This window comes from Salmo trutta, chromosome 9 (genome assembly GCF_901001165.1).
Source record: "Salmo trutta chromosome 9, fSalTru1.1, whole genome shotgun sequence".
NCBI classification, from domain to species: domain Eukaryota; kingdom Metazoa; phylum Chordata; class Actinopteri; order Salmoniformes; family Salmonidae; genus Salmo; species Salmo trutta.
The window spans coordinates 43647488-43719410 of NC_042965.1; the positions used below are offsets into that span (position 1 = coordinate 43647488).

At 41.6% G+C, this 71923-nt stretch overlaps 4 protein-coding genes and 1 long non-coding RNA gene across 13 annotated transcripts in view; 2 read left to right on the forward strand and 3 right to left on the reverse strand.

Annotated features, from left to right (window-relative positions):
• The first annotated feature begins 6384 nt into the window (after positions 1-6384).
• LOC115200622 (uncharacterized) lies at positions 6385-37282 on the forward strand. 7 transcript variants are annotated; one of them, XM_029763814.1, is made up of 20 exons: positions 6385-6554; positions 7852-7973; positions 10012-10128; positions 11300-11416; positions 13622-13723; positions 15930-16046; positions 26107-26668; positions 26786-26840; positions 27827-27919; positions 28190-29244; positions 29284-30481; positions 30654-30810; positions 33324-33755; positions 34324-34575; positions 34690-34944; positions 35254-35499; positions 35623-35919; positions 36091-36351; positions 36833-36913; positions 37090-37282. In XM_029763814.1, exons 2-20 carry the CDS (start codon positions 7924-7926, stop codon positions 37127-37129), a joined length of 5487 nt encoding a protein of 1828 aa, XP_029619674.1. In that variant the 5' UTR covers positions 6385-6554; positions 7852-7923; the 3' UTR covers positions 37130-37282. The 7 variants fall into 7 exon arrangements, with proteins under 7 accessions (XP_029619674.1, XP_029619679.1, XP_029619675.1 ...); XM_029763815.1 differs by having other exon boundaries at positions 6386-6554; positions 28190-29478; positions 29557-30481; XM_029763813.1 differs by having other exon boundaries at positions 6386-6554; positions 28190-30481.
• Positions 37283-44460: 7178 nt separating this feature from the next.
• Positions 44461-53123, reverse strand: LOC115199676 (interferon-induced GTP-binding protein Mx-like). The gene is given in 10 exon segments (XM_029761982.1): positions 44461-44849; positions 45302-45382; positions 45857-45893; positions 45895-45930; positions 46023-46221; positions 46338-46476; positions 46649-46803; positions 47193-47327; positions 52131-52327; positions 53116-53123. Coding segments are annotated over 10 exon segments (1224 nt in total). The 3' UTR covers positions 44461-44612.
• Positions 53124-55381: 2258 nt separating this feature from the next.
• On the forward strand, positions 55382-58654 carry LOC115200623 (interferon-induced GTP-binding protein MxB). 2 transcript variants are annotated; one of them, XM_029763820.1, is made up of 5 exons: positions 55382-55404; positions 55819-55977; positions 56416-56492; positions 57050-57247; positions 58065-58654. In XM_029763820.1, the coding sequence occupies exons 2-5, from the start codon at positions 55953-55955 to the stop codon at positions 58284-58286; spliced, it is 522 nt and encodes a 173-aa protein (XP_029619680.1). In that variant the 5' UTR covers positions 55382-55404; positions 55819-55952; the 3' UTR covers positions 58287-58654. The 2 variants fall into 2 exon arrangements, with proteins under 2 accessions (XP_029619680.1, XP_029619681.1); XM_029763821.1 differs by lacking the exons at positions 55382-55404; positions 55819-55977; positions 56416-56492 and adding exons at positions 56499-56863; positions 56897-56921.
• Positions 58655-58826: 172 nt separating this feature from the next.
• LOC115200624 (uncharacterized) lies at positions 58827-61827 on the reverse strand. Its single transcript, XR_003879548.1, has 2 exons — positions 60358-61827; positions 58827-58917 (listed from the first exon to the last, which is right to left on the reverse strand). It is a non-coding gene; the product is annotated as an uncharacterized LOC115200624 (long non-coding RNA).
• Positions 61828-62096: 269 nt separating this feature from the next.
• rasgef1ba (RasGEF domain family, member 1Ba) overlaps positions 62097-71923 on the reverse strand; it is a 61354-nt gene continuing 51527 nt past the window's right edge. For both annotated transcript variants that reach the window (XM_029763822.1, XM_029763823.1), the window contains exons 11-14: positions 66862-66957; positions 65679-65802; positions 65406-65478; positions 62097-62621 (exon numbers count right to left, since the gene is read on the reverse strand). In XM_029763822.1, coding sequence (XP_029619682.1) covers positions 62597-62621; positions 65406-65478; positions 65679-65802; positions 66862-66957 — 318 coding nt within the window. In that variant the 3' untranslated portion in view covers positions 62097-62596. The remainder of the gene's footprint in view (positions 62622-65405; positions 65479-65678; positions 65803-66861; positions 66958-71923) is intronic.

The window sequence follows — 71923 nt, forward strand, 5'->3', positions numbered from 1 at the left end:
TCCTGTAGGCTATATACAGTAGTATGGGCAGGAGTGATTCCTCAGGCTATATACAGTAGTATGGGCAGGAGTGATTCCTGTAGGCTATATACAGTAGTATGGGCAGGAGTGATTCCTGTAGGCTATATACAGTAGTATGGGCAGGAGTGATTCCTGTAGGCTATATACAGTAGTATGGGCAGCAGTGATTCCTGTAGGCTATATACAGTAGTATGGGCAGGAGTGATTCCTGTAGGCTATATACAGTAGTATGGGCAGGAGTGATTCCTGTAGGCTATATACAGTAGTATGGGCAGAAATGATTCCTGTAGGCTATATACAGTAGTATGGGCAGAAATGATTCCTGTAGGCTATATACAGTAGTATGGGCAGCAGTGATTCCTGTAGGCTATATACAGTAGTATGGGCAGGAGTGATTCCTCAGGATGTCTCTATCATTCAGAGCCAAGGGAACCCACATCCTTTGCGTCGTTGCAGTGATTGAGTCATCAGTATACCTTGAGTTGGGGCGTGTGCGTGTGCGTGTGTGTGTGTGTGTGTGTGCGTGCGTGCGTGCGTGCGTGCGTGCGTGCGTGCGTGTGTGCGTGTGTGTGTGTGTGTGTGTGTGTGTGTGTGTGTGTGTGTGTGTGTGTGTGAAAGCTGAGACAAAAGAACAGTGTGTCTCTAGGTTGGCCTTGGACTAGTTCTTCTGAACTCTTTTCAACTGTGTTACTCTGTTATCTAGCTGTCAGAGCCTTTTCATCTAGGACTACTGTCACTGGTGTACTATCTTCATCTGATCACTCTGTTGTCACAGAGAATTTTCCTGCACAGCAGGAAATGCAAACGTGTAGTGTATTCAAGGTTTCAAAATGCTTCTAAAGTTTGTAATTTCCACACTAAAATTTCAGACGATAAATGGTATCAACCCCTACATACATTTCCATTAATTATAATCCACATAATAATTCACATTTCCGGTTGCTGCAGGATTATTTTCCTGCTGTGAGAAACTGGTCAAATTATGATAGTACATCTGTATATACACAGTGCTGTTCACACAGTGAAATTGACAGACTGTTTTCTTCAAACATCTCTTGAAAAATGTGTCAGCACAACAAAAGAAACTGTAAAGTAAAGTTGACGTCAGCCCATCTTTTTGTTTCTTCTTTCTTAGGGAAGAAAAATAACTTTACGATTGAAAATAATGAAACATTTATCAATTTAATAACATGAGCCCTTTTGCCTGTCATAATATTGAGAAAAGGGAAACATACAGAAGTGACAACACGGACCATCCTTTCTGACCTCATGTTGAGAGAGTTAACCCAATGAGTCCTATTGTAATGTGCCCCCTCCTTTATTAAACTGACTGCTGGGTTGTATCATTGGATTTGTCCATTTCTTCTGCATCCGTAGATACCAAGCAGAAGTCTGTGTGATTAACAGTGGGCTGGGCTACACTAGCTACATAAGATTCGTTAGAAGGTAAAGGTATAATAAACTCACATAGTTGCTGTCACAAACTCCACATAATTGTCACTGACTAGTTGGATGTTAATTCCCCAGTGAGCAAACTATTTATGTACATACAGTATTCATATAAATACATTTTTTATCAGGTTTTTGCTTTGGCTGACCTTTTTTTTTAATTGACATTTGTCAATAAAACTCCTGGATGTTTTATGTCAAATAGTGTTGTGTTCTACTTGTAGCCCTGGTTGTGTTGAAAATAAAAATTGTAAAACACTTACTTAATTGTGAGACTAAATATAAGGGCTGGACGTGCAGATTAATGAAAGTCATATAAATGAAAAGCCAATTTTTTTGCTCAGGTCTCAAGACTGATATGGTTAAAGACGAAGAAAGTTTGTCATCTTGAAAGTGAGGTCACGTAAGGAAGATTAAAAGAACGGACAATGATAGTCTGTTTCTATAATGTGTGAACCGTGTGGATTTCAAACTTCTAAGAAACGTTTGTGTGTAGTGAAGTATGTGTATCGGGCCTTCCCTGTAGCTCAGTTGGTAGAGCATATGGGGATTGTGGGTTCAGGATTGTGGGTTCGATTCCCAGGGGGGACCAGTATTTAAAAAAAAAAATGCATGAAATGAAATGTATGCATTCACTACTGTAAGTTGCTCTGGATAAGAGTGTCTGGTAAATGTAATGTATCAAATCAAAAGCTAACTTTATTGGTCACATGGTTAGTCGATGTTTAATGCTTGTCAGTGTATATGGAGTTATGATTTCAAACCTCTAAGAGACGTTGGTGTCACAGCAGAGAGCGGTCTCATCCAGAACCAACCTGTAGGCATATGGTTTCCCTCACCGCGGCTGGGATGTGTAACGGTCTTAGTTACAGGAGATCTCAGGCATTTCTTCCCAGGAGCATAATGACAAAACAAAAAGTCTAGCAACACGTGTGTATTGCACGATTCTGAGAAATATTCACAGTGTCACTGTGTTGAAAATGTTCTTGTGTTTTTGTGATGTTTTTGTAACCTGTTTTTATGGATCTCTGCCTAGTTTAGACTAGCTGAAACCTGGATCTCTGCCTAGTTTAGACTAGCTGAAACCTGGATCTCTGCCTAGTTTAGACTAGCTGAAACCTGGATCTCTGCCTAGTTTAGACTAGCTGAAACCTGAACACAGACGTAGGCCTATTGCTTTTAGACTATTGTTGGTAGTAGGAGGTAGTTACATTCTGTAACATTTAGGGAGGTAGTTACATTCTGTAATATTTAGGGAGGTAGTTACATTCTGTAATATTTAGGGAGGTAGTTACATTCTGTAATATTTAGGGAGGTAGTTACATTCTTTAACGTTTAGGGAGATAGTTACATTCTGTAACATTTAGAGAGGTAGTTACATTCTGTAACATTTAGAGAGGTAGTTACATTCTGTAACGTTTAGGGAGGTAGTTACATTCTGTAACGTTTAGGGAGGTAGTTACATTCTGTAACGTTTAGAGAGGTAGTTACATTCTGTAATGTTTAGGGAGGTAGTTGTTAGTAGGAGGTAGTTACATTCTCCAGAAGCTGAGGGAGATTCTTGCCTGCTGAAGAATGCGTTGGCTGGAGAGAGGAGTGACGTACTGAAAGTGGACCTGGACTCTCTCCTTAAGAGCCCTGAAGAGCTGGGACTAAATAAAGACAACTCTGTTACTGTGACAGACACTCCTAAACACTCTGGACTACATATACACATACACACACACGTCAACAAGGAGCCTAGTTTACGTTTCCTGTTAATTATCATACCACTTTTTCAATAGAGCTTGCACAGTAGCATCACCCATCTCTGAAAGGCCTCTTTTAATAAAATCCCCCAGCCCCGGCCTACAGAAAATGGCCACTCTGTTTCCCAAAACATCAATCAGAAGGGCCCCTGAAACCAGCTTCACGCTCTCGCCGCCACCTCCATCTCTGTTGCTTTCAGCCTTCTGGTACGTGACATCGCCCTGCCGTTCTGGACTCCCGGATACCTAAAGGTGAACGCTGTGGTCGCTGCCTGTTTCCATGGCCCCTGTAACTACTGTAACTGCGGCTGAGATGGGTGCTGTGCAGCGCTGTGGCAGAGGCAAGGAGGGAAAACACACACACAGACACACACACACACACACACACACAGACAGACAGACATGCAGACAAACACACACGCTCAACCCCCTCACGCTAACAGAAATGTATTTATATGAAACTAAACTTACAGATGTAAACACATGTACACGTCATATCCGGACATATCAAAAGCAACTTACTGAAAAGCATGCCCAGACACACACGCACACAGACACAGACACACACACACACACACAAAGTCTTTGATATGCTAATGTTGGAGGAACTAAACCGTTGGATCCTGGTCATCACACACCACCAGTATTGACAGAACAACAGGATTTGTGCGCACCACCGTGCTCTAATGTCCCCTAGCCATAGTTTTTCACAACAACCTGTACAAGGTTTAAAAAAAATACTTTCTGTTGCCTGTAACTATAAGTCTAAAAAAAAAATCAATTGAATTATCTTAGAATCTTAGTCAGAAGTACAGTGATTGAAATTATTTCTTACCATGGACTTCATGAGGTGAAGCTTTCAGTTCCATTTGAACCTTTATTTATCTAGTCAAGCCAGTTAAGAACAAATTCTTATTTTGCAATGACAGCCTACTGGGGAACAGTGGGTTAACTGCCTTGTTCAGAATGATAGATTTTCACCTTGTCAGCTCAGGGATTTGAGCTAGCAACCTTTCAGTTACTGGCCCAACGCTCTAACCACTAGGCTACCTGCCTCCCCCCTCTAACCACCAGGCTACCTGCCTCCCCCCTCTAACCAATAGGCTACCTGCCTCCCCCCCTCTAACCACTAGGCTACCTGCCTCCCCCCCTCTAACCACTAGGCTACCTGCCTCCCCCCTCTAACCACTAGGCTACCTGCCTCCCCCCTCTAACCACTAGGCTGCCTGCCTCCCCCCTCTAACCACTAGGCTGCCTGCCTCCCCCCTCTAACCACTAGGCTGCCTGCCTCCCCCCTCTAACCACTAGGCTGCCTGCCTCCCCCCTCTAACCACTAGGCTGCCTGCCTCCCCCCTCTAACCACTAGGCTACCTGCCTCCCTGTTTGTACTGCTGAAATCTAACACAGCCATGTTGGTGATGATGATGATGGTGATGATGATGGTGGTGATGGTGGTGATGGTGATGATGATGATGATGATGGTGGTGATGATGGTGATGGTGGTGATGATGATGATGATGATGATATGATGATGATGATGGTTGGAAATTGAGCAATCATAAGTCATGAAATGGTGATCAATCATCATGGAAATATCCTGTACATTTGACGGGACAATGACATACACTGTCTGAACTCCCACGCTATAGGCAAGGTGCACTTTGACTGTAACTGTGGTCATGTGTTGTCTATTGTTGCATCCAGGACGTGACTGTTTGAATTTGATGGTTATACACTGACCTCTTCAGTACAGTAAGTACAGTTTGAGCTTATCTATATACAGATGAGTTCTTCTGGACAATAGTTAGAGAGGACTGCTTGTTTTTTTTTTATTGATTAAGGATCCCCATTAGCCGCTGCAAAAGCATCAGCTACTCTTCCTGGGGTCCACAGGAAACATGACATCATACATAGTACAGAACGTTATTAGTCAAGGACTGAAATACAACAGTTTAAAACATCACACATAGCCTACATATCAGTACATACACACAATATCTAGGTCTAATACATAGTACAATGCAAATTACAATACAAGATATATGAAATGGCTGTGTTTCTTCACCGTGTACAGTGGACTGGACATGACATAGACTAACGACCCCACATTTCCCCATCACAAGCACTTTTCAGAACTAAAGTACGATAGGTACCACATCAAGTACCAGAGAAACCCATTAAACTTTGGTTCTCCACGTCAGTTAATAAAATGGTTGACACTGGCCATGCTCCAGCTTGGTGCTCCAACCGCGAAGAGAAAACCCTGACGGTGCACTTGCTCCAGCCGAGGACTCTGAGAAGCGTTTACACTGCGGCTTCTGAGAAAACCACCTGGGACTCCCCACATCGCAACAGATGGGCGAGCAACCCAACCTTCCTCCCAGTTAGGGACGGAACAGTGCCCTGAGGAGCCAACCATAACAATAACCCCAGGTTCAGCATCTGCCAGCAGAATGTCTCCTCTCCACTTACACAGAGTTCATATAAGGTTTTTGGCTCCACTAGGAGACATAAGGAATAAGTGAAGTCACAGTGATTTCATAGACAGAAAGACATGTTAGTGAATATGGTTAGATATGGGAATATTAATATATATATATGAATATATTAACCTTGAGCTTAATCTGAGCTGCTATAATAGCTTTGGATCCCTGGTATTGACAACGTGACAGCTTCCTGTAACAGCTTCCTGTAACAGCTTCCTGTAACAGCTTCCTGTAACAGCTTCCTGTAACAGCTTCCTGTAACAGCTTCCTGTAACAGCTTCCTGTAACAGCTTCCTGTAACTGTAGGTGGCAAGAATCAGACTTCTCCTGGATACTGTCCTAACTTTACTCTCACAATTCAGTTTTTTAAAGCATTTGCACCCGAGCAATGGTTGTATCGTTTTTTCTCTTTATTCAGCCTCTATCATTTAACATTGTAAAATCCCTTGCCGTGGGTTCTAGCTCTTGTCCTGGTCTAGTCCTGAAGATAGACTCACTGCGATTTCAACATGTGCTCCATCCATTCTGTCACAGATTGGTAGCACTCTGTTTTTCCTGTCCTTACAGTAGTTTACAGACACAGGGACCTGCCAGCTCTGCGGCAATTCATTGACAGAAGTCTAACTCCCTCTGCTGGACACTTTTAGCACACGCAGATTGTGACAAGACATGGGTGGGTGGATCCTTTTTCAATGAGTTCACACGCGTAATAATAAGGAAATGAAAGGTGAAAGTAAAGTTTCATATCTGCCATTTTAGCACACAAAAGGGACATCGGATTCAAAACATAACTTTGATTAAGTACATTAAAACGAGATTTTTTTTTTCCTGCGTTAAACTAAATTCAGAGGTAAGTTAATGAGCGGAGGAAACAATGCGTTCACTCTAAGACTATATATGTATATGGATTTCCTCTGAATAGGTTCCATTGCCTCATGTTTGCGTATGAGACATCGAATTCTTCTCCTCTAGTTGTGTTCAAGTACGAAAAAAAAAACATATCACAGTAAGTCGTGGCTTACTTAAATAACTTAATAGATTTCTCCAAAACATTTCATTGTACTGTAGCCAGTGATGTAGTTGTAAATCGTGAGGTGCCGGAACAAAAAGTGAGGGTGAGATTAGGGTGGGGGAATTCTGAGGTACCAGAACACTAAGTGAGCGTGAGAGGGGGGTGACCTGGTGAGTTCTGAGATACCAGAACACAAAGTGACCTGGGGAGTTTTGAGGTCTCTGAATGCATGAAAAAAAAAACTTTTATAATAAACATTGCATGCATTTGCGTAGTGGCATAGAGCAGTAGAGGAGAGACACTTACTGAAGATGCATATATGGGGAACATTTATAGTAGCCTAGGATCTGGGAAAAATCTGGCCTTTTATAAACACATTTCTTGCAATTCTACATCATTTTACATGACTGGAGACTTTGGCAGAATCTTGTTTAATACCGCACAAGTGATCGAAATGGCAGGCTCCTTTGACACTGACAAAACTGAGAATCTGAGTTCAATAAAAATGACCTCGTCTTGAATCCATTAATATCCTAGGCCTAGGTGTGTGGGTAGACATATTGTAGGCTACAATATGAGGAGGAAATTATAGTCCTGAACATGCTTTCTGGTCAAACCCCACCTCAAATTAGATTCTGCCACCGAGTAGACTAGATGTATGTTGTTGCATAAAGTAATAATTAAGAGCTTTTTCACAGATCCTATTTTGCATACTACAGTGTCCTGCCAGACACTTTCAGCTGTCAATCAGAAAACAGTAGCCTAGATACAAACGATAATAATAACGGTACCTTATTTACAAGTACAACATACTTTTTCTAACCAGTTGCTATTGTGGATTATGTGATGTCTAGCTACATATAGATGTCTTAATTTGACCAGTTTCTCACAACAGGAAAATAATCCTGCAGCAACAGGAAATGTGAAACATTATGGTAATTTTTGTAGGAGCTGATACATTGTTTGTTAGCATAAATCAAGTCTGACATTTGAAAGTGGAAATTACAAACTTTAGAAGCCTTTTTAAAACTCGAATACACTGCAATTTGCATTTGCTGCTGCCCAGGAAATGTATCTTTGACAACAGAGTGATCAAATTAACACAGTACACCTGTATCTTGTATCCTCCCTCTAGAATAGATAGACTAGACAAAAATGTCTAGACCACAAAGACTACGCTGAGCGTCCCATATCACAGCCCTCAATCATGAGTTCCTCACAGGAAACAGAGGAAGATGAGGGTGGTGTGGAAAGCAGGTACGCCCCTACATGCTTTTTCAATTGTAATTTTATCAGCATACCCGCTGTAAATTAAGGCAAACTGAATTGATGATGGTTTACTGGCATGTCACAGCGTCATTCATATCTAGTAATATTTTAACAATAATATTAAATAAAACATGAATGTTATAATTTGTTCATTTAACATGATGAAAAATACACCAGTGCTTCTGCACATTGGCTAACTGGGCTATCTGCATTGTGTCCCGCCACCCACCACCCACCAACCCCTCTTTTACACTACTGCTACTCTCTGTTCATCATATATGCATAGTCACTTTAACCATACCTACATGTACATACTACCTCAATAAGCCTGACTAACCGGTGTCTGTATGTAGCCTCGCTACTTTTATAGCCTCGCTACTGTATATAGCCTCTCTACTGTATGTAGTCTGTCTTTTTACTGTTGTTTTTATGTCTTTACTTACCTATTGTTCACCTAATACCTTTTTTGCACTATTGGTTAGAGCCTGTAAGTAAGCATTTCACTGTAAGGTCTACACCTGTTGTACTCGGCGCACGTGACAAATAAACTTTGATTTGATTATGTTTCACAGCTGCAGTAAATAGTAATATTGCAATAATAAGTAATTGACAGTTTATAAACTAGGCATATATACAGTACCAGTCAAAAGTTTCACAACACCTACTCATTCAAGGGTTTTTCTTTATTTTTACTATTTTCTACATTGTACAATAATAGTGAAGACATCAAAACTTTGTAAATAACCCATATAGAATCATGTAGTAAACAAAAAAGGGTTAAACAAATCAAAATAGGTTTTTATTATATTATTTTATAATATATATTTTAAAATATGCTGCATCAGATGACATGGCATCCACAATCACCTGACCTCAACCCGGGGGCGGCAGGTAGCCTAGTGGTTAGACCGTTGGGCCAGTTTAATTTTTTATTTTACCTTTATTTTAACTAAGCAAGTCAGTTAAGAACACATTCTTATTTACAATGACAGCCTAGGAACAGTGGGTTAATTGCCTTGTTCAGGGGCAGAACGACAGATTTAAATGACAGTAACCGAAAGGTTGCTAGATCAAATCCCTGAGCTGACAAGGTAAAAATCTGTCGTTCTGCCCCTGAACAAGGCAATTAACCCACTGTTCTTCGGCCGTCATTGTAAATAACAATTTGTTCTTAACTGACTTGAATGGTTAAATAAATAACTAAAACCCAATTGAGATAGTTTGGGATGAGTTGGAGCAGCCAACAAGGGCTCAGCATATGTGGGCACTCCTTCAAGACTGTTGTAAAAGCATTCCAGGTGAAGCTGGTTGAGAGAAGGCAAAGGGTGGCTACTTTGAAGAATCTCAAATGTATTTTGATTTGTTTAACACTTTTTTTGGTTACTACATCATTCCATATGTGTTATTTCATAGTTTTGATTTCTTTGCTAGTATTCTACAATGTAGAAAATAGTAAAAAATAAAGAAAAACCCTTGAATGAGTAGGTGTGTCCAAACTTTTGACTGGTACTGTACATTATAAGCCTTTCGGAAATAATTGTAGGTAAACAAAGGAAAACTTCCTCTAAAACTATTTTTTGCTATTTGTTTCATTAGTCCATTGTTGATATACACCCAAAATAATTTGCATGTCAGCAATCAAGTTTTCAAGATATATAACTTTTCAAAATCCAGAAATATAGCCAGTATGATGCATTTTGCATTTTGCATCATATGATGCTGCGTTTTGCATCAGGATGCAAAATGCATTATACTGGCTGTACGTCTATATTTTGAAAGTTATATATCATAACTTGATTGCTGATATGCAAAACATTTTGGGACTATATCAACAATGGATTAATGAAACAAACAGCGAAAGATAGTTTTCCAGTCTCACTTTTCCTTTAATGTGAATGTTACCCAAACAACACATTATTTACTGTACCTGAGAAACATGAGGTTTGTTCTTCATTAATATTTATTTTTATTTACAATGACTGTGTTCAGCAGATTCATGTTTTCATTGATGCAATTTATATTACAGCCCCCAGTCTGTGCAGTCAGCAGCATCTCCAGCACCCAGCTATCTGTCCATGAAGAGTGACCATTCAATGGGTCCGCCCATTAATTTCAGAGATAGAGTTTTGGATGGAAAGTTTAGGTGAGTTTAACATTTTGCACAGGGAGGTGGTAATAGAAAGGTCTGAATACAGTTTAGTTTCAACTGAAAATGCAAAACAGGAAGATTTGTTCAATAGAATATTGCTTTACCTCTTAATACACAGGCTGTTAGGAGGAGCATCATTTGCTATGTTTCACAGTTGCAGTCAATAATAATATTGTTATCGTAACTAATGAACACTTTAATTAGGCTGTCATGTGCCTTTTACTGAGGAGTGGCTTCTGTCTGGCCACTCTACCATAAAGGCCTGATTGGTGGAGTGATGCAGAGACTGTTGTCCTTCTGGAAGGTTCTCCCATCTCCACAGAGGAACTCTGGAGCTCTGTCAGAGTGACCATCGGGTTCTTGGTCACCTCCCTGACCAAGGCCCTTCTCTCCCAATTGCTAAATTTGACCGGACGGCCAGCTCTAGGAAGAGTCCTGGTGGTTCCAAACTTCTTGCATTTAAGAATGATGGAGGCCACTTTGTTCTTGGTGACCTTCAATGCTGCAGAAATGTTTTGGTACCCTTCCCCAGATCTGTGCCTCGACGCAATTCTGTCTCGGAGCTCTACGGACAATTCCTTCAACCTCATGGCTTGGATTTTGCTCTGACATGCCCTGTCAACTGTGCGACCTTATAAAGACAAGTGTGTGCCTTTCCAAATCATGTCCAATCAATTGAATTTACCACAGGTGGACTCCAATCAAGTTGTAGAAACATCTCAAGGATGATCAATGGAAACAGGATGCACCTGAGCTCAATTTCGAGTCTCATAGCAAAGCGTCTGAATACTTATGTAAATGTGATATTTCAGTTTTTATTTTTAATACATTTGCAAAAAAATCTAAAATCCTGTTTTTGCTTTGTCATTACGGGGTATTTTTACGTGACAAAATGTGGAAAAAGGGAAGTGGTCTGAATACTTTCCGAATGCGCTGTATTTCGGCTCAATCAGAAATTACTTTTAAAAGACGCATTGAGTCCTAAGCCTAGTTACATTCTAAAACTTTTATAAATAATTGTAGGTAAACCTTAATGTGAATGTTACCCACATGAGATTTTATTGATTGTACCTGAGAAACATGAGGTTTGTTCTTCACTTCTTTTATTTTTACAAAGACTGTGTTCACCAGATTCATGTTTTCATTGATGCAATTTATATTACAGCCCCCAGTCTGTGCAGTCAGCAGCATCTCCTGCACCCAGCTGTCTGTCCATGAAGAGTGACCAGTCAATGGGTCAGCCCATTAATTTCAGAGATAGAGTTTTGGATGGAGAGTTTAGGTGAGTTTAACATTTTGCACAGGGAGTTGGTAATAGAAAGGTCTGAATAGAAGATGTGAATACGGTTTAGTTCAAAGTGATTTCATGACCGAGAATTATAAGGTTATATCTACAAAAAGATGACTCTGAAATAAATCGGCTTTAAAGTTCCTACCCCTCATTGGTTTGAATAGTGTGAGCACCACATTAGGTAGAGAACATTGTACAGAACAAAGCTATATCAACTATATTTGGACAAAAATGCAGATAGAACCTTATCATTTCAAGCTCTTGATTTGTTAAAGAACTGTTGCTTGTTTCCTGTCCATACAAAGGCTGCTAGGACTAGCATCGTCTGCCTCCTCAGACCTCACAGTGAAAAGTGAGAGTTCCATGGATCGTCCAATCACATTCCAAGAGGCTTTGCCCCATCTTTTTTTGTGTGATTTTGCATTCATGTTATATGACTGTAGTGTAAATTCACCACACAACAGGAATCTGATTTAAAAAAGTTCTGCTTTAAATGGCCACGATACATTTGTTTTAATTATGATGGCAAGCCATTAGGAAACAGCAGGACATATAGGAGTGTATATACACTGCTCAAAAAAATAAAGGGAACACTAAAATAACACATCCTAGATCTGAATGAATTAAATAATCTTATTAAAAACTTTTTTCTTTACATAGTTGAATGTGCTGGCAACAAAATCACACAAAAATAATCAATGGAAATCCAATTTATCAACCCATGGAGGTCTGGATTTGGAGTCACACTCAAAATTAAAGTGGAAAACCACACTACAGGCTGATCCAACTTTGATGTAATGTCCTTAAAACAAGTCAAAATGAGGCTCAGTAGTGTGTGTGGCCTCCACGTGCCTGTATGACCTCCCTACAACGCCTGGGCATGATCCTGATGAGGTGGCGGATGGTCTCCTGAGGGATCTCCTCCCAGACCTGGACTAAAGCATCCGCCAACTCCTGGACAGTCTGTGGTGCAACGTGGCGTTGGTGGATGGAGCGAGACATGATGTCCCAGATGTGCTCAATTGGATTCAGGTCTGGGGAACGGGCAGACCAGTCCATAGCATCAATGCCTTCCTCTTGCAGGAACTGCTGACACACTCCAGCCACATGAGGTCAAGCATTGTCTTGCATTAAGAGGAACCCAGGGCCAACCGCACCAGCATATGGTCTCACAAGGGGTCTGAGGATCTCATCTCGGTACCTAATGGCAGTCAGGCTACCTCTGGCGAGCACATGGAGGGCTGTGCGGCCCCCCCAAAGAAATGCCACCCCACACCATGACTGACCCACCGCCAAACCGGTCATGCTGGAGGATGTTGCAGGCAGCAGAACGTTCTCCACGGTGTCTCCAGACTCTGTCACGTGCTCAGTGTGAACCTGCTTTCATCTGTGAAGAGCACAGGGCACCAGTGGCGAATTTGCCAATCTTGGTGTTCTCTGGCAAATGCTAAACGTCCTGCACGGTGTTGGGCTGTAAGCACAACCCCCACCTGTGGACGTCGGGCCCTCATACCACCCTCATGGAGTCTGTTTCTGACCGTTTGAGCAGACACATGCACATTTGTGGCATGCTGGAGGTCATTTTGCAGGGCTCTGGCAGTGCTCCTCCTGCTCCTCCTTGCACAAAGGCAGAGGTAGCGGTCCTGCTGCTGGGTTGTTGCCCTCCTACGGCCTCCTCCACGTCTCCTGATGTACTGGCCTGTCTCCTGGTAGCGCCTCCATGCTCTGGACACTACGCTGACAGACACAGCAAACCTTCTTGCCACAGCGCGCATTGATGTGCCATCCTGGATGAGCTGCACTACCTGAGCCACTTGTGTGGGTTGTAGACTCCGTCTCATGCTACCACTAGAGTGAAAGCACCGCCAGCATTCAAAAGTGACCAAAACATCAGCCAGGAAGCATAGGAACTGAGAAGTGGTCTGTGGTCACCACCTGCAGAACCACTCCATTATTGGGGGTGTCTTGCTAATTGCCTATAATTTCCACCTGTTGTCTATTCCATTTGCACAACAGCATGTGAAATTTATTGTCAATCAGTGTTGCTTCCTAAGTGGACAGTTTGATTTCACAGAAGTGTGATTGACTTGGAGTTACATTGTGTTGTTTAAGTGTTCCCTTTATTTTTTTGAGCAGTGTATATATATTTCACCTACAGTAGATAACACATCCCTGTTTCCTCTTTTCGAATACAAGGGCTAAGCAGAGGAAAATGTCTGCCTCCACCTCATACTCTCACTCTTCATGGAGAGGTATAACGGATCACCCGTGTACCTTCAATGGAAGGCCATATCACTGGTAAGTCCTCCACATTGAAAGGCTGTGTCTATGGTTGAATATCAAACTGAACTCTTAGCCCCTCAGCCCTTTGTCGAGTGGCCACTTGCTCATATGTTTGATAGTGATCACTCCAATCTGCAAGTGTTTTTGACAAAATTACCATTGAGAAGATGCGCACACGACATCCCAACTACCAATATGAAAAAATTCAAAATGTATTTGCGAGCATTCTCTCAGGACCTGTCTTCTAGCATGACTCTCTATTTGGGATATGCCGACATGGCCATACTCATAAACGCAATCTTATCCGTAAATTGACAGTTGATAGTCAGATCGCATCGGATGATACTTGTGATCGGAAAAACAAAAGTCGTTTAATATGCCTAAATAAATTTAGGCAAAATCCCTCCCTGCACGTTCTCACTGCGAAACTGCCCCGATGGTCATGCAAAGGATGATTCGGGCCCAGTGGGAGTGACATTCAAGGGTTTTTCTTTATTTTTACTATTCTACTGTAACATTCTTTGTCGTCTGAAGAGGAGGAATCATCGGACCAAAACGCAGCGGGTAAAGTGCTCATCCTCTCATTTATTAAAGAAAACACTTAATCAATACAAAACAAATGACAAAAACAGTCCAGTAAGGTGCATAGACTATACTAGAAACAACCACCCACAAAACCCAGTGAAAACAAACACAACTAAATATGGCCTCCAATTAAAGACAACAACAACCAGCTGTCTCTAATTGGAGGTCATTGACAAAACTCACATAGAACTAGAAAAGCTAGATAAACATAGAAATAAGAAAACTAGAACCTAAACCCACAATACTCAACCACACAAAACAAACACCCTCTGCCATGCCCTGACCAACTACAATGACAAATAACCCCTTTTACTGGCCAGGACGTGACATCTACATTGTAGAATAATAGTGAAGACATCAAAACTATGTAAATAACCCATATAGAATCATGTCGTAACCAAAAAAGGGTTAAACAAATCAAAATAGTTTTTTATTATATTATTTTATAATAAATATTTTAAAATATGCTGCATCAGATGACATGGCATCCACAATCACCTGACCTCAACCCGGGGGCGGCAGGTAGCCTAGTGGTTAGACCGTTGGGACAGTTTTATTTTTTATTTTACCTTTATTTTAACTAGGCAAGTCAGTTAAGAACAAATTCTTATTTTCAATGACAGCCTAGGAACAGTGGGTTAACTGCCTTGTTCAGGGGCAGAACGACAGATTTAAACGACAGTAACCAAAAGGTTGCGAGATCAAATCCCTGAGCTGACAAGGTAAAAATCTGTCGTTCTGCCCCTGAACAAGGCACTGTTCTTCGGCCGTCATTGTAAATAAGAATTTGTTCTTAACTGACTTGAATGTTTAAATAAAAAAATAAAACCCAATTGAGATAGTTTGGGATGAGTTGGAGTAGCCAAAAAGGGCTCAGCATATGTGGGCACTCCTTCAAGACTGTTGGATAAGCATTCCAGGTGAAGCTGGTTGAGAGAAGGCAAAGGGTGGTTACTTTGAAGAATCTCAAATGTATTTTCATTTGTTTAACACTTTTTTTGGTTACTACATGATTCCATATGTGTTATTTCATAGTTTTGATTTCTTCGCTAGTATTCTACAATGCAGAAAATAGTAAAAATAAAGAAAAACCCTTGAATGAGTAGGTGTCCAAACGTTTGACTGGTACTGTACATTATAAGCCTTTCAGAAATAATTGTAGGTAAACAAAGGAAAACTTCCTCTAAAACTATATTTTGCTATTTGTTTCATTAGTGCATTGTTGATATACACCCAAAATAATTCACATGTTAGCAATCAAATTTCCAAGATATATAACTTTTCAAAATACAGAAATACATTTTGCATCATATGATGCTGCGTTTTGCATCAGGATGCAAATCAGGATGCAAAATGCATTATACTGGCTGTATTTCTATATTTTGAAAGTTATATATCATAACTTGATTGCTGATATGGAAAACATTTTGGGACTATATCAACAATGGACTAATGAAACAAACAGCGAAAGATAGTTTTCCAGTCTCACTTTTCCTTTAATGTGAATGTTACCCAAACAACACATTATTTACTGTACCTGAGAAACATGAGGTTTGTTCTTCATAAATATTTATTTTTATTTACAATGACTGTGTTCACCAGATTCATGTTTTCATTAATGCAATTTATATTACAGCCCCCAGTCTGTGCAGTCAGCAGCATCTCCTACACCCAGCTATCTGTCCATGAAGAGTGACCAGTCAATGGGTCCGCCCATTAATTTCAGAGATAGAGTTTTGGATGGAGAGTTTAGGTGAGTTTAACATTTTGAACAGGGAAGTGGTAATAGAAAGGTCTGAATACAGTTTAGTTTCAACTGAAAATGCAAAACAGGAAGATTTGTTCAATAGAATATTGCTTTACCTCTCAATACAAAGGCTGTTAGGAGGAGCATCATTTGCTATGTTTCACAGTTGCAGTCAATAATAATATTGTTATCATAACTAATGAACACTTTAATTAGGCTGTCATGTGCCTTTTACTGAGGAGTGACTTCTGTCTGGCCACTCTACCATAGTAATGGAATACTGCAGTATTCCATTACAGTATTCCATTACTGTACTTAGAAGCATGTCAAACGCTGTTTAAAATCAATTTTTATGCTACTTTTCTCGTAAAATAGCGATAATATTCCAACCGGGCAACGTTGTATTCATTCAAAAGCTGAAAGAAAAAAAATGGAGAAGTCTCGTGAATGCGCATCTCAGTCTCACTGTCCCCAGGCTGACCACTTACAAACAGAGCTGTTGTACTTTGCCCAGAGACAGCAGACACCCCATTCCCCTTTCTGGCGGCTTTAGAGAGCCAATGGAAGCCTTAGAAAGTGTCACGTTACAGCACAGATGCTGTATTTTTGATAGAGATGCAACAGAAGGACAACAAATTGTCAGACAGGGCACTTCCTGTATGGAATCTTCTCAGGTTTTGGCCTGCCATATGAGTTCTGTTATACTCACAGACACCATTCAAACACGTTAGAGTGTTTTCTATCCAAATCTACTAATTATATGCATATTCTAGTTTCTGGGCAGGAGTAGTAACCAGATTAAATCGTGGTACGTTTTTTTATCCGGCCGTGAAAATACTGCCCCCTATACCACAACAGGTTAAATCGGGTACGTTTTTTATCTGGCCGTGAAAATACTGCCCCCTAGCCCCAACAGTTCCCCTTTTCCTTGAATGTCTCACTTATATTGCTAAATAGTAAAGTCTTAGCTTGTCCTATGCACACACAGTTATAGAATTAGTATTATAATCACTCAGTTATACATTTTCAGGGTGGAATCATTTAGTCAAAACCTTAAAAAAGACCCTGGCCTTCACTATACTCCATCTGTTTCTATATTGGGTGTGTGGATTGACATAGCCTTCTCTCTCTGTGTGAGCTATGACCTGATTCCATAAGTTACACAGGGATCTACACAGATGTCTTCCCCATGAAGTCAGAGTCCTAGACTTCCAGGAGGTTCGGGACCCCATTTGGTCTGCATAGAACTCTATTGAGACATCCTTCCCTAACTCTACTCTCACTTCCTTTTTATCCAGATCGAGTGACCTTTTGTACATAGGCAATAAAAAATCCTCATCTTCTACACTATGGGTCAAGTTACCACTTTCTGACTTCTCGAGTGGTTCATGGTGTATTTAGGAATATGGCTCTCCACAATCAGACAGCTCAGACTGACCAGTACCCCTGTAAAGCCCCACCCCCTCCCGGAGAACATATCACTGGCTAGAGGCAAACCCACACTTTCACTTCTATGATCCGGCGGTTAGGGAATCTTCGTTAGAGAGGTAGAGAGAGGTAACCACCGAACCTTATTGGTATTCGGTTCTTCTCCTAACTCTGTGATTGTTCGACAGTGTCAGTGTGTCTTACCCTCCCGCAATGTGTGATATGAACCCAGGTAGCTCTTTCAGCTATTCTCACCACGATGGCTGTTACCAGGAGCACTTGGTATGGCCCCTCCCACCGTGGCTGCTTCCAGTTCTTTTCTCCACAGGGACTGGATCCACACCCAGTCTCCTGGTTGGATTGAGTGAATCACCTTCTCCTGTAATTCATCTGTTGGACACAAAATCTCGGACATACGGGTTTGGTTAACAAACAGTCTTCTCATGTGTTCTGTTAGTATATCTTCAACTTCTATGTCTACCTGTTCTGGTCTCACTAACTCTGGCATTCTATATGGTTTACCTGATCAGCTAAAATGTAATCCATTATTTAAAGAGATTGATCCTAGTAAACCAACTCTAGGGATAATATCTGGACCTAATATTTTAGCTACCCTAATCGTATCCTCCCAGTAAGTTGGGAACGCTTCTTCCCATTTCATATACTTATCTATTATAAAAAACATTTTTTTTAAGTACTTCGTTATCCAATAGGCCACAGTGTTTCCTAACCTGCTCTACCACCTGCTCTACTATCCCCCCTGTTGACACATGGCTCTGCCCATGTATCAACCTTGCCGCATATCTAAACAATGACTTAGGTAGTATTGGTAACTTATCATGATACCAAATACAGTCCTTATATAAATTGCTCCTAACATCTCCCATTTCGAAATCTCTTTCACTGATGCTCTAGACTGACAATTTTAATATAGCTTTGTCTATGTTTACTTCCTCTTAAGAACTGCTGTGTCGACTCCTGCGGTTTACCCTCTTACATCTAGATGTTCCGCTAGCGGAACGCCTCACCAATATCCAATGGTAGAGCGTGGCGCGATATACAAATACCTCAAAAATGCAAAAACTTCAATTTTTCAAACATATGACTATTTTACACCATTTTAAAGACAAGACTCTCCTTTATCTAACCACATTGTCCGGTTTCAAAAAGGCTTTACAACAAAAGCAAAACATTAGATTATGTCAGGAGAGTACGCAGCCAGAAATAATCACACACCCATTTTTCAAGCTAGCATATAATGTCACAAAAACCAAAACCACAGCTAAATGCAGCACTAACCTTTGATGATCTTCATCAGATGACACTCCTAGGACATTATGTTATACAATAAATGCATGTTTTGTTCAATCAAGTTCATATTTATATCAAAAACCAGCTTTTTACATTAGCAGGTGACTAGCATGTGACTAGCATTCCCACCGAACACTTCCGGTGAATTTACTAAATTACTCACGATAAACGTTCACAAAAAACATAACAATTATTTTAAGAATTATAGATACAGAACTCCTCTATGCACTCGATATGTCCGATTTTAAAATAGCTTTTCGGTGAAAGCACATTTTGCAATATTCTAAGTAGATAGCCCGGCATCACAGGGCAAGCTATTTAGACACCCAGCAAGTTTAGCATTCACCAAAGTCAGATTTACTATAAGAAAAATGTTATTACCTTTGCTGTCTTCGTCAGAATGCACTCCCAGGACTTCTACTTCAATAACAAATGTTGGTTTGGTCCCAAATAATCCATTGTTATATCCAAATAGCGGCGTTTTGTTCGTGCGTTCAAGACACTATCCGAAAGGGTAAATAAGGGTTACGAGCATGGCGCATTTCGTGACAAAAAAATTCTAAATATTCCATTACCGTACTTCGAAGCATGTCAACCGCTATTTAAAATCAATTTTTATGCCACTTTTCTCGTAAAAAAAGCGATAATATTCCAACCGGCAAAGCCTGTTTACATTCAATGAGAGAGAAAGTAAAAGCATGGGATCCCCTCGTGCACGAGCCTTAGTCTGACGGCCCTCTGATCGGCCACTTTCCAAACGCGATAATGTGTTTCAGCCTGGGGCTGCCTCGATATCGTTCAGCTTTTTCCCAGGTTCTGAGAGCCTATGGGAGCCGTAGGAAGTGTCACGTTACAGCAAAGATCCTCAGTCTTCAATAAAAAGAGCCAAGATTAACAAGAACTTGTCAGACAGGCCACTTCCTGCATGGAATCTTCTCAGGTTTTTGCCTGCCATATGAGTTCTGTTATACTCACAGACACCATTCAAACAGTTTTAGAAACTTTAGGGTGTTTTCTATCCAAAGCCAATAATTATATGCATATTCTAGTTACTGGGCAGGAGTAGTAACCAGATTAAATCGGGTACGTTTTTTATCCGGCCGTGTAAATACTGCCCCCTAGCCCTAACAGGTTAACCTCTAGGGGACCCCCTTCCCGTTCTCATCCCGGTAACGGGATTGCTTGATAAGATAGCAAAAATCTAATAATTTCAATTTCTCAAACAATCAACTATTTTACACCATTTGAAAGATAAACATCTCCTTAATCCAACCACGTTGTCCGATTTTAAAAAGGCTTTACGGCGAAAGCGTAAAGTTAGATTATGTTAGGAGAGTACATAGACAAAAAATTACACACAGCCAATGCAATGCAAGGACAGGCGTCACCAAAAGCAGAAAACCATTTAAAATTATGCACTAACCTTTGACAATCTTCATCAGATGACACTCCTAGGACATTATGTTAGACAATACATGCATTTTTTTGTTGTATCAAGTTCATATTTATATCTAAAAACAGCATTTTACATCAGCGCGTGACGTTCAGAAAATGTATTTCCCCCAAAACTGTTGGTGAATCATCACTACAATTTACAAAAATACTCGTCATAAACGTTGATAAAATATTAAACTGTTATTGAAAGAATTATAGATTAACATCACCTGAATGCAACCGCATTGAGAGATTTCAAAATAACTTTACTGGGAAAGCACACTTTGCAATAATCTGAGTACTGTGCTCAGAAAAATACACTACGCAATACAGTTAGCTGCCATTTTGGAGTCATCTAAATGCATAAATAGCATTAGAAATATTTACTTACCTTTAATAATCTCCCTCAGAAGGCACTTCCAAGAATCCCAGATCCACAACAAATGTTGTTTTGTTCAATAAAATTCATAATTTATGTCCAAATAACTCCTTGTTGTTCGCGCATTCAGTTCAGCTACTCCGAATGTAGGAAGCGCGCGGACAATGACACGACGAAAGTTTTAAAAAATCTATTTACGTTCGTTCAAACATGTCAAACGTTGTATAGCATCAATCTTTAGGGCCTTTAGAACGTGAAGATTCAGTAATATTTCAACCGTATGGTTCCTGTGTCTTGAAAAACGTTTTGGAACAGAGGATACTCCCTCATGAATGCGCACCAATGGACTGATATCCTTCCCGGGGTCACCAACTTCCCTGCCTTCTCATTCGGTCTCTGTTCATCGTAGACGCCTCAAACAACTTTCTAAAGACAGATACATTCTTTCATCACCCTTTCTTTTTTGTATCACAAAATGTAACGTGACTGAACACACAACCGCACAGTAGGTGGCGGCATGCACAAACTAAATGTTTGAACGCCATGATACCAAAGAAGAAGAAGACTCCACAACTAACATTTTAGATTTACTCAATTGCTGCGTTTCAAACTCAGAGTAGACAGCCCTCGGCCCTAAACCCTGAGCCCTTGAATGATGTTTCACATCGTCACATCCGAGTGTACCTTAAATGTCCTTTGCCCAAATGAGGGAGAGTGATGATCAGAGAGGCAACGTCCTTGAAGTTGAGCTTTAAAACAGCCAACATAAAGCTGTTGGGTAGCGAGCTACAGTTACCCATAGATGGCTAGCTAGTTATATAGTTTGGTCATTTATTCCAATACATTTCAGAATTGCTAAAAATATGTTTATGAATCTAGCAACATTTTATAGGATCCTCACTACGAGACTAAGTCAATTTTCCAACGCTAAAATCAATGTATAAATGTATTTTTTTAGCAAGCTAGCTTCATACTTTTTTCTGAAATGCTGAAAATGCAGCCTTGTTGATTACATTTGACACTTCACGGCCACCAGAGTTTAACATGTGACTACAGTTTGCATTGAATTGTGGGTCATATCAACCACGCAAGTGACCAAAGTTCTTCACTCGCTCCCCGAGCTAAATTGAGGTGGCAACGTTAGTGAATTGGATCTCCACTTAAGATTGCAATCAAACTGCATCCGGTTTCGACGGGGATTCCCCCGAGGGAAAGTGGATAGCGCAAGGGCTGAGGGGGTAAAAATAACATGTTTGGACTGCAGCTAATGACTCGTGAACATGTGTAACCTTCTGGTTCAAACCCCTTTCCAAGGCAACTAATCAGCAGGCATGGAAACGATGGTACTGGAGCTCATGCAATCTATATTTATTTCAGGGACATCCCTGTGACAGACAATAACAGTCATTCACATCCCTGGGACAGACAATAACACACCACCAATAACACACTATTGTTAAACCTTCTAGGTTTGGATGGAGCGCACAAGCTAGCCAACAAGCTAGCTAACAGTGTACATGGATAACAGGATGAGAGCTAGCATAGCTAACAAGTTAGCATGAAAACTCTGTTATAACGACCAACATACATTTCACATTATGACAAACTACATGTCATTACATTGTACATTAGTTCATACATATTATGTGACAGTTTGGACATAATTATATCAAAAGAAAGTGCCTTTAACTGGGAGAGGATCATTTCCTACATACCATTGATTCCATCAGCATTAAACCACAGAGAGAACAATGAGACAGATATTTCACCGGATGTATAAATGTGAAGCATCAGCTTGGCGTTTCCATTCCTTTTCCTGTAGACCACAATCACCTCCTTTGTCTTGATCACATTGAGGGAGAGGTTGTTGTCCTGGCACCACACGGCCAGGTCTCTGACCTCCTCCCTATAGGCTGTCTCGCTGTCGGTGATCAGGCCTACCACTGTTGTGCCATCGGCAAATTTAATGATGGTGTTGGAGTCGTGCCTGGCTGTGTAGTCATGAGTGAACAGGGAGTACAGCAGGGGGCTGAGCACGCACCCCTGAGGGGCCTCTGTGTTGAGGATCAGCGTGGCGGATGTGTTGTTGCCTACCCTTACCACCTGTGGCCGGCCCGTCAGGAAGTCCAGGATTCAGTTGCAGAGGGAGGTGTTTAGTCCCAGGGTCCTTAGCTTATTGATGCGCTTTAACCTCTCTGGCGCATGTGGGACGAATTCGTCCCACCTACGTAACAGCCACCTGAATTCAGTGGCGCGATTTTTGAATCGTTTGAAATACTATTACTTCAATTTCTCAAACATATGACTATTTTACAGCTATTTAAAGACAAGACTCTCCTTAATCTAACCACACTGTCCGATTTCAAAAAGGCTTTACAACGAAAGCAAAACATTAGATTATGTCAGGAGAGTGCCCAGCCAGAAATAATCAGACACCCATTTTTCAAGCTAGCATATGATGTCACAAAAACCCAAACCACAGCTAAATGCAGCACTAACCTTTTATGATCTTCATCAGATGACACACCTAGGACATTATGTTATACAATACATGCATGTCTGTTCAATCAAGTTCATATTTATATCAAAAAACAGCTTTTTACATTAGCATGTGATGTTCAGAAAAAGCATACCCCCCGCAAACTTCCGGGTAATTTACTAACAGTTTGCTAAATTACTCACGATAAACGTTCACAAAAAGCATAACAATTATTTTAAGAATTATAGATACATTACTCCTCTATGCACTCGATATGTCCGATTTTTAAAATAGCTTTTCGGATGAAGCACATTTTGCAATATTCTAAGTACATAGCCCAGCCATCACGGGCTAGCTATTTAGACACCCACCCAGTTCAGCCTTCACCAAAATCACATTTCCTATAAGAAAAATGTTCTTACCTTTCCTGTTCTTCGTCAGAATGCACTCCCAGGACTTCTACTTCAATAACAAATGTAGGTTTGGTCCCAAATAATCCATCGTTATATCCAAACAGCAACGTTTTGTTCGTGAGTTCTAGACACTATCAGAATGCTACATCACGGTCACGAGCATGGCGCAGAACGTGACAAAAAATGTCTAAATATTCCATTACCGTACTTCGAAGCATGTCAACCGCTGTTTAAAACCAATTTTTATGCCATTTATCTCGTAGAAAAGCGATAATATTCCGACCGGGAATCTGCAATGAGCCTAAACAGCCGAATGAAATTTCTCCACGGGGGCGAATCGTGCACGCGCCTCATTCAATGGTCCTCTGATCGGCCACTTGGAAAAGGCGATAATCTGTTTCAGCCAGAGGCCGCCTCGTCATCGTTCAGGTTTTTCCCGGGTTCTGAGAGCCTATTGGAGCCCTAGGAATTGTCACGTTACAGCTAAGATCCTTACTCTTCAATAAACAGATGCAAGACGCACGACTCCTTGTCAGACAGGCCACTTCCTGCAGGAAACCTTGTCAGGTTTTTGCCTGCCATAGGAGTTCTGTTATACTCACAGACACCATTCAAACAGTTTTAGAAACTTTAGGGTGTTTTCTATCCAAACCTGAACAATAATATGCATATTCTAGCTTCTGAGTTGGTGTAGGAGGCAGTTAAAAATGGGCACATATTTTTTCCAAAATTCTCAATACTGCCCCCTATCCCAAACAGGTTAAGGGCACTATGGTTTTGAACGCTGAGCTGTAGTCAATGAATAACATTCTCACATAGGTGTTCCTTTTGTCCAGGTGGCAAAGGGCAGTGTGGAGTGCAATAGAGACTGCATCATCTATGGATCTGTTGGGGTGTTATGCAAATTGGAGTGGGTCTAGGGTTTCTGGGATGATGGTGTTGATGTGAGCCATGATCAGCCTTTCAATGCACTTCATGGCTACAGACGTGAGTGCTACGGGTCGGTAGTCATTTAGGCAGGTTACCTTAGTGTTCTTGGGCACAGGCACTATAGTAGTCTGCTTGAAACATGTTGGCATTACAGACTCGGACAGGGAGAGGTTGAAAATATCAGAGAAGACACTTGCTAGTTGGTCAGTGCATGCTCGGAGTACACGTCCTGGTAATCCGTCTGGCCCTGCGGCCTTGTGAATGTTGACCTGTTTAAAAGTCTTACTCACATCGGCTGCGGAGAGCATGATCACACAGTCTTTCGGTGCAGCTGGTGATCTCATGCCTGTTTCAGTGTTTTTGCATCGAAGCGAACATAGAAGTAGTTTAGCTCGTCTGGTAGGCTCGTGTCACTGGGCAGCTCTCAGCTGTGCCTCCCTATGTAGTCTGTAATGGTTTGCAAGTCCTGCCAGATCCGACGAGCGTCAGAGCCGGTGTAGTACGACTCGATCTTAGTTCTGTATTGATGCTTTACCTGTTTGATGGTTCGTCGGCGGGCATAGCGGGATTTCTTATAAGCTTCCGGGTTAGAGTCCCGCTCCTTGAAAGCGGCAGCTCTAGCCTTTAGCTCAGTGCAGATGCTGCCTGTAATCCATGGCTTCTGGTTGGGTCACTGTGGGGATGACGTTATTGATACTATAAGGTTAAAGTGCAGAATGTCAGACTTCATTTCAGGGTATTTTCATCCATATCAGGTGAACCTTTTAGAAATGACAGCACTTTTTGTACATAGTCCCCCCCCCCCGAAAGTATTGTGACAAATTAACTTATGTGTATTAAAGTAGTGAAAAGTAACGTATTTGGGCTCATATTCATAGCACGCAATGACTACATCAAGCTTGTGACTCTACAAATTGGTTGGATGCATTTGCTGTTTTGGTTGTGTTTCAGATAATTTTGTGTCCAATAGAAATTAATTGTAAATAATGTAGTGTGTCATTTTGGAGTCACTTTTATCCTGAAAAAATAATGAGTGAGAAGGTTATAGACTCACAAATATCATACCCCCCCCCCCAAAAAAAATGCTAACCTCTCCTGTTATTGTAATGGTGAGAGGTTAGCATGTCTTGGGGTTATGACATAAAATACTAACCTCTCCTGTTATTGTTATGGTGAGAGGTTAGCATGTCTTGTGGGTATGATATAAAATGCTAACCTCTCCTGTTATTGTAATGGTGAGAGGTTAGCATGTCTTGGGGTTATGATATAAAATGCTAACCTCCCCTGTTATTTTAATGGTGAGAGGTTAGCATGTCTTGGGGGTATGATATTTGTGTTTCTGTAACTTTCTCACTCATTATTATTCACAATTCATTCAGGATTATCCTTAGTCATGGTAGCATCCACATTAATGTAGACATGTTTTAGAAAGATATTATCTTCCTATTTATATTAAAAGTGACTCAAAAATGACGCAATACATTATACTGGAGTACAGAGCCAAAACAATACTGTTGGAGCTCACTGTAAGTTAGGACTCATTTATCAAGGTACCCTTTAAGACATAAAACTAAGGGGTATTCAGGTACTTTTCCCAGTCTTGAATGTTGCTGCACAAAGTTTTAAAGTTGAGGAAGTACATGTTATATATGCTATTGCTACCAGCTAACATAATCTCTCCCCTTTGTGCAGTGCACTGACAGCTAGTCTTCTGGCAGAGGACCACTTCAGATGCTCAGTGTGCAAGGAGGTTCTCAACGAGCCTGTCTCCTTCCCTTGTGGACACAGTTTCTGCAGGCAGTGCATTGAGACCTATTGGAACAAGCCAGCGAAGAAAAAAGTATACGACTGTCCCGGGTGTCAACGGAGATACATGACATGTCCCGTTCTCTTCACAAATTTAACCTTGGATAAAGTGATCCAGAAACTCCAGCAGACAGGATTTAAGGTCCCTGCACTTCCCCCTCACCGCTACGCTGGACCTGGAGATGTGGCCTGTGATCTCTGCACTGAGAAACAGCTCAAAGCTGTGAAGTTCTGTCTGACCTGCACTGCCTCTTACTGTGAGAGCCACGTTAGGCAGCATTACACCGTAGCAGCACTGCAGAGACACACCCTGGTGGATGCAACTGGAAACCTGGATCAGAAACTCTGCAATGAAGAACAACAGACTGCATTAAGGCTGGAAGCTAAATTGGAACAGATGAATACAGAGTTTGCTGAGGAAAAAACACAAAAAAACAAACTGACGCAGGTACACTATTTTATCAACACTTTACGTTTTTTCTGTATTAACAATAGAAAACTAATAACTAATCAGTATCCCACTTATACAGTACAGTAGCGATTATGATTTGATTTGCCCCCCCAGAATGTAAAGAATCCAACCACTGAGTTAACCTGTTATGCAAAGAGGTCATCCAAAGGTAAGATACAATTCAAATCAAACTTTATTAGTCACATGCGCCGAATACAACAGGTGTAGACTTTACAGTGAAATGCTTACTTACAAGCCCCTAAACAACAATACAGTTTAAAAAATATGAATAAGAATAAGAAATAAAAGTAACAAGTAATTAAAGAGCAGCAGTAAAATAACAATAGCGAGACTATATACAGAGGGGGTACCGGTATAGAGTCAATGTGCTGGGGCACCGGTTAGTTGAGGTAATATGTACATGTAGGTAGAGTTATTAAAGTGACTTTGCATAGATCATAACAGAGAGTAGCAGCAACGTGGTAGCGGGGCAATGCAAATCGTCTGGGTAGCCATTTGATTAAATGTTCAGGAGTCTTATGGCTTGGGCGTAGAAGCTGTTTAGAAGCCTCTTGGACCTAGACTTGGTGCTTCGGTACCGCTTGCCGTGCGGTAGCAGGGAGAACAGTCTATGACTGGGGTGGCTGGAGTCTTTCAATTTTTTGGGCCTTCCTTTGGGCCTTCCTTTGGGCCTGGTATAGAGGTCCTGGATGGCAGGCAGCTTAGCCCCAGTGATGTACTGGGCCGTACGCACTACCCTCTGTAGTGCCTTGCGGTCGGAGGCCGAGCAGTTGCCATACCAGGCAGTGATGCAACCAGTCAGGATGCTCTCGATGGTGCAGCTGTAAAACATTTTGAGGATCTGATGACCCATGCCAAATATTTTCAGTCTCCTGAGGGGGAATAGGTTGTCGTGCCCTCTTCACGACTGTCTTGGTGTGCTTGGACCATGTTCGTTTGTTGGTGATGTAGACACCAAGGAGCTTGAAGCTCTCAACCTGCTCCACTACAGCCTCGTCGATGAGAATGTGGGCATGCTCGGTCCTCCTTTTCCTGTAGTCCACAGTTCTGCTGTTGAATGATAGTACAGTGATTTTGTGTTTCCGTCAATAGCACTATACTGTAGTGTGTGTTTCTCTCTCATGTGATTCTCAGATTGGGCAACGGAATGTTTTGTGCTGGCTGCCCTTGGTCGTCCCTTAGACCTTGGGATGATGTATGACTGCTGCAGTGATTGTCTTTCCTCAGGTACAGTTATTGTGTTTTTGAATGCATATATCTGAAGTAATATTTTTAGTAATAAAGCAAAGGCTGGCAAGCAAGGTCTTCACAGACATCTGGATTTGCTGATTTTCTCTGTGACTTTTCTCTGGCCTTGATTTAATTGTTGGGTTGTGGGGTTTTATTTTGAAGAAAAGGGAAATAAATTGAATTATTTGAGAACATTGACTCAGATAATTAAAAAAAATGGAATTCTGTCAATTCTACTGTGAAATAAATATCCTTTTATCTCCTAAGATGTCGGTCTATGGGATGAGAGCACAACAGCCAACATGCGTCAGTCTCTGCCTCGGCCTCACACAGAGGTGATGTGTATTGAAGGAGACTCCCTACAGGACAGATTCAGGGCTCTGAATGTTTCCACTTCTCTAAGGGCTAGTGTCTTGTCTGGGCTGGTGGAGGTTGATGGTGCTGCTGGATACTTGAACCATCCCGCCCAGTCCAAAAACAAGGACCGGGTCACTCTACAGTACAGAACCACTACCAGGCTGGACATGCTCAGTCACAGGGTATTTGAAGAAACCGTTAAAAGGGATTCAAAGGCAACACACGTGGTGATGGCTGTTCTCTATGGAGCTCAAGCATTCTTTATCTTTGATGACAAGCGTGTCAGTGGAGAGAAAAGGGCTGGTGGAGGAGAAGTCGATATGCGAAGTGTTATCAAGAAGATGGCGCCCTCCTTCAGTGCAGATCATATGTTATCCAGCTTGAGTGACAATGAGAAAATTAACAGTTTGTTGTATCAGTGTACACTCCACAGTGATGTAGACTATATCAATGGCTCCATGACTTATGGCCAAGCAGTACAAGCTCTTGAATCTCTCCCGAAGCACCTTGGACAACAGGGAGAGAAAGCAGTGCCTCTGTATGCCTGGCTCTATCCTCTGAAGAATCTGGTCACTTCAGTTCAGATCACTCAAGGCTTTCTCTCCGAGGTCGAGGACGTGGTGGAGCATCTGAGGCAGGTCATCATGAGATGCCAGGCCATGATGACATTATTACACGTCAATGATGATGTGATGAAAAGGTTCCCCAGTGTGAAGGAAAAACTTGCAGAATTTTCTGAGCTGCTGCAGAAGTACCAGTCCGAGTTTAAGAGAGGGCTGGCTATGGCAGTAAAGACCGTGAGAGAGAGTGAAGAGATGGATGAAAAGAGGCTGAGAGACATTCTCCAGAACCATGATCAATCACCATTCTGTTCTCAGTACACACATCAATGGCTTAACAACAAAAAGGAGGAGATAAAGGCTCTGCTTATCTGCAAAGCAAAAAACATCCCCATTGGGAAGGAGGTCCAGGAGAAAGCAAAAAACATCCCCACAGGGAAGGAGGTCCAGGAGAAAGCAAAAAACATCCCCACAGGGAAGGAGGTCCAGGAGAAAGCAAAAAACATCCCCACAGGGAAGGAGGTCCAGGAGAAAGCAAAAAACATCCCCACTGGGAAGGAGGTCCAGGAGAAAGCAAAAAACATCCCCACAGGGAAGGAGGTCCAGGAGAAAGCAAAAAACATCCCCACAGGGAAGGAGGTCCAGAGGAAAGCAAAAAACATCCCCACAGGGAAGGAGGTCCAGAGGAAAGCAAAAAACATCCCCACGGGGAAGGAGGTACCGACCCCAAACAGGACGCTGTGCTTCACACTCACCTCACTGGTGGGTGAAGATCCATACCTTTCCACCATGAAGCGGTATATACATTCTGCACTAGAGATCACCACAAACCAATCAGGGATCAGCGGACAGCAGCAGACACAGCATGCCTTCAAGCCTCCAGATTTAACTGAAAAAATACAGTCTGACCTCCACTTGTTCACCACATCCAATGAAGACAGAAGAGATGGAGAGAAATTCAATTTTCTTGTTGCAGCTATACCAGATGTCACCTTTCCTGGATCCCGCATTGGTCTGTATCAAAATGGTCGTCTTATCGGCCGCAATTTCAAGCTTGGATCAAAGCCAAATCCAGCCGAAGTAACAGAGATAAAACAGAACAGCTTCAATCTGAAATTTCCTCAGTCAAAGGTCATGAGTCCTGTGAAGTACAGAATAGAGTATACCGCAGAAAGTGATGTTCAATGGACTGTTAGATATTTACCATCTGGACCTGGATCTGTGGGACTGGGTCCTGACCACTGTAACACTTGTATGTTGCCTGGTTTGAAACCTGACACTAAATACCAGGTTAGATACAGTGCTGTGGACAGATCTAGTATGAGTGACTTCAGCATGGTCACCATGGTAAAGACAAACCCAAGGTCCACACCTGGACAGCCCTGTGTGAAACTGGTGGGAGAAAATGTCAGAGTCACATGGCGGATAGCGGAAGAGGAAGATGGCGTTCCCGTGCTACGTTATGCTGTGGAGTTCAAAGAGGCAGGGCTTGAGGGCTGGTCCAGGGTATCAACAACGGGGCCTGAATGTAGATGCACTTTATCTCAGACCTCCAGTACTTGCTACCGAGTCAGAGTCTCTGCCGTCTATGGAGAGGGAGACACAAGTAAACCCAGCACAGAAACAGACATCCCTGTAAAGGGTGAGCCATCACTGTGGATTTTATAACTGAATATTTGTCATTAATTCATAAGATGTGATTATTCTCGAAAACGCATTTCTATAATCAGTAGCATTAACCATCTGGCAAACATTCTCCATGCATCATATTGAAGCAATTTAAGTCCATACAATATTGATTTCTCTTTTTTCAGTCTGGTCCATAGACCTCTCACAAAGGAAAGCCTCCTTCCTCCTAGATGTTCTGAAACTCCAACCAGAGAAGAAACCAGTAGAGCTGAAGGGTTGGTCAGATGAAGAGAGTGAAGTGAGGAGTTTCCTTCAGTGTCTGCCCTACATCTCACAGCTGAGGTGAGTGTTTTCCCTGCAGCTAGAAGAACATCATTGTTCTACTAGTGAGCGACTCTTCCTTTTGCATTCCTGCATATAAAATCTCCCTCTAAGAGCTAGTCATTGGCTTAACCATTTCTGACGGTACTCAGAATTACTCACATATGACGTTCATTTGAGAAGCTCTGGGAAGTTATTTTTGACAAACAAAGGGGTGTAATGGGTTTGCACTCAAAAAGACGTTGCATAAAACTTTCAATGCAACAGGGACAGCGTACACAGGCGTTTTGGCTTTATACAGCCTTCTTCAGGGTGTAGGTACAATTTGAATTTAAAACAGCATTTGTGAAGAACAGCAGATAAGCAGCAGGTGATTCTAATCAGAGTTGTCACTCATCTGCCAATCAGGGATGTGGCTTTTCGATCTACCTGTGTACAAATTAGTTACAAAGAAATACAGAATTATAGGGTATGGGAGCAGGCACGAAGGCCAATTCACAAATCAACCGTCCCAGGTGTCCGCTCACCTAAATGCATCACATCAATTCATGAGATAGCCCAGCACAAAGAACATCAGGCAAATCCATTCATAAATATGTGGGACCAACTCGTAAACAATATGAAAAATCTCATATGCACAGTGTTCTTGTATAACAGTCTAAATGTGGCTTATAGGAAGGAGGTGAAATCAAATTCTTTGTTTAAACCATGTGGAGATACAGAATTCTATTTATATCCACATGGCTTCTCTTTGGAGTAATTTATCGTCATAAATCCACTATTGGAAGTAAAGATATCACCTCACCAAATTACGAGACACTTTATAGAACAAAATAATTGTATTCATGAATTGCATCGCGTTGGGAATCGAAAAAGGTTCATCCACCCCGTGGAGGTGACCATGTGAGAATGTTGTTTATTGACTACAGCTCAGCGTTCAACACATCACTAAGCTAAGGACCCTGGGACTAAACACCTCCCTCTGCAACTGGATCCTGGTCAAGCTTCCCCCAGGTAGTAAGGGTAGACAACAACACATCTGCCACGCTGGTCCTCAACACGGGGGCCCCTCGGGTGCGTGCTCAGTCCTCCTGTACTCCTTGTTCACCCACAACTGCGTGGCCAAACAACTCCAAAACCATTATTAAGTTTGATGACAACACAACAGTGGTAGGCCTGATCACTGACAACGACGAGACAGCCTATAGGGAGGAGGTCAGAGACCTGGCAGTGTGGTGCCAGGACAACAACCTCTCCCTCCACAATCAAGACAAAGGAGATGATTGTGGACTACAGAAAAGAGGACCGAGCACACCCCCATTCTCATCGACGGGGCTGCAGTGGAGCAGGTTGAGAGCTTCAAGTTCCTTGGTGTCCACATCACCAACAAACTAACATGGTCCAAGCACACCAAGACAGTCGTGAAGAGGGCACGACAAAACCTTTTCCCCCTCAGGAGACTGAAAAGATTTGGCATGGGTCCTCAGATCCCATTACTCCCTGTGGCAGACCAGGGGGTTTGGTCAAGACGTTTACACAGATCAGACATGGACAGAGTATGATTAGCTTGGTTTCAAGGGTGTTTATATAAATAACAAATCAAAAAGAAAAGGATAGGTCTCCCCCATGAGACCCTCTCCGGGATACTGTCTTCTGGTCTTGCTGTATCCTGTCGGGCACAAAAACTGAACTCCCTCCTGTGACCTCTGCAACCATCCCCAACTATACAGGGATCTTTTATTCCCCCAGTCTCCCTATATGCTGCCCTTCTGGTAGCTTTATGGGACTTGACAGCTGGTGAGCAATCAGCCCTTGATTACTCACCAACTTCCAATCAGCCCCAATTAGTCCTGGCCGGAGACCCCGTCGAGACCTGGCACGTCCAGCAGATGGAGCCATCGCCTCGTGATGCATACTCCGTCTGGCACCAGGCCTCGACGAGTCTCCCCCTGGTGGCTGACCTGCTGTACGCCACATCCCCTTTGTTTGAATGAATTTGCGTGTTTTACGCACCAGCGAAGCTTCTGGGAGAGCGCCATGGTTCTCCTGATTAGAAATAGTTTTTGACTTACAAGTAGTATACATCTCAAATGCCTTACCTGACGAAATTTCTCAGAATCATATAATTTCTATTTGTTCCCCGATGTAAGAATGTGTTAATAAGTTAGGGATTTATTTAGTGATAAAATGTTTTTCAGTGTCTTTTTTAAATAGCCTAATAAACATTTGCCAATAAATCACAGTTCAACATTTAGTTTTGATTTACATTCGGTTGAGTTGTCAACTAACTGTGAATTCAATGTGAAATCAACAACAAATGTCATTGGATTTGGGTTAAAAGTTGAGTGATTTATTTAAAAAAAAAATCCCTTACGTAGATTACTTTCTGCATATCCAATCAGTTTTCCATGTTGATTTAATCACATCACATCGATTTATGTTGGTTAAAATGATGTGGGAACAACAATGATTGAATCTGGGGGTTTTTAACAGTGGGTAATGATATAAAAATGGTTTATTTTGCTTAAAACAAGGTTTGTGAACAACAACAGCAACGCAGCCGTTATCCAGTTTGTGCTCAATCTGAGTGTCGCAGCAGCAGACCATGAAGCAAGGACAGGATGGAGTTGGTCTAAGTTCCTATCTCTGGTGTGGAGCTACAGTTCCTTCCCCTTCAATGAAGAAGTTCATCCTTCAGATCAATGTGACTTCCTTCTGGATCTTTACTCGTGTGCAAAGGCATCTGGGACTAAAAAGGGCAGGAGTCTCATTCCATTACTTCGGCCAGTTTACCAGTCAGCTCCAGCAGTCTGGTATGTGAATCTTGCTAGAAGAAAGGCCTCCGTCTTCCTCGAAGTTCTGAAACTCCAACCAGTGAAAAGGCCAGTGCAGGTGAAATGCTGGTCAGATGAAGAGAGTGAAGTGAAGAGTTTCCTTCAGTGTCTGCCTTACATCTCACAGCTGAGGTGAGTTATCTACAGTACGTCAAACAAACACTGGTATCTACAAAAAAACATGAAAAGTAGTGCCCAGGAATGTCTGTAGCAATACACATACTGTAATTTCCAGACTATAAGCCGCTACTTTTTTCCCACGCTTTGAACCTCGCGGCTTAAAAGCCTATTTATTTTTGTTACAAGCAGTGTTTCGTTAAAGCCTATTTATTTTTGTTACAAGCCGTGTTTCGTTAAAGCCTATTTATTTTTGTTACAAGCCGTGTTTCGTTAAAGCCTGTGTAAAGTTAATTTGTTTCAATGTACCGGTAGGCACCTGCGGCTTATAGACATGTGCGGCTTATTTATGTTCAAAATAAAATAAAAAATCAGTGGGTGCGGCTTATATTCAGGTGCGCTTAATAGTCCGGAAATTACGGTAATCATTCTTTTGCTGCAAGAGTGATCTTTTGGATTCACCTGAAGTACAAAATGTCTATTGTGTGCAACAAAACTTTAACTAAAGCTATGGAAGATAGACATTTTTGCTTCCAGCTTTCAACATGTTTTAATATTGTGTGTTTTATTTTATGTTTTTCAGTTTTAAGGACAACAATCTTGTACACTTCCTACATAAAAATAGAGAGCAGGCCCAGCATTTTGCCGCTCTCTTACAAGCTCATGGCTTTACCCTGTCATTGGGAGGAGAGTTACCCAGGCAAACCTGCACTTCTGTGGGGAGAATCTTGGCCCTGTGTGCCTCAGGAGTGAAACTCGGTCTCACACCCTGCAAGATTTCTCTCAGAGGAGCTTCGATTCTCTTCAGACATCCGTTGATGCTACACAACCTCATGTATGCAAATGTATCAATACTTCAACAAACATAAATCTACACATTTCATTGATTTTCCCTCTGAAGTTTTCATTGATAATCACAGTTTTTTTTTTTTTGCATTACAATTTTCAGACTAAATGAGATCATGACAGTGAAACTGACCAGACTGCTTGCGACTGGTAGAGTCAGTGCTCCAATGGGGGTGGAGGAGCTTTCGCTGGTTGTTGAGAACTCACAACTATCAGAGGATATGCTTTCTAGGGTCCTGAGTAGTGTGGCGTCCCTGCTGAGACTCTGGGCTGTGCAGTGTCTGGACCTGACAGAGTGCACTATCCACGGTCACTCTCTCATCCTGCTGCTGGGTCACCAGGGCCCTCTGAAACTCAAGTGAGTCTGCAGAAGACAGTTATTGCTATAGTCTGGTGAAAGGTTTATGTTTTTATGATTTAAATGTATGCATGCTCTTATGTATGTGGGGCGGCAGGGTAGCCTAGTGGTTTAGAGCGTCGGGCCTGTAACCGAAAGGTTTCTAGATTGAATCCCCGAGCTGACAAGGTAAAAGTCTGTCGTTCTGCCCCTGAACAAGGCAGTTTAACCCACTGTTCCTAGGCCATCATTGTAAATAAGAATTTGTCCATAACTGACTTGCCTAGTAAAATACAAAAAATACATAAAATGTATGTTTTCACCTGACAGACTGTGTCCAGACACTCTGCAGCAGCTGGCTGTAGTTGTGCATGAAGCTCAGGACAAGGACCTGACTCATTCATTCTTAAAGAAGGTTGGTGGAGACCTGACCTCTTGCAGGCTGGACTGGGAAGTGCTTCTTTCTCTGCTGCAGCGTTCAACCCACAACATCACTGTGAATCTCAGAGAGAACTGGCTTTCAAAGAGAAACATCACAGATCTTCGTCCCTTTCTGGGCAGGATTATTTTAAAGAGGTATGGGTTCTTCTGCTTGCCACTTTTAAATCATACTTTATCTTAAGAAACAAAATACATTTGGTTTTTGTGTTAAGAACCGTCATTTTAAAAAGAGCAGTGACTTGTTTCCCCATGATGCAGTGTTGACAGGAATCTGCTGCTGCTGTTCCTCCACTGCTACTCTGCCTCAAAGATCCAGCCAGGGGCAACAGCCCTGCTTGGCGCTCTGCAGCACAGGCTGGACTTCTCCTCCTCTGTGGACCTGTCAACAAAGGACCAGGGGAAGCCTCTGTGTCTGAGTTCTGCTGACTGCAAGGCCATCGTCAGAGTCCTGGAGCAGAGCCGTTGCGTCACAGAGCTGATCCTATGCGATTGTGAGATTTCAGACAGAGCACTCACGAAGCTGCTGCTGAAAATCCCACGCAGAGTTAACCTCAGGTTAGAGAGACATCTGTTCAATAGATCAGTCCAGGCTAATTTTGTTGTTTTTAGAATCCCAGACTTTAGCTTTACAGGCTTGGTTATGAATGACATTTTGCCTTTTCAAAAATGTCGCATCTCTCCATCTAAACTGGGTGACCTTGTCTCTCTTGTTTCTCTCTGACTCAGCCCCAGTAAAGCCATATTGGTTCAACTTGTACAAACTTGTAACAAGAATAATGCAGTGCATCATGCAGGATCCCTGGTCAGAGCCCTGGGTGGGGAGCTGGACCTCAGTGAGACCAAGCTGGATCAGAAGGCCTGTAGATCTCTGGCCCTGGTTCTCATGCATTCAAAGGGTCTGTCAGAACTGGACCTCAGCCGCTGCCAACTCACAGACCACCACCTACAGCCTCTGCTCACACACCTGCACAAAGTCCAAGTCCTGGAGTGAGTGTTTTAAAGATCATGATGAAAATCAAACACAAGAAATACATATTACTAGTTAAAAATAAGCATATATTTGGGAATCTCAATAGATTGTGGTTTTAGATTTAGATTTTAGTCATTTAGCAGACGCTGTGATGTTGGGTATATAAAGATTACAATGCGAATGTGGTTTAACATTTTATAAAAACACAACGTTTCACTCACTGCTTCTTTAAGAAAATTTTATTTGCTTCAGTCAATGTGACGCAACCAAAAAGGCCATGTTGCTAATTCGCTATGCACATGCTGCTAGGGCTTAGTCGTTTTCCTTCCCTAATGAAGACATGTTTGGTTGCTTACTAGTACTAGGCTACTGTAGGTAAAGAAATTATTATGCAATATATATATATTCCCTGTACTTAAATGAAATTATCCCTCCCCTCTCTCTGTGTGTCTCTGTCCTCTCTCTCTCTTTCTTTCTTTCTCTCTTTCTTTCGTTTAGTCTAAGTCATAATGCAATTTCCAACTATCTGAGTAAGAAAATACTGAAAGCTGTCTCCACCAGCAAAGGCCACATAGTTCGGTGAGTTGTGATTATTTGCTCACTGTATGTGTAAGTCATTCTCCATTAGAATTCAATCATCTATACTATCAAATGTGATTGTTTTTTAATTAACTCATGATTGGAAAGTGATTTAACATTTAACAGCGTGGTAGGCTACTCTGTTTTGTAATATGCAGTATTTTGTATTTTTACAGGCTCACAAACAACAGAATGAAAGCCAAACCACTGTTCTAGTCGGCATCCGTCGTTAAGATGACAGAATCTTTCTCCATGTAATCTTGCACACACACACGGTTGTGGGAAGGTTGTCATTCATACCAATATTCATAAAATGTTGTAGGGCATTTTTATTATTGAGAGCTATGTAAAGAGACTTTTTACGGAACATTTGCCTACTTTTTAGTGAGTAGTTCTGAAAGTAGCGCCCAGGAGACAAAACGGGTCCCCAAAAATGTGTACTGTGTCATATACTATGTTAGAACACCTACTCATTCAAGGTTTTATTTTTTTTTTTTACTATTTTCTACATTGTAGAATAATAGTGAAGACATTAAAACTATGAAATGACACATATGGAATCATGTAGTAACCAAAAAAAAGTGTTAAACAAATCAAAATATATTTTATATTTGAGATTTTTCAAATATTCACCATTTGCCTTGATGACAGCTTCGCACACTCTTGGCATTCTCTCAACCATCTTCACCTGGAATGCTTTTCCAACAGTCTTGAAGGAGTTCCCACATATGCTGAGCACTTGTTGGCTGCTTTTCCTTCACTTTGAGGTCAAACTCATCCAAAACCATCTCAATTGGGTTGAGGTCGGGTGATTGTGGAGGACAGGTCATCTGATGCAGCACTCCATCACTCTCCTTCATGGTAAAATAGCCCTTACACAGCCTGGAGGTGTGTTGGGTCATTGTCCTGTTGAAAAACAAATGATAGTGCCAGTAAGCGCAAACCAGATGGGATGGCATATCGCTGCAGAATGCTATGGTAGCCATGCTGGTTAAGTGTGCCTTGAATTCTAAATAAATCCCAGACAGTGTCACCAGCAAATCACCCCCACACCATAACACCTCCTCCATGCTTTACAGTGGGAAATACACATGCAGAGATCATCCGTTCACCCACACCATCTCACAAAGACTCGGCAGTTGGAACCAAAAATCTCCAATTTGAACTCCAGAACAAAGGACAGATTTCCACCGGGTCTAATGTCCATTGCTCGTGTTTATTAGCCCAAGCAAGTCTCTTCTTATTATTGGTGTCCTTTAGTAGTGGTTTCTTTTAAGCAATTCGGCCATGAAGGCCTGATTCACACAGTCTCCTCTGAACAGTTGTGGTTGAGATGTGTCTGTTACTTGAACTCAGTGAAGCATTTATTTGGGCTTCAATTTCTGAGGCTGGTAACTCTAATGTACTTATCCTCTGCAGCAGAGGTAACTCTGGGTCTTCCGTTCCTGTGGTGGTCCTCATGAGAGCCAGTTTCATCATAGCACTTGAAGAAACTTTAAAAGTTCTTGACATTTTCCGTATTGACTGACCTTCATGTCTTAAAGTAATGATGGACTGTCGTTTCTCTTTGCTTACTTGAGCTGTTCTTGCCATAATATGGACTTTTACCAAATAGGCCTATCTTCTGTATACCACCCCTATCTTGTCACAACACAACTGATTGGCTCAAACGCACTAAGAAGGAAAGAAATTCCACAAATTAACTTTTAAGAAGGCTCACCTGTTAATTGAAATGCATTCCAGGTGACTACCTCATGAAGCTGGTTGAAAGAATGCCAAGAGTGTGCAAAGCTGTCATCAAGGCAAAGAGTGGCTATTTGAAGAATATAAAATATATTTTGATTTGTTTAACACTTTTTTTGGTTACTACATGATTCCATATTTGTTATTTCATAGTTTTAATGTCTTCACTACTATTAGATTACCTGTTAGATATTGCTGCACCGTCGGAACTAGAAGCACAAGCATTTCGCTACACTCGCATTAACATCTGCTAACCATGTGTGTAACTGACAAATACAATTTGATTTTGATTTTATATACTATTTTTTTTTTATCAGGAAATACAAACTACCGATCAAAAGACTTAGAATAACTACTCATTCAAGGGTTTTTCTTTATTTTGACAAGAAAATAGAATAAAGAAAATAGTCAAAATAAAGAAAAACCCTTGAATGAGTAGGTATTCTAAAACATTGATTAGTAATGCTAAAACGACAACAACTACACACAAATCTAAGTAAAGGAACGGAATAAGAATATGTACATATAAATAAATGGATGAGCAATGACCGAGCGGCGTAGGGAAGACGCAATAGATGGTATAAAATACAGTATATACATGAGATGAGTAATGCAAGATATGTAAACATTATTAAAGTGACTAGTAATCCATTTATTAAAGTGGCCAAGGATTTCAATTCTGTATGTAGGCAGCAGCCTCTCTGTGTTAGTGATGGCTGTTTAACAGTCTGATGGCCTTGAGATAGAAGCAATTTTTCAGTCTCTCGGTCCCAGCTTTGATGCACCTGTACTGGCCTCGCCTTCTGGATGATAGCGGGGTGAACAGGCAGTGGCTCGGGTGGTTGTTGTCCTTGATCATCTTTTTGTCCTTCCTGTGACATCGGGTGGTGTAGGTGTCCTGGAGGGCAGGTAGTTTGCCCCCGGTGATTCGTTGTGCAGACCGCACCACCCTCTGGAGAGCCTTGTGGTTGAGGGCGGTGCAGTTGCCGTACCAGGCAGTGATGCAGCCCGACAGGATGCTCTCAATTGTGCATCTGTAAACGTTTGTGAGGGTTTTAGGTAACAAGCCACATTTCTTCAGCCTCCTGAGGTTGAAGAGGCGCTGCTGCGCCTTCTTCACCACTCTGTCTGTGTGGGTGGACCATTTCAGTTTGTCCGTGATGTGTACGCCGAGGAACTTAAAACTTACCACCTTCTCCACTGCTGTCCTGTGGATGGGGGCGTGCTCGCTCTGCTGATTCCTGAAGTTCACGTTCATCTCCTTTGTTTTGTTGACATTGAGTGTGAGGTTGTTTTCCTGACACCACACTCCGAGGGCCCTCACCTCCTCCCTGTAGGCCGTCTCGTCGTTGTTGGTAATCAAGCCCACTACTGTTGTGTCATCTGCAAACTTGATGATTAAGTTGGAGGTGTGCTTGGCCATGCAGTCATGGGTTAACAGGAAGTACAGGAGGGTGCTGGGGCACGCACCCTTGTGGGGCCACAGTGTTGAGGATCAGCGAAGTGGAGGTGTTGCTTCATAACTTCACCGCCTGGGGGCGGCCCGTCAGAAAGTCCAGGACCCAGTTGCACAGGACCTCAAGCTTAATAATGAGCTTGGAGGGTACTATGGTGTTGAATGCTGAACTGTAGTCAATGAACAGCATTCTTACATAGGTATTCCTCTTGTCCTGGTGGGATAGGGCAGTGTGCAGTGTGATAGCGATTGCATTGTCTTTGGACCTATTGGGGCGGTACGCAAATCGAAGTGGGTCTAGGATGACAGGTAAGGTGGAGGTGATATAATCCTTGACTAGTCTCTCAAAGCACTTCATGATGACAGAGGTGAGTGCTACGGGGCCATAGTCATTTAGTTCAGTTACCTTTGCCTTCTCAGGATGCTGGCCTTCTAGGCACAGTTCCTCTGTCCAGTGTCTGTGTTCTTTTGCCCATCTTGATGTTTTATTTTTATTGGCCAGTCTGAGATATGGCTTTTTCTTTGCAACTCTGCCTAGAAGGTCAGCATCCCAGTCGCCTCTTGACTGTTGACGTTGAGACTGGTGTTTTTGCGGGTACTATTTAATGAAGCTGCCAGTTGAGGACTTTTGAGGCGTCTGTTTCTCGAAATAGACACTCTAATATACTTGTCCTCTTGCTCTGTTGTGCACCGGGGCCTCCCACTCCTCTTTCTATTCTGATTAGAGCCAGTTAGCGCTGTTCTGTGAAGGGAGTAGTACACAGCGTTGTACGAGATCTTCAGTTTCTTGGCAATTTCTCCCATGGAATAGCCTTCATTTCTCAGAACAAGAATAGACTGATGAGTTTCAGAAGAAAGTTCTTTGTTTCTGGCCATTTTGAGCCTATAATTGAACCCATAAATGCTGATGCTCCAGATACTCAACTAGTCTAAAGAAGGCTAGTTTTATTGCTTCTTTAATCTGAACAGTTTTCAGCTGTGCTAACATAATTTCAAAAGAGTTTTCTAATGATCAATTAGCCTTTTAAAATGATAAACTTGGATTAGCAAACACAACGTGCCATTGGAACACAGGAGTGATGGTTGCTGATAATGGGCCTCTGTACGCCTATGTAGATAGTCCATAAAAAAATCTGCCGTTTCCAGCTACAAATGTCATTTACAACATTAACAATGTCTACACTGTATTTCTGATCAATTTGATGCTATTTTAAATGGACAAAAAAAATTGCTTTTCTTTCAAAAACATGAACAGTAGTGTATATATGTATATATTCTTAATACATTCCTTACTTAGATTTATTTGTATTTGGGTAAATGTTGTGAAACTGTTAATGTTACTTGTTAGATATTACTGCACTGTCGGAGCTAGAAACACAAGCATTTTGCTACACCCGCAATAACATCTGCTAAACATGTGAATGTGACCAATAAAATTTGATTTCGAGCATTGGTGACTGTAACTGTACTGCTAACAACAATTTAATTACGTTTTTTTTGCCGACCTTTACTGACACCGGTCATATTCAACGGCTGTTGTGCGTTTGTAAATTCCTCAGTTATTCTGCGCTCTGGGACACTCGGGGGCGGCAGGTAGCCTAGTGGTTAGAGTGTTGGACTTTTAACCGAAAGGTTGCAAGATCGAATCCCTGAGCTGACAAGGTAAATATCTGTTGTTTATGCCCCTGAACAAGGCATTTAACCCACTGTTCCTAGGCCGTTATTGAAAATAATAATTTGTTCTTAACTGACTTGCCTAGTTAAATAAAGGTAAAATAAAAAAATGTAGTAAAACACTCAGACAAGTGCTCTGAAATTGCAGTAGCCAGAGTGAATTTATGAATTCACCCAAGGTGTAGCCTGGGGAAAAAAACGGGGCACACTATTAAAAAGATTTTTACAGACTATAGTTAAAACAAAAACATTGTGGACGCTATACTGAGTGCTCTTTACAAGTTTTTGATTTCAGCGTGACATCAAAAAGTCGCTACAATTAAAACTAAATCTGTTTTGTCTTTGCATTGCACCGCCCAAAAAATACCCACCATTTTAGAACTATTAACTGTTGTTAGAATACTGCCTGCCATATTTAGAATTTGGAACTTATTGATCATCAGTTGCTATATCCAACAAAGAATCTAAGTGTGTATACTTAAGTCAAAACTGTTCCTACTTCACTTATTTGGTAGGACATTGGCATTGTGTATCATAGTCACACATATACCATATGGCCTATTTATGTCTTTTATTAAATTGATAGAAACAATACATTTGGAAGCAACATCTAATTTGTATATACACATTCACATAATATAATAAATTAACAAGAAATCACACTATCAACCCAGCCTCTCTAAACCCAGCCCCTGTTACAAGTTAGTAATTTTGAAATGATTAAGAGCCAATCAGAGCATCCTTTGTTGACTGAGTCGGCAACCAGTACATTCAAAGTTTCCTGAAACATGTGAAGAATGCAATCCATAGAAGCAATAATCATTTTGACCCCAAAGTTACTGATATAAATAAATAAAAATACATTCACACCACCAATATGCTGTATATGTTGATGTATTCCAGACCATTTCAAGAGCATGAGAATATTACCTGATATTTCAGATAAAAAATCACAACTACGGTAGAGTAGCCAGACTATGTCTGTCAGTCTTCGTCGTCTGACGAGGAGGAATCAGCGGACCAAAACGCAGCGTGTTTAGTGTTCATGTTTATTGAAATGACTGAACACTAAAACAAAACATAACAAAGCGAATACTGACAACAGTTCCGTCAGGTGCAAAACACTAAACAGAAACAAACTACCCACGAAAACCCCGTGGGAAAAGGCTACCTAAGTATGGTTCCCAATCAGAGACAACGATAGACAGCTGTCCCTGATTGAGAACCATACCCGGCCAAAACAAAGAAATACACAAAACATAGAAAACGGAACATAGAATGCCCACCCTAGTCACACCCTGGCCTAACCAAAATAGAGAACAAAAATCTCTCTATGGCCAGGGCATGACAATGTTTCCACAACTAAAGCCAATTTACTAAATAATCGATTGCTATTTCATTGCAGTTCACCCAACATTATTAGGCTCTGCTAGAGTCTACTCTGTTTCTTAAAATCACCCTGGAATAGGTATGTTTACAATTAACTGAATACAATTAATATACAAATATCTCAAAACAGCAGATATAGCTAATGTATACATCTAAATCATTCCAGTTGCAAAGAGGGACCAGACAAGTATGTCTATTTTCACCATTGTTATTTGCTAACAGGCATCAAGTATAAATTATGCTATTATAACATTATTCTCAATGCTGATGCCCCTTTGACCAATTAGAAAAAGATGGGATACAACATTTATTTTCATTCGTTGCTGTCGAAAGAAAACCCTGCGACTCTATTTTTGGTCAACATTTTTACATTAATTGAAAGTAGTCCCTTTACAGTATGTACTCAATTAGCTTCTGAGGTTTTGTTGATTGTATGATCATCAATGGTACGGCTGTTTTTTTCTATTTCCTGAAAAGTTAACGTTTTGGAGATACAAGGTTTATTTACTGTACATCAGCGATGATTTGTCAGTTTGAATGATATCAACAGTCTTCACATATTTCATTTGTCAATTTTGAGATTAAATCTTTTGCGATATGTGATGATAGTATAACAGGCCAGAGCTCTTGAGAGTACAGCTGTGGTCTGTGACAATGGGCATATCATTTTCAGTGCTTTGAATCCCAAATTTGACAGCACTAAAATGTCCATCTTTTAACCTGTTGGGGCTAGGGAGCAGTATTTGCACGGCCAGATAAAAAACGTACCTGATTTAAACTGGTTACTACACTTGCCCAGAAATGAGAATATGCATATAATTAGTAGATTTGGATAGAAAACAATCTAAAGTTTCTAAAACTGTTTGAATGGTGTCTGTGAGTATAACAGAACTCATGTGGCAGGCCAAAACCTGAGAAGATTCCATACAGAAAGTGCCCTGTCTGACAATTTGTTGTCCTTCTGTTGCATCTCTATCGAAAATACAGCATCTGTGCTGTAACGTGACATTTTCTAAGGCTTCCATTGGCTCTCTAAAGCCGCCAGAAAGTGGAATGGGTTGTCTGCTGTCTCTGGGCGAAGAACAGCAGGAGCGTTTGTGAGTGGTCAGCCTGGGGACAGTGAGACTGAGATGCACGTTCACGAGAATTCTCAATATTTTTCTTTCAGCCTTTGAATGAATACAACGTTGCCCGGTTGGAATATTATCGCTATTTTATGAGAAAAATAGCATAAACATTTATTTTAAACAGCGTTTGACATGCTTCTAAGTACGGTAATGGAATATTAAGAATTTTTTTGTCACGAAATGCGCTCGCGCGTCACCCTTCGGATAGTCCCACCTCGCCCAGGGAGGTTAAAATAGTCTGTATGTTGATTAATTGCATGTAAAATTATTGTGGGACAGTTATTCAGCCCTTGTTGGTTACATCACAATGTCAACCACTCTGATCCCAGAGGCTACTAATCTTGTTATTGGCCAGTCCAAGACACTTGACTTTTTCCCGCAAGGCTTCACGTTTCCGGCCAATCTCCGATTCCTCCTTCAGCATCTCGTCCAAGTCTTCTCTGTTCAGCAAGCCCAACATCTCACTGGACAGGATCCTGGCTGACTCCTTCAGGATGAAGTAACGGATCAGCATGGGCACCTGGTCCGCCAGTCGCTGCACCACGATCTGAGAGAGAGAGGTGGAAGAGGAGAGGTGGAAGAGGAGAGGCGGGAGAGGAGAGGAGAGGCGGGAGAGGAGAGGCGAGGCGGGAGGGTGAGGTGGGAGAGAGAGAGTCCAGGGTGAGGACTAACGAATAGATGTAAACATTGGTTTCGTCAACGCTAGCGTGTGAACATCAAAGCTAGTAAGCGATCTAGTTGTTATGGGTTAGTTAGTGGGGGTTAATTAGCGACTTAGAGTCAGCTATTTTAGCCACTACGGTTAGTAGAGTTAAAGGGATTGGCTTAGATTAACAACACGCTGGGATTCGTACTGCTGCCACCCCAACGTCCTCCACACCATATTTTCTTTCAAAATACAGTTTCTCACTGGCGCTAGAGATTTTCCTCCTGGCACAACTCCTCCTGCGCTCTCTATTCTACACATAGCTACTGTACTTTGGATCTCCATGTTGGTACCTCAAAGTATGAATTGAGGAGTTCAGGGTACTAGCTCCTGGTGTCATAAACTGAGAAGTCAGTTTTCCCTGGGGTTGCCTTCTGTTACAAAATTCCTTTTTATGTTCATGAACCCCAAGACATGAATAGTTGCTCTACGAACAATTATGCTGTCCTTAATTGGTCTTAATGACGTGAGTAGCTGATCTACGAGCAGTGACATTGTCCTCTCAGATCACGACACCATAGGCATGAATAGTTGCCATATGAAAAACAGTTACAATGTCTCATGTTGCTACCTCAAAGTATGAATTGAGGAGTTCAGGGTACTTGCTCCTGGTGTCATAAGCTGAGCAGTCAGTTTTCCCTGGGGTGAAAAAAAATAAAAAAAATAATGAAATGAAAATGTATGCATTCACTACTGTAAGTCGCTCTGGATAAGAGCGTCTGCTAAATGACTAAAATGTAAAAGGATGGGATGTGGAAGTGTTGTATCTAACTGTGCTCCTAAGCAAATAACTACCTCCATTCCAAACTAGAATGCATAAGTGACAGATGATTAGAAGTTGGCCTAACTTGGATGTGGTTGACCAGGGTTTGGGTGAGTCTAGCGGCACTTGGTGGTTACCCTTTCGTCATCCAGGAGGGAGCTATGCATTGAAAAAGAGAGAGACAAGATACAGTAGAAGAACATACGTTGTAACTGAGTGGCAAGAGGTCGAGAAACAAGTAAACAGTTCACCTGAATTCGTCGTGATTTTCGAAGAAGTCCCTCTCCTCCTCAATTGCATCATTTATGGTGACACCATCATTCATTTGTTTCTGACCACGACATTTCACAATAACGTAGCCCATATTGAGAGGGATGATTTTATTGCGAACAATGTCCAACACATCCTTCTCTGTTCCCCTGTCAATCAGGTCTGGCTTCATCAGAATGGCTGTAAGACAAAAAGACACAAATAAAAAAACGTTACTCTTAGAGCACACCAACAACACATTGAAGACATTTCAGTCAAATAAACCTTTCCTGTTGTATGTTATATGATTTCTTTACCTAAAGTTCTTGTGCCTTCAGGATCCACTTCTTTGGCCATTTTCAGAGCTTCTGTTGTTGCTATGTCAACATTGCATGGCACCACCACCAAGTTAATGGTTTTTTGTTTAGATAAGATTTTCAGAATGAGACATTTAATCTAGAGAAAAGCCAGAAGAGCGTGACTGGTGTGGTTTTGTTTTATCAATCTTGGTAATGTCACTTTTTTGGATGTTTAATGTGACAGATGTTTTGTATTGATATGCCGAGATCACACTACTTGAATCGAAAAGATTGGCTAGAATCCAAAAGTTATCAAAATCAAGACTTACTTGGGCTCCAATGTCTTCTGGTTGTCCTTGTACAGGTACCCTTGTGATCCCGGGTAAGTCTGTCAGAGCCAGGTCACACACTGAAGAGGACATGATCTTCAAACTGATCAGTTCATCACATATCCCCACTCCCTCTCCAGCTAACTCGTTCTGGGCTGTTAAATCAAATTGAAGAAATATAGATGTACATTAGAACCTCAACGGTACAGTCAGTTATGGATTGACCAGTCAAACGAGCAGGCAATATCGAACTGGGACTATTTTTTTAACCCCCCCCCAAAAAAAGCATAATTACTGTCGTCTACAGACCAATGTAAATGTTGTTTGCATGCACTAAACACATTGGATATGTTCAAGATCTGGCTAAATGATCAGAAAATGCATGTAAATATGCAATACATCGTTTCTACAAGACTTTATGCTATTTTTAAATAGATTACACAAATAGTAACATTTAATCTAACCTTCTAATGCAAAACATCGTTTCTACAAGAGTTTATGCTGTTTTTAAATAGATTACACAAATAGTAACATTTAATCTAACCTTCTTTAACGTGTCCCGCGACTTCTGAGGGGTCACCAATAATAATAAGTTTGTCTCTGTATGAGATGACAGCCTTCCACGCCACTCCGCTGACATAACAGAGTCTGAGTTCCAGTGGACACCTGGTGACAATACCTGGAAATTAACATGAAATTACAATACAACCAACGCTATACAAAAAGGTTTTTTTCTGGTGAGCATTGATCTGTTCAGGGGCGGACTGAGACAATAATTCAGGATGGGAATTTGAGTCCATCCCAGGCCACCCTGTTCACGCAAACCACCAGAATGCTAATTTTGTAGGCTAACCTTATTTGTTGATGTAACGGGTACCAAACTGACTAGTTATACATTTGGCCACTATGTTCATCTGGGAAGAAAGTTATCCACATTACAAAATACAAACATTTGGGACTGACCAACAAGTAGCCTATCTGAACACTGAGTTTAAGGTAATGTATGGCTATTGTCACAACGTCCACAGATGGTGGCGCTCTTCCCCGGTCGGGCGGCGCTCGGCGGTCGTCGTCGCCGGCCTACTAGCTGCCACCGATCGATGTTTCAGTGTCTGTTGGTTATGTCTGTATTTGTACGCACCTGTTCCTTGTTAGTAGTTAGTGGGGGTGTATTTAGTTTGTTGTTTGGGATTTGTGCGGGATTGTTTTCATGTAATGTTGTACGTAGTCAGGATTGTTTTTTTGTATTGTTCGGTTTTCACGACGCATTTTGGATAGGCATTTTGGTTGTGATCCTAACCCTAAACCTGCCTTGTCGTTGTGATTCCTTTGGACTTTATTAAATACGTCTCTTATACGGATCTCAGTCTCCTGCGTTCGACTCACCCGTCTCCTGCTATTTTTAACAACGTGACAGCTATAGGTGCATCCTCAAAGTCACTAGGAATACACCAATCATAGCACATACAAATGTACAAGGCTAGACAAACAAAACAATTAGCCTACACTTTTTAAAAAGAGAATGAGATATACAGAGTATAGCTCAAATGTTCAAATGATTATCTTTATATTCAAGCATCAAACATATCAAAAGTATTAAAAAAAACTTCACACATTGAACTTGAACATAAGCTACAACATTGTAAGTAAGTATAATACAAACGTCGAAAAAGCACTCCTCTACAAAGAAATGTAGATTACAATGTTCCCTCACTGGTGTCCATAAAGCCAACAGCACACAATAAAACACATCTAAACACTGAGTCAATGAAATTGAACATTGGCTACAAACTGCAAGTATAATATGAAAGTCCCAAAAAACATGCCTCTGTACACAAGCTTTAACTCACAGCAAATGTTCTTTCACCCTTGTCAGCCTGTTAAAGGAAGAGTCATAGCATAGCTCCTTCAGAGTAACCAGGAAGTAATTATCACTAGTAACAATATAAGCTCAAAACACTTGCCATGATTGTCGGCCATGTTTTCCAAGTTATATACAGCTTCATGTCTGTGTCCTCTGTAGCTGAGCTCACATTTACCAATAACTTTAACTACATCAATCACACGTTCCATGACCTGTTTCCTCTTTCTGACCTGGTCTCGTTGAACTGACATTATCACTCAGAAGGGTAGAGATGTCTGCTCTGCTGGCTCTGAGGAAAAAGGCTTCTGCATTTTCTCTATGGGTCTTGTTTCTCTCATGTTCCTGTACTCTCTGATTGGCATGTTTCCAGGCCTGTAGGCCACGATCACTGGCTGAAGATTTTGTGAATGACAAATCAAATCAAATTTTATTGGTCACATTGTCACGCCCTGACCTGAGAGAGAGAGGGTTTATTTCTCTATTTGGTTAGGTCAGGGTGTGGGGTGGGCATTCTATGTTTTGTATTTCTTTGTTTTGGGCCGAGTATGGTTCCTAATCAGAGGCAGCTGTCTATCGTTGTCTCTGATTAGGAATCAAACTTAGGCAGCCTTTTCCCACCTGTAGTTGTTATCTGTTTAGTTTTCTGTACCTGACAGAACTGTTGGCTTGTTTTCGTTTTGTTATTTTGTTCAAGTGTTTCATAGTGAAATAAAATCATGAACACTTACCACACTGCGCTTTGGTCCCCTCTCTACGACAGCTGTTATACACATGGTTAGCAGATGTTAATGCGAGTGTAGCGAAATGCTTGTGCTTCTTGTTCCGACCATGTAGTAATATCTAACAAGTAATATAACAATTCCACAACAACTACCTTGTACACACAAGTGTAAAGGAATGAATACGAATATGTACATGAAAATATATAAATGAGTGATGGCCGAACGGCATAGGCAAGATGCAGTAGATGGTATATAGTCCAGTATATACATATGAGATGAGTAATGTAGGGTATGTAAACATTATATAAAGTGGCATTGTTTAAAGTGGCTAGTGATACATTTAATTACATCAAGATGGCAAGATGCAGTAGATGGTATAGAGTACAGTATATACATATGAGATGAGTAATGTAGGGTATGTAAACATTACATGAATTGGCATTGATTAAAGTGGCTAGAGATACATTTATTACATACATTTTTCCATTATTAAAGTGGCTTGAGTTGAGTCAGTATGTTGGCATCAGCCACTCAATGTTAGTGATGGCTGTTTAACAGTCTGATGGCCTTGAGATAGAAGCTGTTTAACAGTCTCTCGGTCCCCGCTTTGATGCACCTGTACTGACCTCGCCTTCTGGATGGTAGCGGGGTGAACAGGCAGTGGCTCGGGTGGTTGATGTCCTTGATGATCTTTTTGGCCTTCCTGTGACATTGGGTGGTGTAGGTGTCCTGGAGGGCAGGTAGTTTGCCCCCGGTGATGCGTTGTGCAGACCTCACTACCCTCTGGAGAGCCTTCCGGTTATGGGCGGAGCAGTTGCCGTACCAGGCGGTGATACAGGATGCTCTCGATTGTGCATCTGTAAAAGTTTGTGAGTGTTTTTGGTGACAAGCCAAATTTCTTCAGCCTCCTGAGGTTGAAGAGGCGCTGCTGCGCCTTCTTCACCACTCTGTCTGTGTGGGTGGACCATTTCAGTTTGTCTGTGATGTGTACACCGAGGAACTTAAAACTTTCCACCTTCTCCACTACTGTCCCGTTGATGTGGATAGGGGGCTGCTCCCTCTGCTGTTTCCTGAAGTCCACGATCATCTCCTTTGTTTTGTTGACATTGAGTGTGAGGTTATTTTCCTGACACCACACTCCGAGGGCCCTCACCTCCTCCCTGTAGGCCATCTCGTTGTTGTTGGTAATCAAGCCTACCACTGTAGTGTCGTCCGCAAACTTGATGATTGAGTTGGAGGCGTGCATGGCCACGCAGTCATGGGTGAACAGGGAGTACAGGATAGGGCTGAGAACGCACCCTTGTGGGGCCCCAGTGTTGAGGATCAGCGGGGTGGAGATGTTGTTACCTACCCTCACCACCTGGGGGCGGCCCGTCAGGAAGTTCAGGACCCAGTTGCACAGGGCGGGGTCGAGACCCAGGGTCTCGAGCTTAATGACGAGTCTGGAGGGTACTATGGTGTTAAATGCTGAGCTGTAATCGATGAACAGCATTCTTACATAGGTATTCCTCTTGTCCAGATGGGTTAGGGCAGTGTGCAGTGTGATGGCGATTGCGTCGTCAGTGGACCTATTGGGGCGGTAAGCAAATTGGAGTGGGTCTAGGGTGTCAGGTAGGGTTGAGGTGATATGGTCCTTGACTGGTCTCTCAAAGCACTTCATGATGCCGGAAGTCGTTTATGTCGTTTATTTTGCAGCGTCTGTGGCAAGGGCCTTTCTCTTTTTATATTCTCTCCCTCTCTGCTCCACATTTCCTCTTCTGACTGTCCGTTTCGCCGTGCGACTTGTCTAAAATGTTATCCGTAGAGAAGCAGGTAGACGGTTGCTATGTGCATCGCGGAGAGACCTGATGTGATTTTTGGCGCGGGGACACTGCAGCGAGAGAGTGAGAGTCACGCCTGATGTGTGGATTCTCCATCAACTCATTCCTGCTTGTTATATTATATATATATATATTATCGCTGGTCAAGAAAATTAACATTCACTCAAGTAATGGAACAGTTCTGATAACTGGATTGCTATATAGCCTATATAACACACACACACACACATACATATATATACACACATATACGTGTATATATATATATATATATCAAGATGGCATTGCTATATAGCCTATATAACACACACACACACACATATACGTGTATATATACATATATATATATATATCAAGATGGCATTGCTATATAGCCTATATAACACACACACACACACACACACACACACACACACATATACGTGTATATATACATATATATATATATATATCAAGATGGCATTGCTATATAGCCTATATAACACACACACACACACATATACGTGTATATATACATATATATATATATCAAGATGGCATTGCTATATAGCCTATATAACACACACACATTCATATATATATATATATATATATATATATATATACATACATATACGTGTGTGTATATATATATATATCTCAAGATGGCATTGCTATATAGCCTATATAACACACACACATTCATATATATATATATATATATATACATACATATACGTGTGTGTATATATATATATATATATATATATATCTCAAGATGGCATTGCTATATAGCCTATATAACACACACACACACATATACGTGTATATATACATATATATATATATATATATATATATATATCAAGATGGCATTGCTATATAGCCTATATAACACACACACACACATACACATATATATATATATATATAGATATATATACATACATACATATACGTATATATATATATATATATATATATATATATATATATATATATATATATATATATATATATATATATCTCAAGATGGCATTGCTATATAGCCTATAGTTCCATAATAACATTAGGTGCCACAGAACAGTGTATCTTACCATTCCCTCTGGGCAGTGCCACTCCGGATAGGGCCTCAAGCACAGAGCTCTTTCCTGAACTCTGGTCTCTCACCACAGCAATGGCTGGCAGTGGAAGGTCCTGATCAATTCCAATGGATCTCAGGTAGTCTATTAAGTCAATGTAGGGCCTGACCCGCTCGGCCATCTGGTCCTGGAATTGCCCACTTGTCGGTTCACTGGAAAAGCATTAAAGCAATGAAATGTGCTTCTACATCTGCATTGCTTGCTTGTTTGTTTTGGGGTTTTAATGCTGGGTTTCTGTATAAAGCACTTTGTGACATCGGTTAATGTCAAAAGGGCTTTATAAATACATTTGATTGATTGATTGATTGATTGATTGATTGATTGATTGATTGATTGATTGAAATGATGAATGATTAGTTTAAATGACCAATGTATGGCTAAATAGATGTTCCACTAATTGGAACATACAGAGCACAAAGGAACTATAACATGGTCTATTAGTTACACGTTCACACTGTTTACTTAATAAATGCATAAATAATTATAATGGACTAAAGGTTGAATCCTTTGCCAAATGCAGGTATTCAAAAATTCAGCTGACGTATTAATGCATGGAAAAAAATGTAGTTACATATGCAGATTTTTTTTGATTTTTTATTTTAAATGAGAGTTTTCAGAATATCTTCAAGTGTTGTGAGCAATACGGTGTTTCTGTGCATTGTTACTGTGCATTGTTACGGTGCCTAAAGAAGTTAGAAATGGAGCTCGTATGTCAAAATCACAACCTGCAATAACCACCCTGATCCTTCCTCATGATTTGCTTATTTATCATTTCCTTGTTTATTAACCATACCTTTAACATTTTAGTCATTTAGCAGACGCTCTTATCCAGAACGACTGCATACATTTCATACATTGTTTTTTTCTTTCTTTTTCGTACTGGTCCCCCGTGGGAATTGAACCCCCAACCCTGGCGGTTCAAACACCATGCTCTACTAACTGAGCCATACGGGACATTCACATCTCCTTCTTCTCCCTCACATCTCCCTCTTTCCCTCTCTTTCCCTCTTAACACAATATATCATCAAACCACATGTTACATTTAGATTATGACTGTTTACTGTTGTAATTTTATATATATGCCCAGTTCCTAAACTTAGAATTTGTATCAACAAAATCATATAAAATATTGTACACAAGAAGTATTCAACAAGTGGTTTGGATTAGTTTTAAAATAATCTCACCTAATTTTTTTTCATTGAATTGCCAAGGAAAGAAAAAAAGTTCATAAGAGTATGTTCTCTTGGATGAAAACGATATGCTCAATCACATTTATTTTGTCCTGAATACCCATAAACCTCAGAGTAGTTGGATATTGTTCCAAAGTGCTTGCACACCACCCATTCTTTTTCCTGATTGCTGATTGATGATATCCTCTGAGTTGTAAAATAATCTTGGTGGCATTCTAGGACACTCTACTTACACCAGCGGTCAAACTTGCAAATTGAAGCAGTTTGAGTGTCAGGTCAATATTTAGAAGTTTGTCCCCCCTAAAACATGTGTGCTGTCTGTTTTATACTTCCAAAGGGATCTCTAATAAGTTTACAAGAACAAAATACTTTTTTTAAACTGATTTTAAAGGGGCGTTAAGGAAAAAAAACTAAAATCTGGTTTTTAAAAAACGGCCTATCTGGCGAGTGGTAGAAGTCATAAACATCCGTTTGAGTCCCAGAATTGACTAAAAACTGTAAATTGGATAACTTTGGTCATGAAGTCAGCATTTTTTTAAACGAGAATGTCTGAGATTTAAGAAATCCACTTTCCTTGGCATATTTGATGGTTGGGTTTTGATTTCAATCACGCCCACTAACACAGGATGGTAATGCCTAGGGTACAAAGCTACCTGTATTTGTAAAATTGTCAGTTTATAGATTTGGATTGGATTATACTCAAAATCAGAAAAAAACAGAAGTGTTTTAAAATGCCCAAAAATTCTCTTCTCAGTCAAATTTCTTAATGAGGAGGAAGAAAATCAAGGCGAAATCAGTCAGTTCAACCTTTCAGATCCCTGGCGGAGAAAGCAAACAGTGAACGGACATAACTTTATCTCTATAGGAAGAGCCAATCAGACCATCAGTCTCTAAGATCAACTCAGAAACAATAAAGGCTTACATAACAGTTTCAGTTTGCAACATTTGAAGAATGAAATCAATATAAACAGTAATCATTTTATAACCCTCCGACGTTTACTGATATCCATAAACTGTATGGCTACTTCACTGACATTCTGACCAACATTCTCACCAACAATGATCTTAATAAGTTAACATTTGTCTCATAAAAATGTGTTTCCTAATATATATTTTTTGGTGTTTTGCCATCTTTAGCAAAAAAAAAGCATTCTAAAAATCTCAGGTTCCCGGGTTCAAGTCTTGGTCAGGGCCACCCCTGATTTCACCAAGGCCCACATTGGTGTCAGAAATGGGATTGCACTGAGTGAGGTCAATTAAACTGTTTCCTGTAGATGTGCTTTTCCCACACCGAAGAAAGGGGGTAGTGTGGTGACTGTACAGTAGCTAGCGACTTCGCAAAGAGGTTTTGACCTTTTTGGCATATTGGTTTAAAGGGTCGTTCCATGAAATTAGTGCCTTTTGTGTCACTTCAATCATTTAAAAAGAAATTGTGCACAAATATTGAATTGTAAAAGCCTGTGATATTGAATGAAGTGCCCTTTTTAATATAGACCACATGAACTATTCAATGAATCAGATTGTTTTATATGAATAAAGACTAATTCATAATTTTGACATATCTTCCAGGATGATTTTAACCCACCTAGCCCCATAGTTTTTTCAAGTCTCACAATCAATGTAACGCAACCATGTCCCTCATTTTAAGGTCTACCCTGTTACGTGAACTGAACTTTGTTTTAATATGGTGAATAGTTATTTTTTCCAAAAGAAACATTGAATATCTAATAATCAAATCATTGTGTAAAAGCAGGTGAGCTGGTTTTACTCTTTCTGGTGTTTTGTGGTGGAAAACTGAGCAAGTTGAGCATAACACATCAACCATAGATAGACAGGATAGAAACGTTTTTAACAATTGTTATTTTTTTGTGAAGCTTGTATTCAATTGCCCTTCTCTGTTGCACACAACAAGCTTCCATTCCCCCTGTCACAAAGGGGATTTATGGCTGATTTAAGATGATTTCAATCCCTATTACTTTAATAGGCGCTTACTATATATTTTTTAATTATTTAACATCTTAAAAACGCCAAGTCAAATTGTAGGTACACTTTTGAATAGACAGGCTATTGCTCAACATGTCTATATCATAACTTGTACTGATACTACAGTACATGTACACAGATATGTACAGTAGTATTGTTAACTGTGTAAGATGCACAACCAGTAAGATGCACAACAATAACTTGGTGAGTAAACATTGATCGCTGTTCGTGGTGAAGAAAGAAAATGTCCCTTGTATTTTCAAAGCATTTTTCTGCGATAGGTCAGTGAACGCCATCTACAGGTATTTACCCTCTACTACACCCCTGTGTACAACAGAATTAATCAATCATAATATTACTGTTATTATACTAATAGTAACTTCATACAAAAAGTAATTATAATCAATTATATTTTCCAAAATGATTAACATTTACAATTTCTCTAAATCTGTTTTTTTTTCTCAATTTAGACCATGAAGAAGTGCAACAAGTGGTAAACGACTATGATGAGAAGCACAGGGGAAGTGAGCTACCAGGTTTCACTAACTACATGGTATAACAAAACGTTGTTCAAAAACTAGTGGCTAAACTTAAGGATCCAGCTATGATGACACTCCAGAAAATCAGAGGCAACTGACCAGGAGCCCTAGATTTCATGTGATGTCCCATACAGCATTGCATTTTCTGAAAGTCTATTACATTTACATTTTTAGTCATTTAGCAGATGCTCTTATCCAGAGCGACTTACAGTAGTGAATGTATACATTCCATACATTTTTTTTCTCCGTACTGGTCGCCTAAGGGAATCGAACCCACAACCCTGGCGTTGCAAACACCACGCTCTACCAACTGAGCCACACGGGACAATACACAATACATTGCACCTTATTCCACCTGTGAAATGTATTGTTGTGATGCATCATGTATGGGGGCTCTATGGAACATGCTTACTAAGCACTCAGGAAAGCAAGTTTTGGTGAATCAGCTATAACTAAGGTAAATAGAAAATAATGGTGTTACATTTTCTCTATCCTTTTTAACAAATGCATTCCTTTGTGTTTTTCCAGAAATGGTGTATACACAATTTGTTCATTTGTCCAAAGTCAGCTTCGAGAATTTTCCTTACCTTCAGCACGTCTCACTGGTAATGGCAATAATCATTTGTTAATAAGACCATTAAAACATATGTTTTATTTACACAAATTATGCCGTCTAATTTGAAATATCATACCCAGTTGTTTTAAATGTGTGTCTGTTTTACATGAAATACATTTACACTGTAGTCTGTGTTTTGATGAGGTTAATGTTCTAGCAGGCAGGAATACATGAGATAAAGCAACAACAACAAAAATACTTAATGAAGAATTACAGTTTACATGTGGGTTATTTTGTAGCCTGAATCTGTCTCTGAAACAATAACAGTATTACAATGCCTCCCTGCATCCAAAGTTGGTTGTTTTTGTCCTCGTGGTAATTTAGGGCTTGATTTAACCCGTATCACCGAAGTTCAGCGCTATAGGTCAATTGAAATGTAAAGGCATTGTTCAGGCCTTGGCAGGAGGCTGCGTTCACGGTAAACGCTGAATGCGTCAACTCAATCGGAAAATTGCATTTAAATGACAATACGTATTGAATAGAGATGAACATCCATAATACAGACTGAATAGAGAGAGCACTTACTCTTTGTTTTTGAACTCATAGAAAAACATTGAAAACATCCAGGAACGGCAGTCAAACATAGTGATGAAGAGGATCGAGGAGCAGTTTAAAATGGAGATGCAGGTCTACACACAGGATGAGATCTTCTTCGAAACATTGAATCCAGAGGAGGAAACCCCAGACTGCTCCAGTTACGACACCAGGAGCAAATACCCTGAGCTGCTCAAGGCATACTATGAGGTAGAATGCACTACTAACTTGGCACAGACGTCAATTCAACATCTATTCCACATTGGTTTGATGTTGATTCAACCAGTGTGCGCCCAGTGGGTTAGTTTCAGTTTGGAGATATAAAGTACACTAGGTAAATGCAGGAGGATATCAACCAGGAAGAAAATCATGCAGCATATTCCAGTTATTGCGCTAACTCAAATTAATCTGACTGTGGGTAAATAGAAAAACGGCTTTAATTTCCAGAATTTCACAGTATCCCCTTTAACCTTAGTGGTTAAAATACCTATAGTCACCAAATTAACCCCTAATATCTCCCCACTAACTAACTGATTGCTAGCTCTGAAGTTAACACGCTAGTTCTGACAATCTCGGTTAACCCAGAACTAAAAGTCTCAGGTAATTGGTCAGCTGCTCAACTCAATTCTGAGTCCATACGATGCAGTGATCGAGGCGCTCCATCATCAAATCAAATGTATTTATAAAGCCCTTCTTACATCAGCTGATATCTCAAAGTGCTGTACATCTCTCTTTACAAGTTACGGGAAGTTTATGGGCCGAATGTCCCCTCCCCGCTTTCCCGAAATACAAAAACAAACATCTGTGACATCGTGATTTGTCCAAATAACCAGTGATGAGAAAACCCTAACACTGGAACTATTGCTGCTCGTTGTCCAATAGTATAAACAGACCTATGATACCATTCATGTTTCCATAGTCTGGCCACGAGAGACTAGCCCCGACAAAACATAGAATTGTTAGTCCTCACTCAAACTTTCTTTTCCTCTCCTCTCCCGCCTACCCTCTCTCTCTCTCTCGCTCTCAGATCGTGGTGCAAAGAATGGCAGACCAGGTGCCCATGCTGATCCGTTACTTCATCCTGAAGGAGTCAGCCAAGATCCTTTGCTGTAAGATGTTGGGCCTGCTGAACAGCGATGATATGGACGAGATGCTGAGGGAGGAATCAGAGATTGGCCGAAGAAGATCAGCCTTGCGAGCCCGTGTGGAGCGTCTTGGACTGGCAAATGACAAGATCAGTAGCCTATGAGAACAGAGTGGTTTTTGACAATGCCAAAAAATCTGAGATTTTGTCACAAAATATTAGTTTAAGTATAATCTGATACAATTTTACACCAACATGTTTTGATGTCATTCCTACTTTACGAATGGTCTACAGACAGGCAAAATACACTATTTTATTTGAAGAGGCAGTAATGTCCAAATGCTATGTCTTTAAATAATAATAATAATAATGATGATAATGATGATGACGAAGCTATTATCTTGTATATTCGTATTCAACAGAAATGTGAGTAATATGATTCCCTGGTCTCAATGTTTCCAGATCAAAAGCTCATGAACTGTGAAAAATAACCTAATTAAAAAAAGGTAGGGGCAGATTCAGTATATTCCTTACCAGTAGTCCACTGTCAGTGATTTATAGGGTTAATACAGCACCTAACCACCATACAGATAGAGATTCCTCTGTCAACTCAGGTTGATACAAGGTCAAGCCATGAAATATGTCAATTCACTTGGAAATTGAATTCGTCTGATAGGTAATAATCATGAACAAGAGACTCCTCCATTAACTTAAACATTTTTTTTTATTAACTTTGTCACTTTCTCTTCTAACAACTAACTCAGTAATAAAAACAGGTGATCTATTCCAGTTTAACCTGTTAGGGTATAGGGGGCAGTATTGAGAATTTTTTGAAAAAAGATGTGCCCATTTTTAAATGCCTCCTACACCTACCCAGTAACTACAATATGCATATACTTATTATATATGGATAGAAAACACCCTAAAGTTTCAAAAACTGTTTGAATGGTGTCTGTGAGTATAACAGAACTCATTTGGCAGGCAAAACCCTGAGACAGATTCTGACAGGAAGTGGATACCTGATGTGTTGAATTGACTTTGAGCCTATGCCATTGAAAAACAAAGGGGGTGAATTATATTCTGGCACTTCCTATTGCTTCCACAAGATGTCCCCAGCCTTTACAAAGTGTTTTGAGTGTTCTACAGTGAGATCTGACCGAATAAGAGCCATGGAACGTGATGGTCCATCATTCACCCTGGCGCGCGATTTGATGGTGGGTACTCTCATTCCGAAACGTTTTAAAAGAAAACCCAATGGTCCGCCTTGAATTTTATTCATGTTCTGGTTAAAAAAGGCCCTAATGATTTATGCGATACAACGTTTGACATGTTTGAACGAACGGAAATATATTTTTTCCGTTCTTGAAGTGAAGTGAAGTCCGGCTGGCTTAGATCATGCGCTACAACACGGAGGTTTTTCGACATAAATGATGAGCTTTTTTGAACAAAAATACATTCGTTATGGACCTGGGACTCTTTGGAAGTGACATCTGATGAAGAGAATCAAAGGTAATGGATTATTTATATAGTATTTTCGATTTTAGATTCCTCCAACATGGCGGTTAGTCTGTATCGCGATGCGTATTTGTCTGGCGCAGTGCTCAGATTATTGCAAAGTGTGATCTCCCAGTAAGGTTAATTTAAAATCTGACAAGTCCATTGCGTTCAAGAGATGTAAATCTATAATTCTTTGAATGACAATATAATATTTTAGCAATGTTTTCTAATATTAATTAATTATTTTGTCGTCATGACTTGACTGCCGGTATTGGAGGGAAACGATTTCCTGAACATCAACGCCATAGTAAAACACTGTTTTTAGATATAAATATGAACTTGATAGAACTAAAAATGCATGCATTGTCTAACAAAATGTCCTAGGAGTGTCATCTGATGGAGATTGTAAAAGGTTAGTGCATAATTTTAGCTGATTGTATGGTTTTGGTGAGGCATGTCTTTGAATCGACAATGCATTGCACACAGCTATTGTCAATGTACTCTCCTAACATAACCTAACTTTATGCTTTCCCCGTAAAACCTTTTTGAAATCGGTAAACGTGGTTAGATTAAGAAGATGTTTATCTTTCAAAGGCTGTAAGTTAGTTGTATGTTTGAGAAATTTGAATTTGTACATTTATTTGGTTTCAAATTTGCCGCTCTTGAAATGCACCTGCTGTTGATAGGGTGCGCCACAGGTGGCACGCTAACGTCCCAGGTAGCCTCAAGAAGTTTTAACAGTCCCAAATACAAAACACAGATAAACACAGGAAAAACAGAAGTATTTACACAGTCAAACCACATTATCATGTGGAGATGAGAAACTGCAAAGACAAGGCAAAGCTATAGGTCAGTCAACGGCCGCGTTCCAGAACGACTACATTGCAGACGTCCGCCAGATCTCACAACGCCTGGACAGAATATCAGCTTTGTCACGCCTGCAATGTAGTGGGCCTGGAACGTGACCAATGTGTTTAACTTCGTACGCTAGAATCCTAAAAAATAAAATGTTCTCATACAAATCTGATCACTATGAAATGTACCTGGTACAAAATGATATAAGAACAAATACAATAAAATAATTTGTAAATATCCATAATATGAAATAACGACGACTACAGAGAGGATCATAAATAAAACAAAATACGAAAATAATAATATGAAGAAAGTAAAAACAAAAAGTCCAAATCCTCAGCTCACACACACAAATCTCCACTATATCTCCACATAAATCAACTCATTCACTCGCTCAACTCTGCTCTGCCACAGCACTTACTTAACTCAACCACAAGGGGGCGATACAACCACGTTTCTATTCTACCATACCTCATGGGAGGGGCATAGCGGTTAGGTACGCCACTATCACAGGATGGATAATCTTGAGTGCTTGAAGCGTTCAGCACAGGACAGTCCTCCAAAGCTATATTTATTCCACCAAAGTGGCTGGTTAGTGGCAGAACACCAAAAACACTGATTATCAGGAACATACTGGTCGCGTCCCAAATAGCACACTATTCTCTATATCAGTGTTTCCCAAACTCGGTCCCGGGGACTTCATGGGGTGCACGGTTTTTCTTCTTCTTCCCCCTAGCCCTACACAGCTGATTTGAATAATCAAAAGCTTGATGATTAGTTCATTATTTGAATCAGTTGTGTAGTGCTAGGGCGTATACCTTGGGGTCCGCAGGGCCGAGTTTGGGAAACCCTGCACCTATATAGTGCACTACTTTGACCAGGGCTCACAGGGCTCGGGTCAAAACTAGTGTACTAATATAGTGAAGACGTTGCCATTTGGGACGCACAAGGTATCTATCGTCACACCATCTTAACATCCACCCCTCTGTTTCTGCCCATGGCTGAGTGTCCCATTGATAAAGGATGAGAGGAAAAGGAAGTTGTTGCTTCCTGTTGTAGAGTATCACAAAGCTTTTATACCAACAAAAATGGACATCATGTTTCCAATCCAATGCACTCAGTGCATTTTAAACATATTGAGCAGTAAAGTTCTCAAGGCTTGGCCGACCACACCGACTGGAGCAAGAGAATCACGTATAACGGTACATGTGACACACAAACACACAAATAAACATTAGCTTCATATTTTCTATACCAACCCTGCTGTAGGTTAGCTTTGACACCATTATACCCTATACTGATCCCCAGTAAACACAATGCTGGCTTTTTAAAGAGAGAGAGAAAGTGAAAGAGAGAGAGAAAGTGAAAGAGAGAGAAAGAGAGAGAGAGAAAAAGAGAGAGAGAGAAAAAGAGAGAGAGAGAGAAAAAGAGAGAGAGAGAGAAAAAGAGAGAGAGAGAAAAAGAGAGAGAGAGAAAAAGAGAGAGAGAGAGAAAAAGAGAGAGAGAGAAAAAGAGAGAAAAAGAGAGAGAAAAAGAGAGAGAGAAAAAGAGAGAGAGAGAAAAAGAGAGAGAAAGTGAAAGAGAGAGAAAGTGAAAGAGAGAGAAAGAGAGTAGGGGGAGAGAGACAGAGAGAGAGTAGCCTGTTTGTTGTGCACGTTAGGACTGAATCAGTTGGCCATCCTGCAGCCAACTCTTAACACCTGTAGAAAGTCAAATACATCTTGAAAATGTCTGTAGATTTTAATCAACAGTGTCACCCGGTGTAAACACACGGTGTGTTTTGTTACGTTTCCGGCAGATGTGGCCAAAGAACAAAACCCCCGCATTTCCCTGGACTTTCCTCTCCTCCTCACGATGGGTGTAACTTATTATTTATTTGTTTTAAATTTTTAAAAAGTATAGAAATTCATTCAAAGAGATGAAAAAAAAAGTTTTTCCTGGAAACATACAACATGAAGAAGAGCAAACTCTCCATGACAGGAGAACAAGAAAAGTTCCTTTTCCTGCTGAACAGAACAGGTCAGATTGTCGTGTCCCCATCCAAAACAGGGATAGTGTTATTAGGACATCCCCACAGGGCTTGGCTGTCAGACAGGGTTGACTTGCTTCCTCCTTCTGAAACTCTACACTCTACTTAGCAGAGTAGATCTGTGGAACGAGAGAGAAGAGAACATCTATTATGCAAGACATGTAACAGACATGTAATTCAGTGATAATGCCTGAGAAGCTGCTGTTTGGAGGATAGATATATTGGTGTGGGTGTTAGGCCCCGAGACAAAGTCGAGGGCTGGCAAACCCTGACATTAAATCCTCCCAATACAAGCTTCGAGGGTATTATCAGTTTTATTAGTTTTACACAATGCAGATATCCCGGTTAGCCAATGTGCAAGGGCACTGGTTGGTCGGGCCAATTGAGGTAGTATGTACAGTCTTATGGTTTTGGTGGTAAAAACTGTTGAGAAGCATTTTTGTCCTAGACTTGGCACTCTGGTACCGCTTGCCATGCGGTAGTAGAGAGAACAGTCTATGACTGGGGTGGCTGGGGTCTTTGACTATTTTTAAGTACGCACTACCCTCTGAAGTGCCTTGCGGTCGGAGGCCGAGCAATTGTTGTACCAGGCAGTGATGCAACCAGTTGGACCGCAGAGTGAAGGAAAAGCAACCAACAAGGGCTCAGCATCTGTGGCAACTCCTTCAAGACTGTTGGAAAAGCATTCCTCATGAAGCTGGTTGAGAGAATGCCAAGAGTGTGCAAAGCTGTCATCAAGGCAAAGGGTGGCTACTTTGAAGAATCTCAAACATGAAATATATTTGGATTTGTTTAACACTTTTTTGGTTTCTACATGATTCCATATGTGTTATTTCATAGTTTTGATGTCTTCACTATTATTCTACAATGTAGAAAATAGTAAAAATAAAGAAAAACCCTTGAATGAGTAGGTGTGTCCAAACTTTTGACTGGTACTGTATATTCATTAAAAAAGTTATTTTGATGAATTTATTCATCCTATTTCATCCTTCCACAAGATATAGTCCCGACACCAATCTAGGGTTGCTACCCAAGCCGGCTGGTCGTTCGTTCAAATGGTTCGGTTGCTAGAGACGCGACCCAGTCGTTACGTCTTTTTGTTCTGTATCTATGGACGCGACCCAGTCGTTCATTATAAAATGTACCGTTGCCCTTGCTTACTAGCTAGCCAACTTTGGCTAACACAGTCACGTCAAACTACCATTCCAGTGTTTTACTTGCTATATTGTATTTACTTTGCCACCATGGCCTTTTTTGCCTTTACCTCCCTTATCTCACCTCATTTGCTCACATTGTATATAGACTTATTCTTCTACTGTATTATTGACTGTATGTTGTTTTACTCCATGTGTAACTCTGTGTTGTTATATGTTGTCGAACTGCTTTGCTTTATCTTGGCCAGGTCACAATTGTAAATGAGAACTTGTTCTCAACTTGCCTACCTGGTTAAATAAAGGACTTGTTCTCAACTAGCCTACCTGGTTAAATAAAGGTGAAATAAATAAAATAAAACAGTGCAACCAGAATAACAGTAAAGTGGCTGCATTTATGTTTGTTTAAGCTGTTTTCTAGTTATTTTGGGGGGGGGGTACATCCATAACAATGAGCTAATGACGTGCGATTTCGCCTGTCATAGAACATTTGCTTTCTTGCCAGGTCACTGTTCAGAAGAGATGGCCAACTACATAGCTAACACATAGCTAACACATAGCTAACACACAGCCAACTACATAGCTAACTACATAGCTAACAATCACTTCAAACTGAAGAGGGAATGACAGCAAAGTAGCTGCATTAAATGTTTTTCTATTGACATTTATTAATGTATATCCATAACAATAATGTTGATTCATATATTGACTGGCAGAGAAAAGCTGCAAGTCTGTCTCGTCTCAACCCCAACATGTTCACTACTATGGGACAGCTGGAGATCGAATTTCAATATTGAAACAATGTTGCAAATGTCGGAGAGACAGACAGCAAGGTTTGTACAAATCTCCCCTGTTGAAAACCAACTGCTCGTCTAAAAGAAATGAGAGATAATGTCTAGATGCCTTTTTATAGTGGAGATCAAGTTTATACATTGCCTGGCTGGGCTGATGAGACAGTATATTGCGGTGTCAGATGGAACAGAGTAAATAGGCATTTTAACATCATAGATTTAACTGGTGGTACCTTGTGGAACAGACACCAGCTGGAATGCGGTATTAACCAATCAGCATTCAGGATTTGACCCACCCATTGTATAACAAGTAATGTTCTATGTACAGTATTCCTTCATTCCTGCTACAATAGTAGAAATCAATACAACGCGGCCACTGCAACGGGCCTACAACGCGGCCACTGCAACGGGCCTACAACGCGGCCATTACAAGCCTCTCTACTCAGTTCTACGTACCTGTTTAGATAAGGGTTAATACCCCCCCCCCCCATCCTGAAACATTGATAAGGCACATTTCTGGGCTAGAGGGTCATAGCCGGACTCAAGGCATGTCAGCGAGGCTAGAGACCCAGAGAAAGTACACCAGTCTGGAGTCTCAGTGGGGAGAGAGAGAGAGAGAGAAAGTACACCAGTCTGGAGTCTCAGTGGGGAGAGAGAGAGAGAGAGAGAGAGAGAAACTACACCAGTCTGGAGTCTCAGTGGGGAGAGAGAGAGAGAGAGAGAAACTACACCAGTCTGGAGTCTCAGTGGGGAGAGAGAGAGAGAGAGAGAAACTACACCAGTCTGGAGTCTCAGTGGAGAGAGAGAGAGAAACTACACCAGTCTGGAGTCTCAGTGGAGAGAGAGAGAGAGAGAGAGAGAGAGAGACTACACCATTCTGGAGTAATGGGACAGATTCTGTCGCATCGGGGCTGACCCTCGGGTACACACGTACAAACCCCACCCCGGGGAGGGTACATACCTCAAAGACTTCCATCTGTCCTTCTCCATATTATTCTCAGGACCTTCGCTGTCATAGGAAGCCAGACACAGAGCTGAGAGGAGAGAGAGATATTCACAGTATCATACAGCATACTTCTGGAGGAGAACACTGAACGTTAAAGTATAGGGGGACATATCTAGCGTGCTCTTTCCTGAGTTGATTTAGTTTTAAATGATATAATGACTTAGGTATATTGGCCTTATACAACATGTGAGCAGCATTGTGGCGTTAAAAGAGAGGGGTGTAACATACTGTCCTCGCTGAAAACCGGAGCGGTGAGCAGATACTGGAGAATCTTACGGTCCTTCTCAAACGGACACTCCACCTTCTTCCAAACCATGAACTCGCTAACTTGCTTCGCCATCTCCCAGAATTTCTGAAAAACAACGATAAAACATGAATGCAATGTTAACATAACATACTGTTAATGTTAGCTGAATACACTGGCTGGTCACTATAGAAAGGATGTGACACTACCACAACTGATGGTAACTTTCACTTATCTGTCTGCCCTGATGACCGACCTGTCTGCCCTGATGACCGACCTGTCTGCCCTGATGACCGACCTGTCTGCCCTGATGACCGACCGGTCTGCCCTGATGACCGACCTGTCTGCCCTGATGACCGACCGGTCTGCCCTGATGACTGCTTTCTAGACTATGAATAGTGTCTCCAATGATAAAAGTCTTAATTCCACTGTAGTGCAGAAGTCTTAGTTCCTCATTCTCTGTCAGTTATTGGGGAAGATGTAAAAACAAAAAAAGGCCTTTTCCGTTACTATGTACTGTAAATATGTTGGTCTCCTTTAGCAATGGGACATTTCTGTAGCTGGTGGACCTGTGTTACATAAAAACCTTATTTCATCTTATTACAGAGGTGGACAAACCACCTCAGTAGTGAGCCAAACCCCCCCCCAAAAAATATATTGTTCATAAAAACATAAGGTCATTCTGGAAGTCTCTGGTGGGCCAAACCAATTGGGCAGAGTTTGGCCCCAAGGCCCCATATTAGGGACCCTGGGGGGGGGGGGGGGGATTTCCTTACAAACAGCACACTGTTTCCAGACCAGTGTGCTGTTTGGCCCCCAGGCCCCATATTGGGGGCCCTGGGGGGGGGGGGATTTCCTTACAAACAGCAAACTGTTTCCAGACCAGTGTGGTTGTTTGGCCCCCAGGCCCCATATTGGGGGCACTGGGGGGGGGGGGGGATTTCCTTACAAACAGAACACTGTTTCCAGACCAGTGTGCTGTTTGGCCCCCAGGCCCCATATTGGGGGCCCTGGGGGGGGGGGGATTTCCTTACAAACAGCAAACTGTTTCCAGACCAGTGTGGTTGTTCGGCCCCCAGGCCCCATATTGGGGACCCTGGGGGGGGGGGGGGGGGGGGGGGGGGGGGGGGATTTCCTTACAAACAGCAAACTGTTTCCCAAACGCACCTCAAAGTTCACATGTCCGTTCTGCATCCTGTTGGAACATCCCTCGTTCAGGAAATAGATGTCTTTGATCAGTAGGCTGAAGAAAGGAATGACGATCTGACAGAGAGATGAGATGAGCGAGAGAAGAGAGAGAACAGAAAGAGAAGATAGAGAGAAGAGAGGAGAATTAAAAACAACAGTCAGGTTACAGGAATCAGGTTATTGTATGAGGGGTTGGCCCTATCCAAGGCATTAGGTTACAGAGAGGTTAGTGTTGACCCTATCCCAGACATTAGGTTACAGAGAGGTTAGGGGTTGACCCTATCCCAGACATTAGGTTACAGAGAGGTTAGTGTTGACCCTATCCCAGACATTAGGTTACAGAGAGGTTAGGGGTTGACCCTATCCCAGACATTAGGTTACAGAGAGGTTAGTGTTGACCCTATCCCAGACATTAGGTTACAGAGAGGTTAGTGTTGACCCTATCCCAGACATTAGGTTACAGAGAGGTTAGGGGTTGACCCTATCCCAGACATTAGGTTACAGAGAGGTTAGTGTTGACCCTATCCCAGACATTAGGTTACAGAGAGGTTAGTGTTGACCCTATCCCAGACATTAGGTTACAGAGAGGTTAGGGGTTGACCCTATCCCAGACATTAGGTTACAGAGAGGTTAGTGTTGACCCTATCCCAGACATTAGGTTACAGAGAGGTTAGGGTTGACCCTATCCCAGACATTAGGTTACAGAGAGGTTAGGGTTGACCCTATCCCAGACATTAGGTTACAGAGAGGTTAGGGGTTGACCCTATCCCAGACATTAGGTTACAGAGAGGTTAGTGTTGACCCTATCCCAGACATTAGGTTACAGAGAGGTTAGGGTTGACCCTATCCCAGACATTAGGTTACAGAGAGGTTAGTGTTGACCCTATCCCAGACATTAGGTTACAGAGAGGTTAGGGTTGACCCTATCCCAGATATTAGGTTACAGAGAGGTTAGGGTTGACCCTATCCCAGACATTAGGTTACAGAGAGGTTAGGGTTGACCCTATCCTAGACATTAGGTTACAGAGAGGTTAGGGTTGACCCTATCCAAGGCATTAGGTTACAGAGAGGTTAGGGTTGACCCTATCCAAGGCATTAGGTTACAGAGAGGTTAGTGTTGACCCTATCCCAGACATTAGGTTACAGAGAGGTTAGTGTTGACCCTATCCCAGACATTAGGTTACAGAGAGGTTAGGGGTTGACCCTATCCCAGACATTAGGTTACAGAGAGGTTAGTGTTGACCCTATCCCAGACATTAGGTTACAGAGAGGTTAGGGTTTACCCTATCCCAGACATTAGGTTACAGAGAGGTTAGTGTTGACCCTATCCCAGACATTAGGTTACAGAGAGGTTAGTGTTGACCCGATCCCAGACATTAGGTTACAGAGAGGTTAGTGTTGACCCTATCCCAGACATTAGGTTACAGAGAGGTTAGGGTTGACCCTATCCCAGACATTAGGTTACAGAGAGGTTAGGGTTGACCCTATCCTAGACATTAGGTTACAGAGAGGTTAGGGTTGACCCTATCCCAGACATTATGTTACAGAGAGGTTAGGGTTGACCCTATCCCAGACATTATGTTACAGAGAGGTTAGTGTTGACCCTATCCCAGACATTAGGTTACAGAGAGGTTAGGGTTTACCCTATCCCAGACATTAGGTTACAGAGAGGTTAGGGTTGACCCTATCCTAGACATTAGGTTACAGAGAGGTTAGGGTTGACCCTATCCCAGACATTATGTTACAGAGAGGTTAGGGTTGACCCTCCCCCAGGCAACAGAGAAACAGGCCACAAAAGGTGCATATTAGGTTCATGTCCATTAGGCACCAAATGGAAGGAAACGGACTGGAACAGGCAGGGCCTGACACTTAAAACCATTAACAAACACTCATTTTCATTTCATAATTCAAGAGGTTTTTCTAAGGTTTTGATCCTTACTAAACATTACCCTGGTGCCAGTGGAGGCTGGTGAGAGGTGTTATAGGAGGATGGGCTCGTTGTAATGGCTGGAATGGATTAAATGGAACGAGACTGACGTGGTTTACATATGATGTGTTTGATAGTGTTCCATTTATTCCATTCCTGCCACTACAATGACCCTGTCCTCCTATAGCTCCTCCCACCAGCCTCCACTGCCTGGTGTTCTACCCACTGGGTTGTACAGTTCAGATCCCTACCAAACATTACCTTGGTGCTCTTTACCCACTGGGGTTGTACAGTACAGATCCCTACCAAACATTACCCTGGTGCTCTTTACCCACTGGGGTTGTACAGTACAGATCCCTACCAAACATTACCCTGGTGCTCTCTACCCACTGGGGTTGTACAGACCAGAGTACAGGATGTCTGTAATGTATACCACCGTATTATCCCTCCTCTCATCCTCCCATCTCCCCTCCTCACCCCACCCAGCACATGAAACAACATGGGCTGGAGCGTTGAGATGGGGGTGCAGGGTTACAGGGTGGAGAGAACAACATGGGTTGGAGCGTTGAGATGGGGGTGCAGGGTTACAGGGTGGAGAGAACAACATGGGTTGGAGCGTTGAGATGGGGGTGCAGGGTTACAGGGTGGAGAGAACAACATGGGTTGGGGCGTTGAGATGGGGGTGCAGGGTTACAGGGTGGAGAGATAATGATAAGCTCAGCAGAGACGCTCCAAAGAGGCAGACTGACACACAGCTCCACGGCTTCCCCACTCTCAGAGAGGGGAACTGATGGTGGCTGCAGCCGTGCAGACTGCCTGGCTGGCTTGAACAAGTCAGAAAGGAAGGGAGGGAGGGAGTGAGGGCAGGGAAGGGGAGAGAAAGAGGGAGGGAGTTAATGCAATGTACTAAACTGGATCAATTCAGGGAGGGATTCAGGGAGGGAGGGATTCAGGGAGGGACGGATTCAGGTGTCTGAAATAGGGAGCGATGAGAGACACTGACAACAGACAGGTGCTCACCACACACACACACACACACACACACACACACACACACACCTAGTTATTTGCAACACTCACACACTGCCTTGTTAGTCGTTATTATGACATGGTTCACACACAACGAGAACAGTGTCAGTTCCTAACCACTCTGGTCTGGTGGTTGGACAGACGGACAGGACAGTTCCTAACCACTCTGGTCTGGTGGTTGGACAGACGGACAGGACAGTTCCTAACCACTCTGGTCTGGTGGTTGGACAGATGGACAGGACAGTTCCTAACCACTCTGGTCTGGTGGTTGGACAGACGGACAGGATAGTTCTAGCAGGACATGTTGCCTGACTGAATAAAATAAAAATAAACAAATCTTCAATTTGCAACTGAATCAAATGGAGTGCTGGTCTGTTTTTCATTGTTATGTGATTGACTGTTGGCTTCAAGCACCTTTCACTGTTATTACACAAGAGGAGAGAGTTGAGCGCATTGCATCCCATCGGGAGCCTGACAGCAGCACAGAGGAAGTGGTTTGCTGGTTTACTCAGTGGGAGACGGAGGGTTTGTTAGGTAACATGGCATAGAAATAAAATGACTAGAACAAACATTACCATCCAAGTCAATGTTATGTGATGGGTGTTGATTCTATTTCAATATGTAACATCCTAGAAGATGCCTCGTGCCCCAAAATATCCACTGTCCTTTTCATTGTCTACTTTCTACTTTCATATCAACGGCATTCTCTTATATAAACTGGATCAGAGAGAACATGAGAACTCTTTCCATGCCATTGTGTTAAAAATATTATACACTGCTCCAAAAAATAAAGGGAACACTAAAATAACACATCCTAGATCTGAATGAAATAAATAATCTTATTAAATACTTTTTTCTTTACATAGTTGAATGTGCTGACAACAAAATCACACAAAAATAATCAATGGAAATCCAATTGATCAACCCATGGAGGTCTGGATTTGGAGTCACACTCAAAATTAAAGTGGAAAACCACACTACAGGCTGATCCAACTTTAATGTAATGTCCTTTAAACAATTTAAAATGAGGCTCAGTAGTGTGTGTGGCCTCCATGTGCCTGTATGACCTCCCTACAACGCCTGGGCATGCTCCTGATGAGGTGGCGGATGGTCTCCTGAGGGATCTCCTCCCAGACCTGGACTAAAGCATCCGCCAACTCCTGGACAGTCTGTGGTGCAATGTGGCGTTGGTGGATGTGAGACATGATGTCCCAGATGTGCTCAATTAGATTCAGGTCTGGGGAACGGGCAGACCAGTCCATAGCATCAATGCCTTCCTCTTGCAGGAACTGCTGACACACTCCAGCCACATGAGGTCTAGCATTGTCTTGCATTAGGAGGAACCCAGGGCCAACCGCACCAGCATATGGTCTCACAAGGGGTCTGAGGATCTCATCTCGGTACCTAATGGCAGTCAGGCTACCTCTGGCGAGCACATGGAGGGCTGTGCGGCCCCCCAAAGAAATGCCACCCCACACCATGACTGACCCACTGCCAAACCGGTCATGCTGGAGGATGTTGCAGGCAGCAGAACGTTCTCCACGGCGTCTCCAGACTCTGTCACGTCTGTCACATGTGCTCAGTGTGAACCTGCTTTCATCTGTGAAGAGCACAGGGCGCCAGTGGCGAATTTGCCAATCTTGGTGTTCTCTGGCAAATGCCAAACGTCCTGCACGGTGTTGGGCTGTAAGCACAACCCCCACCTGTAGACGTCGGGCCCTCATACCACCCTCATGGAGTCTGTTTCTGACCGTTTGAGCAGACACATGCACATTTGTGGCCTGCTGGAGGTCATTTTGCAGGGCTCTGGTAGTGCTTCTGTGAGGGAACGCAGGCCAGCTCTGTGAGGGAACGCAGGCCAGCTCTGTGAGGGAACGCAGGCCAGCTCTGTGAGGGAACGCAGGCCAGCTCTGTGAGGGAACGCAGGCCAGCTCTGTGAGGGAACGCAGGCCAGCTCTGTGAGGGAACGCAGGCCAGCTCTGTGAGGGAACACAGGCCAGCTCTGTGAGGGAACACAGGCCAGCTCTGTGAGGGAACACAGGCCAGCTCTGTGAGGGAACAGTGTAATACAGTGTGCGACGAAGC

Bases quoted from the DNA above. Each gene is read 5' to 3' on its own strand.
- LOC115200622 (XM_029763813.1), top strand. From the start codon at position 7,924: ATGAGTTCCTCACAGGAAACAGAGGAAGATGAGGGTGGTGTGGAAAGC. The intron at 27,920-28,189 runs GTACAGTTATTG...TTATCTCCTAAG, and splicing joins CAGTGATTGTCTTTCCTCAG to ATGTCGGTCTATGGGATGAG. The intron at 36,352-36,832 runs GTGAGTGTTTTA...TCTTTCGTTTAG, and splicing joins CACAAAGTCCAAGTCCTGGA to TCTAAGTCATAATGCAATTT.
- LOC115200623 (XM_029763820.1), top strand. From the start codon at position 55,953: ATGATGACACTCCAGAAAATCAGAG. The intron at 56,493-57,049 runs GTAATGGCAATA...TTGAACTCATAG, and splicing joins ACCTTCAGCACGTCTCACTG to AAAAACATTGAAAACATCCA. The intron at 57,248-58,064 runs GTAGAATGCACT...TCTCGCTCTCAG, and splicing joins TGCTCAAGGCATACTATGAG to ATCGTGGTGCAAAGAATGGC.